This window comes from Cyprinodon tularosa, unplaced genomic scaffold, assembly GCF_016077235.1.
Source record: "Cyprinodon tularosa strain WSP-4 unplaced genomic scaffold, ASM1607723v1 ctg407, whole genome shotgun sequence".
Taxonomy (NCBI): domain Eukaryota; kingdom Metazoa; phylum Chordata; class Actinopteri; order Cyprinodontiformes; family Cyprinodontidae; genus Cyprinodon; species Cyprinodon tularosa.
In genome coordinates, this window is record NW_024039127.1 from 285,448 (window position 1) to 356,246 (window position 70,799).

Here is a 70,799-nt window from a genome sequence, read left to right on the forward strand (position 1 = left end):
TGGCCAAGCTCCATCTGATATCAGAGACCTGATTGTTCCTTATGTTCCTAACAGAGCACTTCGCTCTCAATCTGCAGGTTTACTAGTGGTTCCTAGAACTTCTAAAAGTAGAATGGGAGGCAGATCTTTTAGTTATCAGGCTGCTCAAATGATGCAGCAGAATGTTTCAGTCAGTGAGTCTGGCTGTATGATTGGTTTGTGAGGATGAAGGGAGCAAAGTGATGGAACGACACACGGTCGTCGGTTTGTTTGAATTCTGAGTCTATGGAGTCAGAGAGGAGTCAAAATGTTTGTAAACTTAAACATTTTAGCTGATTCTGAAAAACAAAAATTGAAACTGAAAAAATATGAGTTGATATTGATTGTCAAATTTTTACCTTTTCTTCTGAAAAACTAAAAAAAGCAAACATAAAATAAACAGAATTTAATCTAAATTCTTCCCCTCAGATTGAAAAAAAAACATAATTCAGTTTAATATTTTAACTACACTTTTTATTTTAATGTATTTCTTTATTGAAGTTTTAGATTTTATTTCAGATTAAAATCTATTTCTTTCAGTTTCTTTTTTTTTAGTTTCAAGGTTTATTTTACACTTTCAAATCATTTTTTTTCATACTCAACATTACAACGTCTTTAATGTAATATTTTTCACAGTAATTTGCCAAAAAAAAAAAAAACACAAATGCTGCAGAGAATGTGTTCAACAAGTAGTTGGAGTTCCCACAGTCCATGAATGCAACATGGAAAGGGACATCTCTTCAGTGCTGCTGCAAGCTGTCAATCACGTTTCCCCGCCCACTCCTGTCAGATTGGGGTCAAAATGTGAAGGTGAAAACTAACTTGAAAGTGTAAAAAAATTAATCTTGAAACTGAAGAAGAAATTTGAAAATAAAACAAGAGAAACTGAGAGAAATGTATTTGAATCTGAAAATCTAAAATCTAAAACTGCAATTAAGAAAATAAATAAAAAAAAGAAACAGTGTAATTAAAGAACTCAATTTAATTTAGATTAAATTCTTATTATTTTATGTTTGCTTTTTTAGCTTCTCACATTATAAGGTAAAAATTTGACATTAAATATCAACTTGTATTTTTTAGGTTTCAACTTTTATTTTTTCAATTTCAACTAAGATTTAGAAGTTTAGAAACATTTTGACCCCTTTGTGACTCCATACTGAGTCCTCTGAAGGCCTGAAGGCCAGATTCATCGGCCGATTACATCATAGCGCAGCGCGAAAGTCTGTTCAGATTGGAACATTATGCAGGCGACAAATGCAGCCCTATCTCTGCCTGTTTTGAATGACTGGTCTGCTGTATCCTCCATAGTCTCTAGGGCATCCCATGATTCATGGCACTCTGTGCTCAGAGATAAAACAGAAATGGCGACAAACGGTGGTGAATATTGGAAGTGCAGTTTAATATAATACAACTCTGTGAATAGTTCCATCTGAAATGAATGGAAATAGTTGTTTTAATGGTTGTTGAGTCAGATATGTGGCGGTAATGTTTGGTTTATTGAAAGGTTTTATCTGTCCCTGTATAAATGTGTTTGGCTGATATTTAAGCTCAGATTCTAATATCTCTGCAGGGTGGGGACTATAAATCTGATATCTGAGATGACGGTACTGCTGCTGAAGCTCCTCAGGAATGTAAAGAACAGTAGTGAGAAGTTCAGCATCTATTCTTTGCCTGCTTTGAGAATCTATTTTTCCTGCCTCATGTCCACAGCCTTTGAATTACCCAGTCCATTTAGACCGGCTCCTTGGTGGATGCAGCCATCTTCACTGACATCATCCACACTTCACTAAAGCTGCAGAGTTAAGGATTCCTCACCAGTATAACATATGAAGGCGTTCTTGTAAGCACAGGTCCAGTCCTCCCATTTCCCACCATTTCCAAAGTTTGCAACAGCACAATTCTCATTATTGTTTTTGTTATTGGGTTCATTGTCCCTCCAGAACCTGAATGAGGGGTTTGTTCCATCCACCCACTTCCAGGTATCTCGATACAGACCGATCCAGACTTTAGCTCCTGCTGGTAACAGCTGGTTGATCTTCTGGTTATCCATCCAGTTCCTCACACTGGCGAGGTCTGAGTGATGTTCTCTGCAGTAGCTCTGAGCTGCATGCCACTGCATGCCAGTGTTGATTCGAACAAAGGTCACAGTTGTCCCTAAAATTAGACCATTTAAGGATTGATCCTAGGGTTATAGAAACTATTTCAAATATTTCTATGGTATGAATGTACTGAAGATAACTATCAATAAAAAAGATAATCATTATCTAAAGAAGATACTGATGCAAAAGTAAAAATAATAATCATGTTTACCTGTCACATCAAAGCAGATTGGTTCTAAGGTGCTTGTACAAGGTTCATCCACCCAGACTCCAGTACTGATAATTACCCCACAGGACTCTTTACTGCCATGATTGTTTGGTTCTCCTGTTGCCCAATTCCTGAACTCCTTCTCCTCATGTTGGTAGAAGTTTGAATCTGACATGGACCACCTCCAGCTGTTCAAATCGTTATATAATCCAATCCAGGCGTCCTGGAAACAAGAAGTTTCACATACATCTTATAGTATATCCCAATTGAAGGCCTGCATTGGTAAAAAGTTGAATTTGTCCTGTTTGTGACTTAAAATTGAACTTAAACTCAAATGTTTGGTGGGGTTTCAGCCCATAAAAATCACTATAATCCCAAAATCTAAAAAAGATAAATAAATGAAGCTGCTTTTGAGACGTATGGTGTTTACTTTCTGTTTCGACTGCTGAGCTGCGTTGTGGTGTTGTTCAGGCTATCCCTGTCTGAATCAAGTTTCTTTTTTCTGTGATTTCTCTGTATCTGAGTAACGCTAACTGTCCAGAAGTACTTTAACTACTGCGTCACTTTTCTACTGAGCACTTGTCAGTTTCACACGGTTTTATTTCTGATAGCAAGGAGTAGCTAGCATAGGCTAGCGCTAGCTTAGCATCGCTATGGCTTCTCTCTCTCCCTCCCTTGACTCTTTTCCAACTCTTCCTTCTTCCTCTCCTCTCTCCTGCTCTCTGTGTCAGATGTTCAGTTATTCCTCTGCCTCCTTTAGTGATAATGGGATGTGTAATAAGTGTAGTATTTTTGTAGCTTTGGAGGCGAGGGTGTCAGAGTTAGAATCCAGGCTTCAGGCTGTTGAACATCCAGGAGTTAAAGTAGGCCCCCCACGTAGCTGTCCTCCAGCAGTGCCTGAGCAGCCAGGCGATTGGGTAACGGTACGCAGAAAGCGTAGTCGTGGATCTCTGCCCACTGGTCACCACCAACCCGTTCACGTTTCTAACCGGTTTTACCTGCTTAGTGACGCATCCACTGGGAAGCCCACTCGAGTAATTAGCAGTTGTTACCCCCTATTTACTCCATCCAGACTGTGTCTTGACCAAAACCAAAATCAAAGAAATTAGAAAAGAATTCCAAAGGAGTAAATCCTGATATATAAACTTAAATTAGGGCAAAAATTTTAACGATTACATTTGGTTTGTTTAACATAAGATCTCTTTCTTCAAAGACTGTGCTAGTTAATGACTTTATCTGTGATAATCACATTGATTTGTTTCCTTACAGAAACTTGGCTGCAGCAAGAGGATTATGTAAGTATAAATCAGGCAAAACCTTCTAGTTATTAAACTTTTGACATAAAGATTAATTCTGGGTGAGGAGGAGGAGTCACAACAATCTTTTAGTCTGACTTACTGATTACTCCAAAGGCAGCAAATAATTAGAATTAATTTGAACATTTAACCCTTAGTTTCCCTCATCCAAATTAAAAAGCCACAAAACCTCTTCTTTTTGTAACTTTGTATCGTCCACCAGGTCCTTACTCTGAATGTTTAGATGAGTTTTCAGAGTTCCTTTCTGATTTGGTATTAAATACTGACAGGGTCATCATAGTGGGAGATTTTAACATCCATGCTGACATTGAAGGCGATAGCTTAAGAGCAGCCTTTAATGCTATCTTAGACACTACTGGCTTTGTTCAAAATGTGAATCATAATATTATTTTAGAAAACTTTGAATATTTAGTTGGAATTAAAGGAACAGCACTAGACTGGTTTAAATCTGATCTATCTGATCGAATTCAGTTTGTTCATGTTAATGATAGATCTTCCTCATGCTCAAAGGTTACCTGTGGAGTACCACAGGGATCAGTGCTAGGACCAATTCTCTTTACTTTATACATGCTCCCAATCGGTAGAGTTATTAGACAGCATGGGATTAATTTCCACTGTTATGCTGATGATACCCAGCTATATCTGTCTATAATCCAGATGAAGCTAACCCATTACATAGATTACAGGCATGTCTGAAGACAGAAAAACCTGGATGACTCTTAACTTTCTGCTTCTGAATGCAGACAAAACAGAAGTTATAGTCTTTGGACCAGAGTCTCTGAAAAAGAAGCTGATTAGCCAGTCACTTCATTTGGATGGGATTAAACTGATTTCAGATAATAAAGTAAAAAATCTTGGTGTTATTTTTGATCAGGACCTGTCATTTAAATCCCAGATCAAAGAGGATTCTAGAATTTCCTTCTTTCATCTGAGGAACATTGCAAAAATTAGAAATCTCCTGTCCAGGGGTGATGCTGAGAAACTAGTCCATGCATTTGTTACTTCAAGGCTGGACTATTGTAATTCTTTACTATCAGGAAGTCCACAAACTGTAGTTAAAAGCCTTCAGCTGATCCAAAATGCTGCAGCCAGAGTTCTGATGAAAATTAAAAAGAGAGATCATATCTCTCCTATCCTGGCTTCTCTTCATTGGCTTCCTGTTAAATCAAGAATAGAATTTAAAATCCTCCTTCTCACATATAAAGCCTTAAATGGCCAAGCTCCATCTGATATCAGAGATCTGATTGTTCCTTATGTTCCTAACAGAGCACTTCGCTCTCAATCTGCAGGTTTACTAGTGGTTCCTAGAATTTCTAAAAGTAGAATGGGAGGCAGATCTTTTAGTTATCAGGCTCCTCTCCTGTGGAACCAACTACCAGTTTTAGTCCGTGAGGCAGACACCCTGTCTACTTTTAAGGCTAGGCTTAAAACTTTCCTTTTTGATAAAGCTTCTAGTTAGAGTGGCTCAGGTTATCCTGATCTATCTCTATAGTTCTGCTGCTATAGGCTTAGACTGCTGGAGGACATAGGGACCCCTTTTTCATCATTCTGCTTCATTCTATCTCTATTCTCCCACTCTGCAGAATCTGTTAGTTCAATCTCTAACGTTCTGCTCTCTCTGCTTTTTCTCATAGTAGCTTCATCTGGTCTGTTCCTGTTTGGCTGTGACTCCATCCTGGAGAGAAATATCAGCTGTGCTGCTGCCATCAACACCTTTGTTTCTAGATGTTGGAGCTTGGCCTGTTTTCCAGTGTAGTCCTGTTTCTCTGACTGTGACTAACTGGATGTGCTCTCTTCATCCTCTGACATGGGAGCTGGCTCGGAGCTCGTCTGCCTGGCTGTGTGTTTCCTGGACGGGGCCGCCTGTGGAGCTGGTTGACAGTTGCCTTTTGTATCTATGCTTCTTTTTCTATGTCTGCTTCTGTCTCCTTGAACCCCAGTGGGCCTCAGCAGATGGCCGCTCACACTGAGCCTGGTTCTGCTGGAGGTTTCTTCCTGTTCAAAGGGAGTTTTTCCTCTCCACTGTCGCTACAAGCATGCTTAGTGTGAGGGATTGCTGAAGAGTCAATGAGTCGATGCAATCAGCTGGTTTTCCTTAGATAGAAAACTTTGAATCAATCTGACTGGATGATCTGGTGAACTGGAAAGTGACCTGAGATGACATGATGTGAATTGGAGCTATAGAAATAAACTGAATAGAATTGAATTTGCCTGCAGTGTGAACACATCTATCTGTCAGATCTTGTCCATGCAGGGCCTCATGCAGATGTTGATGAATTCTTTCAACAGTTCTCATTATTACATCTTGCATTTTACAGTATTTAATGATTAGGCCACACGATATGGCAATTACTGCTCTTCTTCTCCCTGAAACTCATTACTTATGTGAAACAGAAGAGAGGAAATAATGATAAACATACAGAGCTGTAAGCTAAGTGGTTTGCCATGTTGTTCAGAATGTTCACTTCCTCCATGTTCGTTACTGATGCCAGGTCCGAGTACTTTTCTCTGCAGTAACTCTGAGCCTCAGTCCAATTCTTCGGTTCGTTGATAAAATGGTATTGACGAGAAAAAGGTGACAACTCTCTGCACAGAACTGCTGGAAAAAACCATAAAGAACAATGGAAAGATACAGTAAAATAACTATTGTCTTGGAATATAATATATAAGTTGCATTTCTTTATGCTAAATTCCTATATTCCTCGTACTCGTACTCGTCGTCTCCCGCTTTATCCGGAACCGGGTTGCGGGGGCAGCAGACTAAGCAGAGACTGAATGACCGAGCTCCTCACCCTATCTCTAAGGGAGAGCCCAGCCACCCTGCGGAGAAAGCTCATTTCAGCCGCTTGTATCCGGGATCTCGTTCTTTCGGTCATGATCCAGATTTCATGACCATAGGTGAGGGTAGGAACGTAGACCGACCGGTAAATTGAGAGCTTTGCCTTTTCGCTCAGCTCTCTCTTCACCACGACAGATCGGTGCAGCGTCCACATTATTGCAGCAGCCGCACCGATCCGTCTATCGATCTCCCGCTCCATTCTTCCCTCACCTGTGAATAGGACCCCAAGATACTTGAACTTCTCCACTTGAGGCAGGGACTCTCCTCCAACCTGAAGGGGACAAGCCACCTATTTCCGGTCAAGAACCATGGCCTCGGACTTGGAGGAGTTGATTCTCATCCCGGCCGCTTCACACTCGGCTGCGAACCGCCCCAGTGCACGCTGTAGGTCTTGGCAGGAGGGAGCCAGCAGAACTACGTCATCCGCAAAAAGCAGGGACGAGATCCACTGGTCCCCCGAACCAGACCCCCTCCGGTCCTCGGCTGCGCCTAGAAATCCTGTCCATAAAAGTTATGAACAGGATCGGTGACAGAGGGCAGCCCTGTCGGAGTCCAACATGCACTGGGAACAGGTCTGACTTAATGCCTGCAATGCGAACCAGACTCCTGCTCCGCTTGTACAGAGAACGGATGGCCCCTAATAAAGGGCCCCCGACTCCATACTCCTGGAGCACCCCCCACAGGGCAGCACGAGGGACACGGTCGAATGCCTTCTCCAAGTCCACAAAACACATGTGGACAGGTTGGGCAAACTCCCATGAACCCTCAAGCCCCCTGCAGAGGGTGTAGAGCTGGTCCACTGTTCCACGGCCAGGACGAAAACCACACTGCTCCTCCTGCAGCCGAGGTTCGACAATCAGCCGGACTCTCCTCTCCAGCACCCTGGCATAGGCCTTTCCGGGGAGGCTGAGAAGTGTGATTCCCCGATAGTTGGAACACACCCTCCGGTCCCCCTTCTTTTGGAGGGGAACCACCACCCCAGTCTGCCAACCCAGGGGAACTGTCTCCGACCTCCACGCGATGTTGAAGAGACGTGTCAACCATGACAGCCCGACAACATCCAGAGCTCTCAGATACTCAGGACGGATCTCGTCCACCCCCGAAGCCTTACCACCATGGAGTTTTTTGACCACATCTGTGACTTCAGCCTGGGTGATGTAGGAATCCAGCCCCAAGCACCCCTTCTCTTCTTCCCCCACGGAAGGCGTGTCTGTTGGGTTGAGGAGATCCTCAAAGTATTCCTTCCACTGCCCGACAATATCCTCCTTCGAGTAAGCAGCTCCTCACTCCCACTGAAAACAGTGTTAGTGAAGCACTGCTTTCCCCTCCGGAGGCGCCGGACGGTTTGCCAGAATCGCTTTGAGGCCAACCGATAGTCTTTTTCCATGGCCTCTCCGAACTCCTCCCAGGCCCAAGATTTTGCCTCTGCAACCGCCCGGGCCGCGACACGCTCGGCCTCACGGTACCTGCTTGCTGCTTCAGGAGTCCCACAAGCCAGCCAAGCTCGATAGGACTCCTTCTTCAGCTTGACAGCATCCCTTACTATCAGTGTCCACCACCGGGTTCGGGGATTGCCACCACGACAGGCACAGCAAACCTTACGGCAACAGCTACGGGCAGCTGCATCGACAATAGAGGCAGAGAACACAGCCCATTCGGACTCCATGTCTCCAACCTCCCTCGGAACCTGAGAGAAGCTCTCCCGGAGGTGGGAGTTGAACACGTCCCTGATCGAGGGTTCCACCAGACGTTCCCAGCAGACCCTCACTACACGTTTGGGCCTGCCAAGTCTTTCAGGCTTCCTCCTCTTCCAGCGTATCCAGCTCACCACCAGGTGGTGGTCGGTGGACAGCTCCGCCCCTCTCTTCACCCGAGTGTCCAGGACATGCGGCCGAAGATCAGAAGATACGACTACAAAGTCAATCATCGACCTTCGGCCTATGGTGTCCTGGTGCCAAGTGCACCGATGGACATCTTTATGCCTGAACATGGTGTTCATTACTGACAATCCGTGACTTGCACAGAAGTCCAATAATGAGACAACACTCGGGTTCAGAGCTGGGGGTCCGTTCCTCTCTATCACGCCCCTCCAGGTGTCGCTGTCGTTTCCCACGTGGATGTTGAAGTCTCCCAGTAGAATGATGGAATCCCCAGGAGGGGTGCTTTTTAACACCCTCCCCAGGGATGCTAAGAAGGCCTGGTACTCCGTACTGCTGTCAGAAACAACTGTCAGAGTCCTCCCTTCAACCCGAAGGTGAATGGATGCGACCTTCTCGTCTACAGGGATGAACTCCAACACGAGACGGCTGAGCTGGGGGGAGACAAGCGGCCCCACCCGCGCCCTCCGCCTCTCCCCGTGGGTCACTCCAGAGTAGAAGAAAGTCCAGCCTCTCTCAAGGAGCTGGGTTCCAGAGCCCTGGCTATGCGTAGAGGCGAGCCCAACTATTTCTAGCTGGTATCGCTCCACCTCCCGCACAAGCTCTGGCTCCTTCCCCGCCGTGACGTGATGTTCCACGTCCCCAGAGCCAGTTCAAGCGACCGCGGTTCAGGTCGCCGAGGTCTCCACCTCTGGCTGCCGCCCAATCCCCTTTGCACCGGTCCCTCATGGTTCCCCCTGCAGGTGGTGGGCCCACTGGGGGATGGCCTCACGTCGCTCCTTCGGGCTGGGCCCGGCCAGGTCCCGCGTGGAAGAACCCGACCACCAGGCGCTCGCCGACGAACCCCAACCCCAGGCCTGGCTCCAGGGTGGGGTCCTGGCTCCGCCGTACCGGCCGACGTCACCGGGCCTCGTTGTAGTCCTCGTCATAAGGGTCCTATATTCCTGTTTTTCTTAATGTTAAGTCTTTGTTTATGTGAAGCACCTCACCCCCTTCCATGTGTTAAACAGTATTTGAGAATAAAGTATTTCTGATTCTGGAAAATTTCTTTTACTGCAAAAGCAATTTGGAAATAAGTAAAATAATTACTTGTGTAGGTAAACGAGATGATTTACTGATAGAATTATTTATAAAATAAGATCATTAGATAATATGCACTTAAAATAAGACCACACATGGTTATTTTCCTATTTTAAATGTAAATTGTTTTGTTCCATCAGCAAAGTGCTTAACTTGCCTCCTCAATTAAAGAACAAATGCACTTATTTTAAGAAAAAATTACTTATTTCGATTAAAATTTTTTGCAGACTGATTTCTTTCTGTGATGCATGCAACAGAAAATAAAAATCGATTGAAACACAAATAAAATGAATATTTGTCCAAAGATTAACTTGCCTAATGATGCAGCAGTGATGAAGAGAAGAACCTTCTCCATTTTTACACCGTTCCACTTCCCAGTCTTTACACCGTGGCTGCAAATGAGGAGCTGCTTGAATGATGCTGGTTTACTCAGCAATACTCTTTGCATGTCAGCGCAGTATCCTGATATATTAGCAAGTTAAAACAAGTCAAATGCGTCTTATTTCCATAAAACAGGTCATAGATCTGAGGCGTCTGATTTAAAGAGACATATTTAGATCCGTATTAACACCAGTCAGTGTTGGCGTTTGGGGTCAGAAACTGAAGGTTTCATTTTGATCTGTAAGTTTTGTTGCCTTGTTGTGTTTTGAAAATGTCCTTAAGTCAGAATCAGAAACATTTTATTGCCAAATAGTGTTTAACACATAGCGGGTCTTTGTTTCAGGGATGATGTGCTTCATAAACAAAGAGTTTACATTAATAAAAACAGCAATATAAGAATTTAGCATAAAGAATTGCAATTTGTTTTAATTACCAAGGTGCTAGTTATGATATCAATTTACATATTTTACATATACAGATAAATGCTTTTGTTCTGTTTGTTTGGTTCTAGTTTCCTCCAATGGTAGGTGTGCCTGTAGGGCTCTGCGGCCTTGTGGATGTGGCTAATAGCAAATAGCCAACAGCTGTTTTCATGGTGGGAGATTTTGATCCCGATGGAGCGCAGCCTCCGGGGTGGGAGGGGTCAGCTGCAGTCTCTTCTGCTCACCTCTGGCTTCACAAATGGTTAGATACCTTCCTGAAAAGCAATAAGATTGTAGCCAAAGATAAGCTGCATGTTTTGATCCCTGATGACGGCAACAGCAGAAGAGAGACAAGTTGTATTTTATAACACCTCTTCCAAGAAGGCATTTCTTCCCTCTAATGAGGAATGTGGAGCATCATGTGAAGTTCTACTTTAGCATCGGTTTGACCAATCAGGAAATATTTTAGCAGCAGCATCAAACTGGGCAGGAGGTCAAAGTGGACTCTGGTTGCTGATTGGTGGAGCTGGTGGGCCTACATCTGCTGGGCGGAGCTCCAAGCTTTCTTCCTGAAAGAAAGGTTTGTGGTTTGATGACTTCATTCTCGTAATGTTACAACTTTATTGTCAAAATGAAAAAAATTTAAATCTCTAGCCCGTCGTACTGAAGTTATTAAGTCCTGTAATCTTTTTCTTTTTTTGATGGCATGTCTCCAGTAAGGTGTTAAAAATGTTTGTGAACAAGAAGAGACTGCTGATCAGCACAGTGTTTGATGAGGCTGTGCAGGGAAACACAGGCCCGGTCTTCAGCAATATCCTCTCGACGATCTGTTTCTACGATCTGTTCCTACGATCTGTTCCTACGATCTGTTCCTACGATCTGTTTCTACGATCTGTTTCTACGATCTGTTCCTACGATCTATTCATACGATCTGTTCCTACGATCTGTTTCTTCGATCGTTAGAAATGTTTCTGCTGTGAACTATTAGGTTTCTTCTCTCAGCTGGGCAGATGGCTTGAATCTGCAGGCAAAGCTAAGCTTTATATCTTGCTAATGGCTGAATGATTTCATTATTGGGACATGAAGCTCTGATTCGTGAGCTTGTGGCTCTGTATGCTGCTCAGATAATCAGACAGATCTTTTAGAAGCAGCTGTACTGCCTTATATAGCCTTATTCGTGGCCTTATAATTAGCAACAAAAAGTATGCAGTTGAAGAGATTCTAGCAATGAGCTTCCACAGTCTCCTAGAGATGCAAAAAATGAAGGATTTACAATCATACTGTAAATGCAGCCCTTGAAAAAACAATGACCACAAATCTCTGTGTTGGACAAGCAAACAAATGGTATGCAAATCCAAGAAGACTGACAGAGCGTACAGCCAGCATGTCTCACCCAGGATCCTGAGACGCCAGGATAGGATCCAGACGAAATGCAAATCATGTCCAGCTTCCTCGGAACTCCTGTGAGGGTTAGGAGGTGATGCTGGGGGTAGGGGGGGCGATGAAGGACCAACCAACATGAGAAAAACTGTAAATATGAAACTCTAAAACCTCCTGAATCACTTCATGTTCACCATGGATCCACATCCTGCTTCACTGACTCTTTTTCTCAGGGAAAAGGTACAAATTTTAAGCAGAAATGCTACAGCGCTGAAGACGAGAAAAGGCATCTCCATCTTTCTTTGCTTCTGGTGTATTGCTGGTTTTCCTTTAAATGATCAGCGTGATGAATTTGCAAATCGAAACTTTTTATATTTAAATAATCAAAAGACCAGAACTGACTTCCTGTCAGTCTAGATCAGGGGTGCTCACACTTTTCCAGCATGGGAGCTACTAATAAAAAAAACAAGTCAAAATGATCTACCTACCCACTACAAAAATGTAAAACATATTACTATTTTCAAATTTATTAAGGATTCTTTGTATGTACAATGTATATTGATGTACCTTGCATAACTGAATAAGCCAATATTGCACAACACACATGATCAGTGTTGGGCACGTTACTTTGAAAAAGTAATTAGTTATAGTTACTAGTTACTTCTCCTAAGAAGTACCTGAGTTACTAACTGAGTTACTCCACAATAAAAGTAACTAGTTACTAGTAAAAGTAACTATTGCGTTACTTTTGCGTTTCTCCCCCCGTAACCCTCCCCACCCAGCCCCCACCTTCTCGCCGTGTGTTTCCAAAGCCAGCTGAATAGTGCGGACGACAAAGACAAGAACCTGCAGAGAGTTTAGCATTTATTGCAACTCAACGTAAATGACATCAGGGGGGAACGCCATGTGACGTTTTTTAACAGGGCGTTCAGATCTGGTGAAATTAATAACTGGGGATGTCTAATTCTGAAATCCTGTGTGTTTGGGTTGTTATAGATACTGCAACATCTATCTATCATCTATCTATCTAGATGTATACTCTGTGTGTGACATAAAATATGGATCTCCATCCCTGCCACAAAGGTCATCAAATAATGTTTAAAATAAAAAATACAGTAGGTTGAAAAGGCAGAGTATCCATCCATCCATCCATCCATCCATCCATCCATCCATCCATCATCCATCCATCATCCATCCATCCATCCATCCATCCATCCATCCATCCATCCATCATCCATCCATCATCCATCCATCATCCATCATCCATCCATCATCCATCCATCATCCATCCATCATCCATCCGTCCATCCGTCCGTCCATCCAGATTTCTCCCTTTCATTTGATCGTTCCCGCTCTCCATAGTTCTCCTGTGGCGTGAGCACAGGGCGGCTGTTGCGCGCCTTTAGCGAGCATGCGCGTTTCCTGTCGCTTGCGTGGTGACTCTTGCCGCCTGCGCTGTGCGGAGATGCAGAGGAAACCGTATCTGATGGGGAAACGCAGCTCGACGTAACACCGGTATTTCCATGTGGAAAACGCTGTTTTGCTGCTGGAGTCCTCCTCACTCTCCATCTCTCTGTGTGTGCTGTACGTTAACACCCACCAGCAGAAACACCCACCTACCCAACTGACTGACAGAATCTCACTATACATCAGCCATTCTCATCCTCCCCTCTCTCATGACAAGGCGCGCACCTCTGGATGACCTAAAAAATAATCTTTAATATCTCTTAAACAAAAGTAGCACAAACAATATTTTTTTCTGTACAAATCTGCATTAACGTTATACTAACCATTCAGTCTATTTGCAGTTTTTTGACGTGGGTGGGGTGTCAGCTTCACGCAGCTGCGCACGAGTCCTATCATGACAAAAGGTTAATTGTGCGACCGGAGTAACGCGCAGTAACGGGGTGTCTGCAATGGTAACTGCGTTATAGTTACAGTCAAAGTAATTATTAGATTACTCGTTACTAAAACAACGCAACGCCGTTAGTCCCATCACTGCACATGATTAATAATTATTTACTTTATTTTAGTAATGAACTGCGTTTACTTTGATGACTTGCACTGAATTGAATCAGCCAGGGATGCATAGTCCGGACAGTAACTGCTGACAGCCAGCCTCAAGCACATTTCCAAATGTTCGCCAGTCATGGTGGGACGGTATTTGGCTTAATGATCTTCATGTATGAAAAGGCTGACTCATAAATAAGTGGAGCCAAGTAATGCAGTAAAGGAGGTAGCACATTTCCTCATGTTGGGGTACTTTTCCTCTGTGAGCTCTTGACTTCAGCTCAGTGTCAGTTTGTAGAGTTAAAATCTCATCATCCTTCCAGAAGCGTTCCATTTAAACAGCGCTGAAATGTTTGATGCGAGTGAATCAACCTCAGCAGCTTCCTGAAAAGGATAGCACATGAATGTAGCGACTGGTTCGAGCAAAGAAAAGTCTTGAAAGCGTTTATCAAACTCTGACAGACAATTGTTCATCTGCTCCATGAAGCTTGCACTGCAAGCTGCTCACAGGCCTTCCCTTGATTCTCCAGGTCTGACGCCAGGTTCTGGAAATTAGCCAAAATCATGGCGCTGCAGCTTTTTAGGCTAAATGTTGCATCTTTTGTTTGTCTTTTCCTTGCAGCTCAAGGTTAAGGTTATTTAACAAGTTTGTCAGATCAGTTAAAAATGTTAAAAACAGCCGATGACCAACATTTAGTTTCTTGTATTCTGCATGTCCAGATACACGGAAAAACTCATTAATCTCCGGACAGAGTTCTCAAAATCTTTGGAGGAATTTCCCACGACTAAGCCATCCCACATCATTATGTAGCAACAACTCAGAGTGGACATTGTGAAAAAAAAGTCCAAATCCCATTCCGTATGAAAGTGATGTTTGTGCCTTTTCACTCAGCCCAGCTTTTTCATTCATTTTGGTCAGCATACGTTTAACCAAGGGCTTAAAATCTGAGGCAATTTGCTAACTAGCTTGTAAGTTTTGCTGTGCTAGCGCCGTCGTTTACGCATGAGCTTAAACATTTAGCTGTCATCTGAATGGTTGCCCTGTATGTCAATCAAGTAACCGGATGTTTGATAGGCTGACAGTTTTTTTTTTAACATCACACTGCGATGGACCAGTAGATCGCGATCGACGTAATGAACATTCCGGGTCTACATCATAGCTCAAAAAGTATTCAACTATTCATTCCAGTTAAATTCCAGAGATCGATGGATTTTACTCAGTCTACATTTTATTGTATCTTTGCAAAGAGAGAACAGGACATCATACGGCCTTTATTGCACGGTAATCAGCCCTGTTCTGATCTGGCCACCATTTGTCTCCCTTACTTACAATAACGGAAAGTAGTCAGAGTCAAAACAATTAGACATAAACAATAAACCTAGACTAGAGAATAAAAAAAACAAAAAACAAAACAGTAACATGTTATGAATAAAACTTGAGAAAGAATCTGGCTTGTTATGGGATGAAGCTATTTTCTTCTCACTCACACAGGTGAAACAGAATGAGTAAAAAACTTTTTTTAAAATGTGTTTGAAAAATAAATAAATAAATCAATACATTAAATAAGAAATGAATAGAAATCTAAATTTTCCGACCACACTCACAGAACAGAGATATATAATAGAATAGGAATAGAGTTGTAAAACATTTTTATAAGAGCATAATTTACAACTGATCAAAATATTAAGGCTGGGAAAAAGAAATCACACAGACATCCAGGTTATGCTGGTGGATCTGAGCAGAGCTTTAGCAAAACCTAAAAAATGGAAAAAAGAAACAGCTGCAGGAGCAAAAAAGGTTCTAATCAGCTGTTTATTGAAAAATATACTTAAACACAAAGACTATGCATCAGCTGAATACAATATTTATCTTTCAAAGTTCAAAATCTGCACAGAAATCTAAGTGTTATGTTAATTTCAATCACACCTTAATGTCCAACATCAAAAAGTCTTCTGTCTCTGAGCATGGCAGCATGTCCTCTTTCAATCTGGCTGCAGAGATTCGACACGAAGCAAAATTTTATGTTTTTATGAAAATTCAAGGGATATAACACAGCAAGTTTATCTCTAAAACACATTTCAGTAGCCAGACAATTCAAAGTGCTTAACATGAGTAAAAGAAACATAAGAGAACTTTGCAGTGATATAGGGTGATAAAAACGATTAGAACAGAGGTGATCAGTGCATTCTAAATGGTTCTGGTAGCGAGTTGGTTTTGGTAGCGAGTTGGTTTTGGTAGCGAGTTGGTTTTGGTAGCGAGTTGGTTTTGGTAGCGAGTTGATTTTGGTAGCGAGTTGGTTTTGGTAGCGAGTTGGTTTTGGTAGCGAGTTGGTTTTGGTAGCGAGTTGATTCTGGTAGCGAGTTGATTCTGGTAGCGAGTTGATTCTGGTAGCGAGTTGGTTTTGGTAACGAGTTGGTTCTGGTAGCGAGTTGGTTTTGGTAGCGAGTTGGTTTTGGTAGCGAGTTGATTCTGGTAGCGAGTTGATTCTGGTAGCGAGTTGGTTTTGGTAACGAGTTGGTTCTGGTAGCGAGTTGGTTTTGGTAGCGAGTTGGTTTTGGTAGCGAGTTGGTTTTGGTAGCGAGTTGGTTTTGGTAGCGAGTTGATTCTGGTAGCGAGTTGATTCTGGTAGCGAGTTGGTTTTGGTAGCGAGTTGGTTTTGGTAGCGAGTTGGTTTTGGTAGCGAGTTGGTTCTGGTAGCGAGTTGGTTCTGGTAGCGAGTTGGTTTTGGTAGCGAGTTGGTTTTGGTAGCGAGTTGATTCTGGTAGCGAGTTGGTTTTGGTAGCGAGTTGGTTTTGGTAGCGAGTTGATTCTGGTAGCGAGTTGATTCCGGTAGCGAGTTGGTTTTGGTAGCGAGTTGGTTTTGGTTTCGAGTTGGTTTTGGTAGCGAGTTGGTTTTGGTAGCGAGTTGGTTCTGGTAGCGAGTTGGTTCTGGTAGTGAGTTGGTTTTGGTAGCGAGTTGGTTTTGGTAACGAGTTGGTTCTGGTGACGGGTTGGTTCTGGTAGTGAGTTGGTTTTGGTAACGAGTTGGTTCTGGTGACGGGTTGGTTCTGGTAGCGAGTTGGTTCTGGTAGCGAGTTGGTTTTGGTAGCGAGTTGGTTTTGGTAGTGAGTTGATTCTGGTAGCGAGTTGATTCTGGTAGCGAGTTGGTTTTGGTAGCGAGTTGGTTTTGGTAGCGAGTTGGTTTTGGTAGCGAGTTGGTTCTGGTAGCGAGTTGGTTCTGGTAGCGAGTTGGTTTTGGTAGCGAGTTGGTTTTGGTAGCGAGTTGGTTCTGGTAGCGAGTTGGTTCTGGTAGCGAGTTGGTTCTGGTAGCGAGTTGGTTTTGGTAACGAGTTGGTTCTGGTGACGGGTTGGTTCTGGTAGCGAGTTAGTTCTGGTAGCGAGTTGGTTTTGGTAGCGAGTTGGTTTTGGTAGCGAGTTGGTTCTGGTAGCGAGTTGGTTTTGGTAGCGAGTTGGTTCTGGTAGCGAGTTGGTTCTGGTAGCGAGTTGGTTCTGGTAGCGAGTTGGTTTTGGTAACGAGTTGGTTCTGGTGACGGGTTGGTTCTGGTAGCGAGTTAGTTCTGGTAGCGAGTTGGTTTTGGTAGCGAGTTGGTTCTGGTAGCGAGTTGGTTCTGGTAGCGAGTTGGTTTTGGTAACGAGTTGGTTCTGGTGACGGGTTGGTTCTGGTAGCGAGTTGGTTCTGGTAGCGAGTTGGTTTTGGTAGCGAGTTGGTTTTGGTAGCGAGTTGGTTCTGGTAGCGAGTTGGTTCTGGTAGCGAGTTGGTTTTGGTAGCGAGTTGGTTCTGGTAGCGAGTTGGTTCTGGTAGCGAGTTGGTTATGGTAACGAGTTGGTTCTGGTGACGGGTTGGTTCTGGTAGCGAGTTAGTTCTGGTAGTGAGTTGGTTCTGGTAGCGAGTTGGTTTTGGTAACGAGTTGGTTCTGGTGACGGGTTGGTTCTGGTGACGGGTTGGTTCTGGTAGCGAGTTGGTTCTGGTAGCGAGTTAGTTCTGGTAGTGAGTTGGTTCTGGTAGCGAGTTGGTTTTGGTAACGAGTTGGTTCTGGTAGCGAGTTGGTTCTGGTAGCGAGTTAGTTCTGGTAGTGAGTTGGTTCTGGTAGCGAGTTGGTTTTGGTAACGAGTTGGTTCTGGTGATGGGTTGGTTCTGGTAGCGAGTTGGTTTTGGTAGCGAGTTGGTTTTGGTAGCGAGTTGGTTCTGGTAGCGAGTTGGTTCTGGTAGCGAGTTGGTTTTGGTAGCGAGTTGGTTCTGGTAGCGAGTTGGTTCTGGTAGCGAGTTGGTTTTGGTAACGAGTTGGTTCTGGTGACGGGTTGGTTCTGGTAGCGAGTTAGTTCTGGTAGTGAGTTGGTTCTGGTAGCGAGTTGGTTTTGGTAACGAGTTGGTTCTGGTGACGGGTTGGTTCTGGTGACGGGTTGGTTCTGGTAGCGAGTTGGTTCTGGTAGCGAGTTAGTTCTGGTAGTGAGTTGGTTCTGGTAGCGAGTTGGTTTTGGTAACGAGTTGGTTCTGGTGACGGGTTGGTTCTGGTAGCGAGTTGGTTCTGGTAGCGAGTTAGTTCTGGTAGTGAGTTGGTTCTGGTAGCGAGTTGGTTTTGGTAACGAGTTGGTTCTGGTGATGGGTTGGTTCTGGTAGCGAGTTGGTTCTGGTAGCGAGTTGGTTCTGGTGACGGGTTGGTTCTGGTAGCGAGTTGTTTCTGGTAGCGAGTTAGTTCTGGTAGTGAGTTGGTTCTGGTAGCGAGTTGGTTTTGGTAACGAGTTGGTTCTGGTGACAGGTTGGTTCTGGTAGCGAGTTGTTTCTGGTAGCGAGTTAGTTCTGGTAGCGAGTTGGTTTTGGTAGCGAGTTGGTTCTGGTAGCGAGTTGGTTCTGGTAGCGAGTTGGTTCTGGTAGCGAGTTGGTTTTGGTAACGAGTTGGTTCTGGTGACGGGTTGGTTCTGGTAGCGAGTTAGTTCTGGTAGTGAGTTGGTTCTGGTAGCGAGTTGGTTTTGGTAACGAGTTGGTTCTGGTGACGGGTTGGTTCTGGTAGCGAGTTGTTTCTGGTAGCGAGTTAGTTCTGGTAGTGAGTTGGTTTTGGTAGCGAGTTGGTTTTGGTAACGAGTTGGTTCTGGTGACGGGTTGGTTCTGGTAGCGAGTTAGTTCTGGTAGCAAGTTGGTTCTGGTAGTGAGTTGGTTCTAGCAGTGAACCTGAAAGTTCTTCATCAGCCAACATTAAATGATGTGAAGAAGATGGAAAAAAAGCAGTGATTCTACGTTATTCTGCTGATGCGATGAAAACATTTAAGCAAAGATACAACTATAGGGCTGAATCCCAAACCGGCCCCTAAACAGTAACCCTCTGTTTGCGCGTTTTCCGCAGAAGACCCGCCACATTAAGGGCCGTCCAAAAGCCCATAGTGGGTAGGGCCAGAGGAAAGCCCAGCCCTTAAATAGTGAGTCAGCATCAGTGCAGGCTTGCTGGCATTGGGCAGCGGGTGTAACAGCGGCTTGATGGCGGAGGGAACATGTGCATTTAAATGTAAGTTCCACTGGTTTGCAGCATCTTCGTCACATTGACAAAAAAATCACAAGTTTGGAAAAATAAGAAAGACGCCATTAATCCCTAAATGGAAGGTCCTCTTTGGAATAGTTTTATTTGACTGGATAGATTTGTTTTTAAGAAAATGGCAAATGTTTAATGTTATGTTAACCCTTTATAGGGAAAGTTACTGTTTTTGATCACTTGTATATTCCTTAAAAATGGAGTACCCGCCATCCCTCAGTGAGGTCTAGAAGCACAAGATCTATATCCAGCCATTCAGCAAAGATCCTGCTACATGGCTGCACATCGGATTTTGGCATTCAACCAGTTATGAACCCTTCAATGATATATTACCTACTGGAAATTAAGTTGAAAAAAGTTAACAATTCAATGAAAAAAGGTAAAAAGTAAAGTTAAAAAGTTAATGAGCCTAGTTAACAAATATATTTAGGTTTATGAACTAAAAAATGTAAGTGCCAAGATCAGCATTAATGACTCTAAGGTTATGTTGTTCCGAAAAAGAAAAAAATTGTGTTTCTGTCACAGTCTTGGTTGTGTTTTATTTAAGCTCAGATTCTAATATCTCTGCAGTGTGGGTACTATCTGATATCTGAGACGATGGTACTGCTGCTGAAGCTCCTCAGAAATGTTACAAAATCACCCAGAACAGCAGTGAGAAGATTGTAATTTATTCTTTTCCCTCTTTGTGCGTCAACTGTTACAGTTGCTAGGCAACAGAGCCTACGGGTGTTGGAAGCCGGAGAAGGCTGGACCTGTTTGAATCCATAGCCAAAACTTTTCCGGTCTCATTATTTTTACGGACCTCCAAGAACCCAGTCCAGGTAGACTGGGTTCTTGGAGGGTGCAGCCTTTGAAATCGAACACACCCACGGCGTTGCCATAGGAACGATTGCTTTCCTTTCCCGTCCGAGGGAAGAGGCTGTCCCATTCACTTAGGCTACGTTCACACTGCAGGCCTTGATGCTCAATTCCAATTATTTTTGTGAAATCCGATTTTTTTTTTGCGTCGCCGTTCACATTTCCAAATATATGCTACTTGTATGTGATCTCCTGTGTGAACTGCAGTCATACAGTGCAAGTGTCCCGCATGCCCAGTAGAGGACGCAATGACGTCACAGGCCAGCGTGCTCTGTGTTTACGGAAGTAAACATGGATGGTAGCGCCGGAGCGCATCTAGCGATCTTTTCCAACCATAAAATCAATCTTTTCAAGATGGTTGAATATAACTACTGCTCTCCGCATCATCGTCCGCAACAGTTGTTGCTTTTCTTGCTGCATCGTCATAGCAAGACCCACAATAGTGACCTTTGTCGGGTATTAATGGCGTTCAGGTCGGATGAATGCGACCTGGCCGTTCAGACGCAGGTCGCATTGAAAAGATCAGATTTGTCTCGTATTCAGGACCGCAGAGCCAAGTGGCCTGGGTCGCATTGGAAAAAATCGGATCTGTGTCGTTCAGACTGCCATGAAAAGATCATCTACAGGTCGCATAAGGGCAAAAAATCGGATTTGGGTCACTTCAGGCTGCTGTCAGTGAGACTCTAGTTAAGCCTGATGGTTAAGGGTCACTGGGGTCAGTGGTTAGGGCCCGGTTTGGGATTCAGCCTAGATCGATTCATTTGATTTCTTGTTCATCTTCTTCTTGTTTAATGGAGGCTGTTCAGTTGCATTACTGCCACCAACTGGTTCCTTCTAGATTCATACTCTTAAATTTGTGATTTGTTCTTGTAGTTTCACAAAGTTGTAACTTTTAAATTTAAATAAAACACCTGATGTAATAAATATTGAAAACATAAAATATTTAATTAATTTAATTTACAAATTCAAACTCCTAATTGTATGTTTTTATCAATAGTTATTTGATGGTACATAATTAAACCACATTATATCCTGATGATGATGTTTCTGTAGGGGGAACTCAGAGAGAACCTATGCATGCAGCATGAAAACTCCATGCAGAAAGATTTGCAGGCAGGGATTCAAACCCAGAACCTTCTTGCTGCAGGACGGGGCTCCAATGTACAGTTTAAAAACCTTCTTGACCTGGTCTCTGTGGCCTTCAGAAATGTGTTTACATGGTAAATAGTGTCTCTGTAGATCCAGGCTCAAGGTTTTAGCCTGCAGTTTGTTCCTGCTCATTCTCAGAGCAGCCATGTGGTGGCGCCACAGAGCCATGTGGTGAACTTAAAGGTGGAAGTAGAATGGCTTTTCTTATTCTCTCTATTCCAGAGTTTGGCTATGAAAAGGTCTAAGATTTTATCAAAACATGCTTTCATGATCTAAGGATTTTTTAAGTTGGGTCTTCAGCTCTTCCAGCTCAATAAAGGGAGACTTTATTCAGTCTCCTCTTCAACTTTGTCCTTTTTATCCTTTTTGAAGACACTTCCGTCTGAGATCCTCCAGCTCAGCTTCATGTCTCCATTCAGCCCCTGATCCTTCAGCATCTGTTTCAGCTGAGACAAGAAGGTTCATTAACTTCATGTAACTATAACAGCTGATCTAAAGGCAGGTTCAAAAGATATCTAAAAATAATTGTATTAGGCTTTCATTCAAAGTTATATCATTGGTGATAAGGATTAGACTGGTAATCTGTTATAGCGGGCATTTGCTTTAAAGGGGAACGCCGTTTTTTTTTCCATTGGTCCCTTGATTTTCTGTTATTCCATCATGTTCTACTCTCCCAGATGAGTTTAGTGTCATTAGGAGCCGTTCTGAAGATATTCCGTTAGGTTATATCCAGTAACGTCTTCCTATGGGCAACGACTTGAAGGCACAAACTAAACTGTTCATCATTTATTCTTTATGGTACGCCAGCATTCAGAACATGGAGGCCATCACTGGCCCCCAGACATCCAGAGTTAGATTTTTTATATTTATATTTTTTTAAACGAATCGGCTCGTGTATGACGTCATCCGTGCGCCGGCTACCGTTCATTCATCCTGTCCGCTGAATTGCTGCTAGTTTTTCTCACATGCCTGGAAGATGTTTAGTGCTGCTACCACAGATGATCTCGCTCTCCAGATGGAACTGAACGATTCAAATTAGAAAGAATGAACAGATTGGTGTGACAATAGAATGGTGTGATGTACATTGGTTAAATAAAGTTAAAAATAAAATAGACTCCCGTCCGGCACGGATGACGTCATACACGCGCCGCTTTGTTTTTAAAAGATATAACTATAAAAAATATAACCGCAAAACTCATATGGGTGAGTAGAACATGATGGAATAACGTAAAATCAAGGGCTTAATGGAAAAAAAACTGCGTTCCCCTTTAAGTGTTGGCGCCGGTTGGATATAAGGAGGGCCGGTCCTCCTTAAATCATAGTGGCCCCAACACTTCCTCTCCGGCTGAAGCTCCTACCTGTGACAGTAAATAACTGAAGGAGCTGAAGCAGTAATCCAATGTTAACTCTCTAAATCAGGGGTCACCAAGGCGGTGCCTGCGGGCACCAAGGGGCCCTCAAGGACCACATGGGGGGCCCTCTTCATCTTCTGAAAACAGAAGAACTCCCCCAGTGGGTTAAGTTTAATTTTTTTTTAATTCTGTTGCTCTTCTTTTTAATCATTTATGTATTATTTCATCATGTTAACTATTTCATCATATTTCAGTGGTTTCAAAATGACAATATTAAAAAGGAAATTTGAAATGAATAAAAGAATAAAATGAGAATAAAAATGAATTTTTATGGATGAGATTTACTGTAGGTGAACACTGATCCCTCCAGTTCATAGGTCAGTATTGGTAGCCCTTCCCATGACTCGGTAGCCATGAAGTAGCCCTCAGCCTTAAAAAGGTTGGTGATGCCTGCTCTAAATGATGCATGCAGCATATACAGCCCTTCCTTCATGCTTATCCTCATGACGGTTGGCATATGGTGACATTTTCTATTTCTTCAAACTATAAAATCCTTTCAACGAACTAAATTATAATAAAACTAAAATACTTTCTTTAAACCAAACTACGATGTTCCTCTTGTCATGATGGGTCTCTAGTGTATAAACCCACATGCAGAACACCACAGAAACGGGGTAGAAGTTTAACAGTTTATTAGGAATGAGCACACAGAATAAACAAGAGCTGGTTCAGGTACAGGTCCGGGACAGCAATCACTGAGGATCTGCAGAGATGGATTGTTTGGTTAGCCAGGCAGCTGAGAAGACTTGATTGATGTTTGATTCAGATTTGTACCTTGATGAGGTTCAGACAGATCACTGGAGAGGGGGAACCAATTGGGTCCAGAGACAGTGGGTTCAGCAGAGAGCTCAGCAGCAGCAGCGTCTAGCTTCAGACTAGAGAGTTTCAGACCTTGAATTGATGTCCTAGCTCTCCCTTGAGAGCTGGCTGGGGAATCCAGACTGATTGTCTTCAGGTTTGGCTTCCTTGGGCAGGCAGGCAGGTTTCCAAGCTAGCTCCTCCAGAGCCACAGACTACAGTCGGACTTTCCTGTGAGCAGAGAAGACAGAGGCAGGTTAGAATCTAGTTACTCTCAAGAGCAGACTGAGACTCTCAACGTGAAACAGAGGCTCAGGTTCCGCTAACCAAAACTGGTCAACACTCCGGCGAAGAAGTCAGGTCTGGCTGCTGCTTATGTAGGAAGTCTCCTGGTGGGCTGATGATCCACAGGTGTGCTGGAGGCTCCAGCCCAGGAGACCCACAGCGCTCTCTGCTGGAGAAAGGTGGCAGATCTCTAGATCCCAAAAGTACCCCCCCCCCTCAACGACCGCCTCTTGGCGGTCCAGAGGAGGTAGACGGAAGGGACTTCTCATAATCCTCAATGAGAGACGGATCAAGGATGAAAGAGCCTGGAACCCAGGTGCGGTCCTCCGGACCATAGCCCTCCCAGTCGACGAGGTACTGCCAACCGCGACCTCGCCGACGGGAGTCCACGATCCGGCGAACAGTGAAAGCCGGGTGGCCGTCAATGTCCCGGGCGGGTGGAGGGGAGTCGAATGGTGGGCACAAGGAACTGGTGAGGACAGGCTTGACTTGTGAGACGTGGAATGTGGGGTGTATCCTGAGAGATGATGGCAGGTGCAGGCGGACGGCAGATGGATTAATTACCTGGGCGATCTTGTATGGGCCGATGAACCTTGGAGAGAGCTTCCTAGACATTGACTTTAACGGGATATCTCGGGTGGACAACCATACCTCTTGACCTGGGGTGTAATTCGGAGCAGGGCGACGCTTGGAATCGGCAGATCTTTTATTGGTGACAGCGGTGCGGTTGAGGGCGGTGATGGTCTCGTTCCAGGTTCTATGGCAACGGCGGATGTGATGGTGGACGGATCTGACTGAAATCTCTCTCTCGTCTGCCGGAAAAAGAGGAGGTTGGTAACCAATGGATACCTGGAAGGGAGACAGACCGGTTGCAGCAGATCTTTGCGAGTTATGGGCGTATTCAACCCAAGCCAGAAACTGACTCCAGTCAGTCGGGTTGTTTCAGGAGAGGCAACGGAGAGTGGACTCGAGCTCTTGGTTCATCCTCTCCGTTTGCCCATTGGTCTGCGGATGATAGCCTGAGGTGAGAGAGATTTTGCAGTTGAGAGCAGAACAGAAAGCTTTCCAGACCTGAGAGATGAACTGGGGACCACGGTCAGAGAGTATTTCTTGAGGTATGCCGTGAAGACGGAAGACATGTTTCACAAGGAGCTGGGCGGTCTGGAATGCTGTGGGTAATTTCCTGAGGGGAACCAGATGACAGGCCTTGGAAAACCGGTCAACAATGGTTAAAATGGCTGACATACCTCTGGAGACAGGGAGACCGGTAACAAAATCCACCGCGATGTGGGACCACGGACGAGTCGGAACAGGAAGAGGACACAGCAGCCTAGAAGGTGGTTGGTGAGTGGGTTTGTTTCTGGAACAGATGGGACAGGCCAGCACGTACTCCTTCACGTCCTTGTGAAGGGACGGCCACCAAAAACGTCGTGTGATGAGGGCGATTGTTCTACTCACACCAGGATGGGCTGAGAACTTGGCTGCGTGCATCCACTGGATGAGACGAGATCTTACTGAAGATGGAACGTAGGTTTTGTTTGGAGGACCATTACCTGGGTCAGGTTCAGAGGCCAAGGCTAGGTTGATGAGATCAGTGATCTCCCAGGAAACGGTTCCAACCGTGCACGAGGCAGGGAGAATAGGCTCGGGTTTTTTCAGGTTGATCAGAGGAGTTGAGACGAGAGAGAGAATCAGGCTTGATGTTTTTGGAACCGGGTCTGTAAGAGATGATAAGGTTGAACCTGGAAAAGAACAGAGACCATCGAGAGTGACGTGGGTTGGATCTTTTTGCCGATTGTAAATAGGCCAGGTTTATGTGATCTGTCCAAACCAAGACAGGATGTTCGGCGCCCTCGAGCCGATGTCTCCACTCCTCCAAGGCGATTTTGATGGCAAGTAGTTCTCTGTCTCCAACATCATAATTTTGTTCGGCAGGTGAGAGTCTGCGTGAAAAAAAAGCACACGGGTGAGTTTTCTGGTCTGAATCTGATTGCTGAGACATAACAGCTCCAACACCGGAGTCAGAGGCATCCACCTCTAAGATGAATTGCTTAGAGGGGTCAGGCTGGATCAGGATGGGTGCTCTGGAAAAAGAGTTTTAAGTTTCTTAAATGCTGCTTCAGCTTCTGGTGTCCACTGAAAGGTCTTCTTTACAGAAGTCAGAGCCGTGAGAGGTAGAGCTGTTTGGCTGTAATTACGGATGAAACGTCTGTAGAAATTGGCGAACCCCAGGAATCTTTGAAGTTGCTTACGGTTTTTCGGGAGTCGGCCAGTCCAGAACTGCTTTAATTTTGTCTTCAGATGGCTTCACCTGCCCGCCCTCGAGCACAAACCCTAGAAACGTAACAGAAGGTTGGTGAAATTCACATTTTTCAGCCTTTACGAAGAGTTTGTTTTCTAGCAGCCTCTGAAGAACCAGCCGAACATGTCTCTTGTGATCAGAGAGATTCTTTGAATAGATCAGGATGTCGTCAATGTATACAAAAACAAAAACATTCAGAAAGTCTCTGAGGACGCCGTTGACTAGAGCTTCTAAACAGGCAGGAGCATTTGTAAGACCGAAAGGCATGACCAAATATTCGAATTGGCCTATGGGTGTCTTAAATGCTGTTTTCCATTCATCTCCTTCCCTTATTCTAAGGAGATGATATGCGTTTCTTAAGTCGAGTTTGGTGAATACTGTCGCTCCTTGGACAGGTTCAAGAGCTGATGCTAGTAATGGTAGGGGATACTTATTTTTGACGGTTATTTGATTCAATCCTCTGTACTCTATACAGGGTCGGAGGGAACCGTCCTTTTTTCCCACAAAAAAGAAACCAGCACCAAGAGGAGATGAAGATGGTCGAATAATACCAGCAGCAAGTGACTCATTTATGTACTTTTCCATGGTTTCACGCTCAGGTTTAGAGATATTGAATAATCTACTACTGGGAAAGGGAGCTCCTGGTAATAGATCAATGGCGCTGTCATATGGTCTGTGAGGTGGAAGAGACGTCGCACTGACCTTACTGAAGACTGGAGCCAAATCATGATACTCGGGAGGAACAGAAGAAAGGTCAGGAGAGTCCATCTCCCCCCTACCTCTAGGGGACTGAATAGCAGGAGCTGCAGAGCGAAGACATGACTCGTGACAGGAAGTGGACCAAGACTCAATCAATGAGGTTTCTCTCACAACCAGAGTCTATGAAGGCTGACAAAGTGAGAGTTTGATCAGAAGCGAATAAGGTTGCAGGTAACAGTAAGTGAGGAGATTTCTCAGATTTTAGATGGTCCGTCAGCCTCCTCACATCCTCTGACGGACCCCGGCTTTTGACTTAGCCGGGCATGTAGCAATAAAGTGGCCAGGCTCACCACAATACAGACACAGATTCCCCTTGAATCTTCGCTGTCTTTCTTCGCGTGAAAGCCTTGTATGCCCAATCTGCATGGGTTCGATCTCCGCTCCTTCTGTGGATGGGGAAAAAAGGTGATTGGCATGAACAGGAGCTGGAGAAGATTGACTCTTAATCCTTGGTCTGGTACTGGGCTCTGGGGATCCAGAAAAAACAGAAGCATTGTTAGATGCAGGCGTAGCAACAGAAAAATTTAGGCTTCTTTGCCTTGAATTGTTTCTAGTTCGGAGTCTGTTATCCAACCGGATAGTTAACCTGATTAGATCTTCCAAACTAGCTGGTTCGTCAATGTGGCAAGTTCGTCTTTGATGTTTTCATTTAAAGCCTTAAAATAGGCACTTTTAAGTGTGCACTCATTCCAGCCTGAGGCGGCGGCTTTAACCCGGAGGTCAATGGAGAACTCTGCCACCGTCTGATTTCCCTGCTTTAAACAGAGCAAGGCTCGGGAGTCAATAGTTTTGTCAGAATCTTGATTGAAAACTTGAGAAAACTCAGTTAAAAATTCGGAAAAGGTACATGAAAAGCTGGATTCAGAAGAAAACCTTGCCTCCGCCCATTCTAGAGCTCGACCTGTGAGTTGAGAGAGAATGAAGGCAATTTTCTTCTTATCGTTAGGAAAACTGGCGGGTGAGTGTTCAAAAAGTAAACGACACTGGAACAAAAATCCTTTACATTTGGTTTGACTACCTGAAAATCTTTCAGGAAGGCTCGGACGGAATTCCGGAAGTGACGTGACAGTCTCTGACCTTTGAGGCGGAAGTGGAAGTCGGGCAGGCGCGGCATTAGCATTTCTCATGTAGCCGGCATATTCCTGCAAGACTTGATTCTGATGTTCAATACAGGTGTTTAACTCACGGAGGGTTTCCGCATGTCCATGGATTTGGGCAGCCTGCTCATCTATCATCCTCCGGAGGTGATCTGCTGGGTTTTGATTATGGCCGGAGTGTTCTGTCAAGATGGGTCTCTAGTGTATAAACCCACATGCAGAACACCACAGAAACGGGGTAGAAGTTTAACAGTTTATTAGGAATGAGCACACAGAATAAACAAGAGCTGGTTCAGGTACAGGTCCGGGACAGCAATCACTGAGGATCTGCAGAGATGGATTGTTTGGTTAGCCAGGCAGCCGAGAAGACTTGATTGATGTTTGATTCAGATTTGTACCTTGATGAGGTTCAGACAGATCACTGGAGAGGGGGAACCAATTGGGTCCAGAGACAGTGGGTTCAGCAGAGAGCTCAGCAGCAGCAGCGTCTAGCTTCAGACTAGAGAGTTTCAGACCTTGAATTGATGTCCTAGCTCTCCCTTGAGAGCTGGCTGGGGAATCCAGACTGATTGTCTTCAGGTTTGGCTTCCTAGGGCAGGCAGGCAGGTTTCCAAGCTAGCTCCTCCAGAGCCACAGACTACAGTCGGACTTTCCTGTGAGCAGAAAAGACAGAGGCAGGTTAGAATCTAGTTACTCTCAAGAGCAGACTGAGACTCTCAACGTGAAACAGAGGCTCAGGTTCCGCTAACCAAAACTGGTCAACACTCCGGCGAAGAAGTCAGGTCTGGCTGCTGCTTATGTAGGAAGTCTCCTGATGGGCTGATGATCCACAGGTGTGCTGGAGGCTCCAGCCCAGGAGACCCACAGCGCTCTCTGCTGGAGACAGGTGGCAGATCTCCAGATCCCAACACCTCTTATATTTGGAGAATTTATGTTTGAATATTTTGCAGAAATCTGTTGCGTTGCATGATGGGGTTTAGCATCTGTTTACATTATTATTATTTACTTATTATTCCATTTTGTTGCCCTCATGGCGCCTAGACTGGCAGTGAACGAAGAGCTGCCTGTCTGCCTCTAGATTGTTTTATGTTGGTGTTTTTAACAACACTCAGGCTGACGTTATAGATCTAGTATGTGTGACTGGGAGTCTGGCTGGCTTCGTGTAAATGTCGACGTTATGCAGCAGCAGCCGCTGTGGCGTCTGTGTTTAAAACCAGAGCAAGTAAAACCGCATTACAGAAGTGTTGGTGATGGTTGTCTGGTGATGCTTGAAGATAGATCGGTTAATCCACAATGTGGATTCGTATCGTGTTTCACATCAGAGACGCAGTTTAACTGCAGACAGATAGCGGGCCGGTGTACATGGAAAAATGCCAGGGCCAAAACTGGTTTCCAGTCCGACCCTGCATGTTTATGTAAGGCCGTCCTACGTGCTCATCCCCATTTTCATTTACCAGTGGTGAGTCTGACATAGTGGGAAAATTGAAAATCTTCTTTTGAAAACTTGTATTAGTGATGCAAAAAGTAACTTTCATACAGAGCGTTGACGAGGAGAAACGGGCTTGTGCACGCTCTAACACGCGTTCAATAGGCGTTCCCTCTCAGTAGGGGGTACAGGGTGGTGCATGTGCATTTTATTTTTTAAAGTGGAGAGGGTGGGTCTTTTCAAAAATTCATTAAAATCCTCCACTATACCTTTAAGCTGGTAAATAACATGGTCTGTCAATGGAATTAGCATTTTTGTCCTTAAAGTAAGATGATCAGATATGATGTACCTGAAATAAGATAATGGATTTTTTTTCTTATTTGAAACATAAATAATCTCATCTTATCTTAATCTATCAGCAAATTATCACACTTATCTGCTGAAACCAGGAAAATGAAATTACTTAGAATTTTGTAAAAAACTTTTATGTGTTCAGAAACTAAACTTTATGCTTGATTTCCTGCCCTGTCAGATGTTCTGGATTCTGTCTGGACCAGATCTAGAGTCAGAGTTTGTCTTTTAACTTCAAGCAATGGTTTCCATCCTACGATCGGTCAACAACCTAAACAACAAATCACTACAGGAACAGAGACTCCAGAGCCTCCGGAGGATTTACCTGCTGCAGCAGGGTCTCCTGCGTAGCCGGGTCGTTCAGGTCCATAGAGGAGCTGGGAAGCACTTTCAGTCTCACCACATGCTGTTTTTTTACTTTAAAGATATTAAATTAAATTGATGTTTATTCACATAATGACATCTATAATAAATATATTGTCATGTTCCAATAATAATTATTTTTTAAGATATACCTTCATTCAATCATTTTCCATTTCCTTGTTAACATTTATCGATGTACTTTGTACACAGACAGAGAATCCATGGAAAAGAATCAGAAATCAGACCCAACTAGAAAAAGCTTTTTGAGTTTTCATCAACTTGAAACTAGACTAAAACATTTGCAAATTGAATTACCTCATTGTGAATAAAACTAATAGGCATTTTTCTCAAAAAGATTAAAACTAAACGTTTATAGTCTTCCAAAAACAGCCCTGGTTTATGTTTATGATAAACTTGTTTTTGTTCATTTAAACATCAACAAACGCTGATGCTTAATGGATAGCAGCCATAGAGGAGACTGTGCTTACCTTCACAGACGGCCACAGCAGTATTCTCACAGTTATATGACCCAAACTCGCTGTGACCACAGTCAAGCAGGCTGCCCTCGGATCCAGAACACCGCAGGTTAGTCAGGTGGATGCTCCCATCTGCTGGAGCGTATGCTTTAATGGGAGCTCCATAGGCCCGGTCACAGCCCAGCTCCCTGCACACAACCTCAGCATCATCCATGTCCCAGCTGCTGCCACACACCGATCCCCAGGTCTGGCCGTCGTAGACCTCCACCCGACCAGAACACCTGCTCGGACCAGTCAGTCTAACCGGAGCGGCTGTTTTAAGAGACACATTTGATGGTCAGTCACCGGGGTTAAAGATGTTTCCTGTGAATGACTGCTGTTTATCCCAAAGGCCCAGATTTCCTCAATATCTGCGTCAGCTCTTCTTTGATGTTGGTGCCGGTGCCTCTCATCTTCCTCCTGAGATGACCCCATAGATCAGGAGTGTCAAACTGGTTCCAGAAAGGGAAGCATTTTGACACAGTAGCACCAGACTCCAGTCATTTCATCAAGTCATCATGTTCAGATTGGACTCACTTGATGAGATGACTGGAGTCTGGTGCTATTGCTTGGTTGGAAAGAAAACCTGCAGCCACACGGCCCTTTCTGGAACCAGTTTGACCCCCCTGCCATAGATTCTCAGTGAGGTTCAGGTCTGGCCAGCTGGGTGGCCAGTAGAGCACTGTGAGGCATGGACATCAAACCAGGCGGTATGGGCGGAGACCAGGTCCTGCATCTCCATGCAGATCCTCAGCAGAATGAACCTCTAAAACACTCTGGTAGGCTGTTGACAGTCAGCATTGCAGTTAAGAACATTTACAAGCTTTTGCATCTGGACATTGCAGCAAAAACAGTAAAAAAAAAAAAAAGTATATCAAAACTGTTAAAAAAATACTGGAAAATTGGGTTTTCATCGTCTATTATTGTCATTGTCTGCCCTGTCACTCATCTGCCTAACTCTGCCCGGTCTCTAATTATCACTCATCTCATCCACCTGCGTCTGTTCCTTTACATTCGGCTCAGCCCAGCTATCAAGGCCAGATCATTGTTTGTTTGTGTTCTCTCATGCCTGTCGGTTCTGTTAGTTTTAGTCGGTTCCAGGGTTCCTGTCCTGGTTCCTGGTGGCCAGTGGATTTAGAGGGTTTTCGTGTCTGTCTTGTCCTCTGATCGTGTCCTGGTCCTTCAGTCAGTTTTTTTCCCCGTAAGCCTGGCTCCAAGCTGGAGACCAGTTTGAAGTTTCCTGCAGAAATCCCAGTACCATGTCTTGTCTCCATCCCTCAACCACTGACCCTGCCTGTCCTGCATCTGTGCGTGTCTGTCTGCTTCTGGACCCGTTCTAACGCTGAACCTGCCTAAACGCTCTAAGGATTCCTGGAACCCCGGATCTATCTGATCCTCAGTGGATCGGAACCCCTGGTCGGACTACAGACCGATTGGATCTCGGAACTGTTCCTGTCTGATCTGTTTTCTCCTGACCTGGATCTGTTTCCTGCAAGTTCTCTGGGGCTGCAGCATCAGGGACACTCTGGGCGACAAACGTAGCGTCGGGTTAGAAGTCCATCAGCTGGATCTTTCTAGGCAGATGGACGGATCTGTGACACCAGATAGTCAGAGATGGTGGCCCCGCCCTCCTGCAGCCTCCGCGGTCCACAGGTCCGCGCTTCTGTTTTTTTGTCTGTTTAGTTTTAAATAAACATTTTGAACTTTCCTACCGACTGTCTCTCCTTGAATACTGGGTCCGTCTTTCCTGTTATGACAATTATTGGACTAAAGCAGGACAAAATCAGACCGACCAAACAGCCCAGTTTTCAATAACTATTTCTGGAGGACCGACCAGATTTAGCATTTAGATGACTTCTGACCTGAATATTTCACACTGGACCTCAAGCAACTCTGGTTCTGTTCTTCACCCGTGGACCTTGATTCCCAAATGAAAGGAACTTCCTCCTTTAGAAACATGTACCTTGGACCACTGGCCAGCAGTCCAGTCCTTCTTCCCCTGTGGCCTTGTTAAGACGCTTCCTACGTTGGCTCAGGCTCAGAAGTGGATTTTAACCAAGGAACCCAACAGTTGTAGCCCGTCTCCTGCATTTGTCTGAATGTGGTCGTTTTTGAAGCGGTGTCTCCCCAACCGACATAAACCGTTGTAAAGATGTCATGATATGCATCCAAACAGCGCCTGCATTTGGCTGAAACGTGAAAGGTCAAGAGTCGTAATATTGAAATAATTGAGAATATCTTGAAAACCCAATTTTCTACATCTATTATTAGACTAAAGGGGACAAAATCCGACCAATCACGGACCGACCAGATTTTCTTTAGGAAGTTTCACCCTTTCTGGATCTCAGCCAGGTACTTCAATCTTCTCTGTTTTATAATCTGATCTGAGAAGCTGATCTCTTCTGCTGGTGCATCTTCTGCCACATTTCGTCCTTCCAGCAGACTTTCCTCTGATATGCTTGGACACAGCTCTCAGAACAGCCTTGGTGATGAACTTTGTGGCTTACTCACCCTATGGAGGATATCAGTGAAGGTGTTCTGACCACTAATCAGGTCAGCTTCCATGTTGAACTGAACTGAAGCAATTTAATGACACCTAAGAAAACCTTTGACTTTAGCAGCCGATTACTGTGTGACATTCAGTTTAAAACATTCATGCTCTGCAGTATTTGAGCTGATTTATTCATGGTATTTCTTATTTTTATTCATGTTTTCACAGGATTTACCAACATGAAGCCTTAATTATGTCAAAATAAATTAATTAACCATAAATAATAAATTAATTAACCAAATGCTTGAAATCATTGAAACTGTTGTCCCTGAATCTATAATCTATTAAAGTTCGACCTTCAATGTTGACAGAAATTAAACAACTTTTCCATAATATTCTGTTTTTTGGAAATTGTCAGTAGATGGAGCAGATCCTCTGATTTCTGACACGACAGCAGGTTAGATATGAAATATTTCCTGCTTTTAAAGCATCATTTAATGCCTGTACCGAGTGGAGGAGCCACACATCATGATCCATTATGTTTAAATGTTATCCAAATGTCCTCTTACCACAGATGACGCCGGCGTCGTCGTTGTGTCCACAGTTATGGGTCCCAAAGCCCGGGTGGGAGCATTCAAACAGACTGTTCTCGCTTCCTAAACAGCCCATTTCATCGAGCCAGATGGATCCGGTTCCTGGACCAAAGTGGGCCATGGCCGGTGCGCTCACCGCCGGTCCGCAGCCCAGCTGTCTGCAGAGAACCTCAGCTTCGTTCATGTCCCAGGCATCATCACATACTGTTCCCCAGGAACCGCTAGAGTAAACTTCCACCCTTCCAGAGCACCTTGTTGGACCGATTAATCTGACCTCTGTTGGTGGACACAAATGAAACTGGTCTTATTATCTGTTAGTGTTCCTCAGGAACACCAGTGAGATCATTTCACCTTAAACATTTAAGCACTCTAGACTAAATTAATGAAATGCTTTCAACTTCTCTGTCCACTTTCAGCAAAAGATCTTCTCCAAACATAGCGGCTCCCACAGAGAAATAATCTTTGAAGGCAGGATGGTAATCTGGATGAACTGACTGCACAGACCATGTTTTCAGGAGGACTTTCTCACTTCAACATATATTCTAACTACTTTCTACCCGCTGATCACAGCTAATTGAACACAGGAGCAGCAGAAGCATCAGACGCATCTGGACTCACTTTACTGGACGCGCTTCAGGAGCATCAAATGCTCTTGTGGCTTGTCTTGACTTTTATGTATATACACTATATTGCCAAAAGTATTTGCTCACCCATCCAAATTATTGGAATCAGGTGTTCCAATCACTTCCATGGCCACAGGTGTATAAATTCAAGCACCTAGGCATGCAGACTGTTTTTACAAACATTTGTGAAAGAATGGGTCGCTCTCAGGAGCTCAGTGAATTCCAGCGAGGAACTGTGATAGGATGCCACCTGTGCAACAAATCCAGTCGTGAAATTTCCTCGCTCCTAAATATTCCACAGTCAACTGTCAGCTGTATTATAAGAAAATGGAAGTGTTTGGGAACGACAGCAACTCAGCCACGAAGTGGTAGGCCACGTAAACTGACGGAGCGGGGTCAGCGGATGCTGACGCGCATAGTGCGAAGAGGTCGCCAACTTTCTGCAGAGTCAATCACTACAGACCTCCAAACTTCATGTGGCCTTCAGATTAGCTCAAGAACAGTGCGCAGAGAGCTTCATGGAATGGGTTTCCATGGTCGAGCAGCTGCATCCAAGCCATACATCACCAAGTGCAATGCAAAGCGTCGGATGCGGTGGTGTAAAGCACGCCGCCACTGGACTCTAGAGCAGTGGAGACGCGTTCTCTGGAGTGACGAATCGCGCTTCTCCATCTGGCAATCTGATGGACGGGTCTGGGTTTGGCGGTTGCCAGGAGAACGGTACTTGTCTGACTGCATTGTGCCAAGTGTAAAGTTTGGTGGAGGGGGGATTATGGTGTGGGGTTGTTTTTCAGGAGCTGGGCTTGGCCCCTTAGTTCCAGTGAAAGGAACTCTGAATGCTTCAGCATACCAAGACATTTTGGACAATTCCATGCTCCCAACTTTGTGGGAACAGTTTGGAGCTGGCCCCTTCCTCTTCCAACATGACTGTGCACCAGTGCACAAAGCAAGGTCCATAAAGACATGGATGACAGAGTCTGGTGTGGATGAACTTGACTGGCCTGCACAGAGTCCTGACCTCAACCCGATAGAACACCTTTGGGATGAATTAGAGCGGAGACTGAGAGCCAGGCCTTCTCGTCCAACATCAGTGTGCGACCTCACAAATGCGCTTCTGGAAGAATGGTCAAAAATTCCCATAAACACACTCCTAAACCTTGTGGACAGCCTTCCCAGAAGAGTTGAAGCTGTTCTAGCTGCAAAGGGTGGACCGACGTCATATTGAACCCTATGGATTAGGAACGGGATGTCACTTAAGCTCATATGTGAGTCAAGGCAGGTGAGCAAATACTTTTGGCAATATAGTGTATGTTTCAATCCAGGAGGACGGTGCCAGTGGCAACAGCTGGTCCATCATTTAATGTAAAGGTTTTCTACATCACAACTTATCCAGGTGATGTGATTCAACCTCTCATTCACTACATTCATGTTTTTGGAAGAAAAAAAAACGTTCTCCTTCCATTAACCTTTTCCAATGTGATACTTAAAAATGCAAAAAAAGCGACCGTGATGGAAACATGTCATGCTGAGTCGAACCCTCAGGGCCTTTCTTCGCCTTCAGAGAAGGCTGAAGAAACTCAGAAGAGAAAAAATAATAATTTAAAATTATTGTAACATGTGAATTTAATGAATCTATTAAATTTGTCATTAAATGTCCTGTTGAAGATAATCCACTGGACTTTGTTTTCCAATTTTGAAGACGTTTAAGTTCCCATCCAGGAAGCTTTTTCAATTCAAAATGCCTGAATCGGTATTGAGCTCCAGGCTTACAGAGTCGCCCAATGAAGCCTGTAATGGATTAGAAAACATGCAAATTAAACTGGAAGAACAGATTCACCCTTCGTAATGGGGGGTCGTTAGGGTCATTTTTGGCCTGGCTGACCAAGCCAGATGTTTTGCTCCCCTGCATAGCTATGGGGGTTGAGATGATAGCAGCAAGCTGGAGGTTTCTTCCTGTTCAAAGGGAGTTTTTCCTCTCCACTGTCGCTACAAGCATGCTTAGTGTGAGGGATTGCTGAAGAGTCAATGAGTCGATGCAATCAGCTGGTTTTCCTTAGATAGAAAACTTTGAATCAATCTGACTGGATGATCTGGTGAACTGGAAAGTGACCTGAGATGACATGATGTGAATTGGAGCTATAGAAATAAACTGAATAGAACTGAAGGAAGCAAATCTATTCCAACATTGTAGGTTCAAAGGACAAACTGTACAACGCTGCCATCGGCCACAAAGAAAGGCTGGCAGATGGATTCAGTTTTCATCTAATAATTTAGGCCTGTGTTATAAACCATTTATTATTCACATGGGATTGATAGGATTGACATGGGCCGACGGTGGCGTTGGATGTTGGAGTTTGCCCTGAAATCGAAGGATTGACGGTTCAAGCCCCGACTCCAACTCTCAGTGTCGTTGTGTCCTTGGGCAAGACACTTCACCTGCATTGTCTACTGATGGTGGTCAGAGGGTGGCGCCAGTGTACGGCAGCCCCGCTTCTGTCAGTGAGCCCCAGGGCAGCTGTGGCTACAGTGTAGCTCGCCATCATCAGTGTGTGAGTGAGGGTGAATGAATGTAGTGTAAAGCGCTTTGGTCAAGTGTCCTGACTTGAATAAAGGCGCCATATAAGTACAGGACATTTACCATTAAGGCCCAGGGAGACTTTTGGGTTGGAGATTTGTTGTGTGTAAAAACTTTTATGCAAACGGCCTGTTATTTAATGTAGCCAATCACTTCTAGCTTTGCATTTTTCCAAAAGGTGTTTATTTCCAATCTTAGCATGTAAAGAATTTAGGAGGTGTTGTAGAAACATTTTTTATTTTTTTTACTTTGTTGTAGAAACATTTATTTATTTTTTTTATTTTGTTGTAGAAACATTTAAACATAAACTGCGATTTCGGATTATGTCATGGTTTCATGGCGCTGTCCATGGTGCTGACTGTAGATGATCTAGTCGACAGCATTGGCTGTTCCTCGGTGACAATAATCTCAGATGATTTTCTGGGGGGCTCATTAGATCGCAGATTTTGGTATATTTGATCACCTATGTGACCTGAATCATACTCAGTGTTTTGTTGATAATTTAGAGAAGGTGTCTCATTGAATGTGTTTTTAGAATGTTTTTTCTGTTTGTCTGCTGAAAGCCCAACCATGGAGCTCATGGTTCTCAACTGATGTCATGTGACCCTCAGAACATGTAACTTCCTTTCAGCTCTGTCAGTAGAAATTGATCAAACAAATCCATCGTTATGGTTGATGCTCCGTCTGTTGGTTTCCTCTAATAGCTTGAGGAGACATTCTCCATGTATAGCTGGTAAACTGGTGCTCTTACCTTCACAGATGACACTAGCATCTTCTCCATGTCCACAGTTATGATTTCCAAATCCTGCATGGGAACACTCAGGCAAACTGCTTTCACTTCCCACACATCCCACATCATCCAGCCAGATCTGTCCGCTTCCTTCCCCAAAGTGTGCCATCATGGGGGCGCTCTTCGCGCTCCCACAGCCCGCCTGTCTGCAGACCACAGCAGCGTCATGGAGGTCCCAGGCATCATCACACACCGTCCCCCAAACACCATTATGTTGGACTTCGACTCTCCCGGAACACACAGAAGGTCCAACTAGTCGGATCTGGGCGTCAGCTGGCAGAGACACAGCGGGAAACAAGAGGAAACATGAAGGATGCTTCTGGGTTTGGGTCAAAGCTGGAGAAATAATCTTTGTTTATTTTAGAAGTTTCTACTGAACAGGAATGGATTCCTCTGAAATCTCTGTGACTCATCAGAAGGTTCTGATCATTTGGACCTTAGGATCCCATCCAGACTACAGCCGGCCCAGCAGAGCATCATCCACCATGCAAATTTCACACAACCTGCTTCTAAAGATATGAGCCTGAGCTGAAAGGAGGGAGGATTAGACGAATTTAAATTCTACTCTGCTGGTCTGAATATCAGCATTAACCCGGTTTGCACAAAGATTTGAATGTTTTTAATATTTTAATCTGGGATCCTGCAGATTAACTCAGACTTCGTTTGTCATCATGGCTTCAACTCAGCTGTTTACAGGAGCAGCTGATAAGACCAGTAAAACCAGTGGATCAGAACCAGCAGATGAGTTAACTCCTCAGATCATTCATGACTGGAAACTCCAACTGGACTTTAGGAAATTGTTTCCATTTCCTCTTCAGTCAGACTCTGGGACCTTGATCAGCAATCACCCCAAGACCACCATGATCAGTTTCCCTTCTATTGCACTTTCCATTAAACATGTTTAGATGCAGCTCGCTGTGACCAGCAAGCCAGTTTAGAAACAAAACTCCTTCCTCTGCACAGCTCTCCACTCAGCATGATTGATGCACAACAACAGGATGACAATAGAAGCTTAAAATCACTTTCTATTGGTCAGTAGAGGAAGTGGCTGAGAGGAGGCAGCTGTCCAAGCTTCCATCCATCATGGACGCCACCTTCCAGCCTCTGCAGCAGACTGGAGAGGAGCTGAGCAGCTCCTTTAGTCAAAGACTTTTACAGCCTGTTTGGAAAAAGGAGCTACTGCAGGTCATTCATCCCTGCTGCAACCAGACTCTACAATGAGATGCTACAACTGCTGCAATGGAGAATAATTTCTATTTAATACCCTGTGCAATAACCTGGTTCTCTATATCTGACACCCAGTGCAATAACTATATATATATAAATATCCATCTATATAAATATCCATGCAAACCCTGTATAATGATCCTACTATAAAAAAAGCTGCCATATGTGGACTGACTGCTCCTTTATCTTCCTTTGGCTCCTTCTTCCTCTTTGACTATTTGAGCTGATTTAACGATTAAATTTCTCCACTGTGAGATCAATAGACAATCAATAATCTTCCACACATCTGTCAATAAATGCAACATGGCGAGATTCCTCCTAGAACCTACTTGAACATCTGCTTAAATGTGTTAAAGGTGCTAAATTATAATTTCTATTTAATTATTTATCCTTTCTTACTTTTTGCTTCCTGCAGCGAAACAACAGAAACAGAAGTTCTTAAAGTTTTATCCTGGATTAAACATCATTTCCTACCTGATGTAGCGAGTAGGATCAGCAGAACCTTCTCCATCCTTCCGCTGGTTTGGCTCCTAAAGTCTGACTTCAGAATTTTTAATTCTCCAATTTTAACAACAACATGCAAAATTAGGACTTACTTATTTGCATTTCAGACGTCATGTTTATTTTGAGATCTGCCTTAAAAAGAAAACAGTGGAATGATTTTTACATCCCAGATCACTGATTTGACTGCAGGAGCTTGAGAACCAGAACAAACAGCAGCTGACTCAGTATCGAGCTCTAAAAATATTCTCCATGGACAGCTGGAGATAAATATAACTATATACATTTGTATTATTTATTTACATGATGAAAAGCAAAAGGAAAGTCATTAACAGGATAAAACAAACCAACAACTCAAAACACAATAGAGGGCCTGGTGTGCAGGGTGTCCTCTGCCTCTTTGAACTGCTTCACACTATCAGACAGATACATTTCTAAAAAACTATCAAACATAGGATATGCATGGCCTGCCTGGCACACAGGAAGTGGCGTTAGCTGCTGGCGCTAATAACTGTCACAAAACGGGACAGATGGACCCAGTATTCAGAGACAGACGGTAGGAAAGTTCAAAACGTTTATGAAAATAAAAACAGAACAGAACTGAAGCAGGATACTGAGGATCTGCAGATGCGATGCAGGAGGGGGGCAAGGCACCGCCCAATCACTGACTCTCTGGTTTAGGGAGAAACACAGGTTAGTGACCATGATCATCTGAACAGAAGATGATTATTAGAGTGAGTCACTTACCTGGTTAAACTGCTCAGTCCATCCTCTCAACCTTAGGCAGGATTGGACGATGCACTGCCAACGAGAAGCGGCCCAGAGCCGCCCAGAGCGTCCCCGATGCTGCATGCCCAGTGAGCAGGCTGGACTCCGATCCAGGACAGGGTATCAGATCAGACTGGAGTGGTTCTGGAATCCAATCAGGAATAGAGAGATCGGAGTTCTAGGATTCCATCAGAGCGTGAAGGCAGGTTCAGAGTCCCGGCCGTCGAGCATCCAGCTCAAACAGAAAGGCACAGAGAGGCAGAATCCCGCAGGAGTCCAACCGAGGTTCAGGTGAACAGATCAGGCAGGGACAGACAGGGCCAGTGGGGGAGAGGGAACGGAATCAGGAGAACAGAATAACTCGGGGAAACGCTGAAACGCTCTCACCACTGGTTAGGGATTAAACTAGCCTGAAGACATGGGCTGAAAAGTAATCTCCTACTGGAGACAGGGACATAAACACTAACAGAAGGCAAACAATGATCTGGCCCTGATAGCTGGGCTGGACTGAATATAAGGCAGAGCCGACAGGTGAGTGAAATGAGGAATTAACACTAGAACTTGCTAAGTGTCCTTGTTGTCATGCTAATAACCTGTGATGTGACCAGCCCTCCTACAGGAGGCTGGATAAAGGCTGAAACAAACTGGCATCAGAACCAGAGCATGCTCCAAACACTTTCATTACCTGCTCCTGCAACATCAGACCTTTTTGCAGGAATATCTTGATAAGTCAGATCTAAATCTTTTAATTAGGCAAACCTGTTGAACAACCAGATATCATACGGGTCCTAGTTCCTGAGCTGAGAACAGGTCATAACCAGCTTTTCCAGCAAGGCAAGGCAGAGCCTATTAATATTGTCCATTCACCAACAGACTCATTTATATTGCAAAGCTCACTATGTGAAAGAAACGTAGCCTTTTCATGTCATTTATCATATCATCTTAGAGAATGACAAATAGTATGATTTCAGTATAGCAGTAACATTTATTTCACCCAAGGAGAAGCTCTACCTATGAAGCTACAATTGTCCCATTTAGCAGTTTCTACAAACCCAAGGTGAGTCCTTCCTGCATTTGTGACAGGTAAACTTTGTGCAGAGATTGCACACCTGGCCTGCTTATAATAACAATGAAAAAACCTCAAAAATAGAGTTTAGTACATATTCTGAAAGTAAGAGCGTATCTATGTGTGCTACAAGTTTGGAGGCAATACAATCATCTATAGTTTATTCATTGCTCATTTTATATTTATTCTAATAATAAAATAGAGGTGCCACATGTCATTTAGGCTTTGGGAAATTCCTCAAAGACGTATTATTTTCTAATCCTATAAATGTGATATTAAAGACATCATATGAGATGCACATGAAATGAATGTGATAATAATCCATCTCTCCTTGGTGACGCTTTTGAATGTTTCTCTCTGATTATTTTGCAGCTTGCAGACGGTCCCTAAGCATTAGCAGAGCAGCGAGCTCTACATAGGGTCCAATGTAATTCTCCCAGTGCGATAGGAGACTTGTTTTGAGGAAACTACAGTTGTAGCTCACTGTCTGCCTTGCTGTGGTCGCAGAGAGGTGTCTGTTTCGTAGAATAAATCACCTGACGACAAGTTATTAATCCGGAAAAGCCCAATCTGTGAATATATTGCCAACTTTACTGCAGACTCAAGATGCTGTTTGCATGTCTGCAGTGGAGGAGAGAGGAGAGATTGCTTGAGTTATATTTGCCCCCTAGTAAATAGGGCAGATGGTCATTATTGTATAAATATTCTTGTATAAATGTTTGTGAAGTATGGGTTGTGAAGTACTGATAGGGGAACTGGAGGCTGACGAAAATATCTCTGGGACTTCTAGTGTAAAGGCGACCTATCAGAGCAGATCTAATAAAATATTATAGAATTATTATTATAAATCTCAGTATTGATAGTTTCTTAATCATAACCATTGCTATTATTATTGCTCTTAATTTATTATACCAATATCATTCACCATAATAGACACAAATAATTTCTTCTATTATCATGGTTTTTATTACTTATATTATTAAAACTATTCAATTCAGTTTATCTCTATAGCTCCAATTCACATCATCCAGTCAGATTGGCTTAAAGTTTTCTATCTAAGGGACTCCTTTTCATAATTTTGCTTCATTCTGTCTCTATTCAAAGGGAGTTTTTCCTCTCCACTGTCGCTACAAGCATGCTTAGTGCGAGGGATTGCTGAAGAGTCAATGATGCAATCAGCTGGTTTTCCTTAGATAGAAAACTTTGAATCAATCTGACTGGATGATCTTGTCATGATCTGGCCTGTTTGTGTCATGAACGAGGTGTTTATATGGAGGACCCAAACGCAGAGACCAGTAGGCAGAGGTGAAACAAAGTCTGTTTATACAGGTTAACAGATCCAGGGGCAGGAATCAGAGTCCAACAGAAAATTACAGACGTACCAAAACCAGGAGACATCAGGGATTAACCAAAACCAGAAGTCAGGGAGAGACGAGACAAGGCAGGCAGATGATAGACGGGAAGTAAGACCAGATGTTTGACGAGGATCCAGCAAACAGGAACTGAAGAGGGAGGGCTTTTAAAGGGGACAGAGACAAAGAGAGAGCTGACGAGGAAATTGGCAACAGGTGCTGGCAGTAACAGAGAAACAGAGCAAGGGAGGACACAAGAGGGCAGCAGAGGACAACAAATGGATAACCAAGGAAAACAGGAACAAACAGACCAAGACCCTGACAGTTTGCTCTCTTAATTAGTCATTCCTTTCACCTGCCGTTTCCCTCCCTGCCTCAATTATTATTTTTTCCTCTCACCTGTTTCCTCTGGTTTATATTCAGTTCAGCCTGAGCATTCAGGGCCAGATCATTACTTCTCTTTCTGTTAGTCTGTTTGTCTGAGTTTTAGTTCATGGTTCATGTCCTGGATCCTAGCTGCCAGTGGAAAGAGGGTTTTAGTGTTTGTCTCATCTCCTGATCGTCCACTGTTCCTCCCCCGCGGAGTCCTCTGGGTTTTTGGCTCAATATGTGGGGAGGTTCAGTTTTTATTCCAGTAAGCCTGGCTTCAGGAAGGAGACCAGTTTAAAGTCCTGCATCGAGTTCCGGTTCCACGTCCTGTCTCGGCTACCCTCTTCCACTGAGCCTGCCTGTCTGCACCTGATCCTGTCTGCTCCTGTGCGTGACCACCTGGTCATGCTTCTGGTCCCAGTCAGACTCTGAACCCTCCTGGGAGCCTGTGGATGCCTGGAAGTCTGGATCCTGCAACCTGTTTCTGTTGCTGCCTGATCTGGATCCAGCCTGTTCCTGTCTGTTCTGGATCCCTGACCAGGATCGGCTTCCAGCATGTCCTCTGGAACTGCAGCACCTGGGGACATTCTTGGTCTGGACTGTTAAACCAGGTAAGTGACCAACTCAGATAATCTTCTGTCAGATGATCGTGGTCACTTACCTGTGTTTCTCCCCCAGAGTGTCTGTGATTGGGCGGTTCCCCGCCCCCCCACCTGCGGTGTCCGCGAGCCACAGCTCCGCTTTTGTTTTATTTAATAAACGTTTGAACTTTCCTACTGACTGTCTCTCCTTGAATACTGGGTCCATCTGTCCTCGGTTCGTGACAGATCTGGTGAACTGGAAAGTGACCTGAGATGACATGATGTGAATTGGAGCTATAGAAATAAACTGAATAGAATTTAATTTAACAGTAACATGTTATGAATACTCCTTGAGAAAGAATCTGGTTTGTTTTGGAAATAATCTATATCTGGTCTACAAACACTCCTCACCAGAGAATGGTGCGGCCTTGCAGGTGAAACAGACTGAGTGAAAACTTTTATAGTGAGTAAATAGCATCAATTAATATATGAAATAAGAGAAATCTAAATTTTCCGACCACAAATATTTACACCCCAGAGCTTTGGTTGCTCCTCTGGATGAGATTAAAGTGATCAACCGGATCTCTGGACTGTACAGTGTCAGTCGGGAGCTGAAGCTGCATTATTGACTTTTTTTAAAACTTGTTTTGATCCTTCACTGTTTGGGTTTCAGTTCTGATCATTTTGTAAAAGTAAAAAAAAAAAATCAAAAAACAATCCACTGGACTTGGTTTCCAAGGTTTGAAGACGTTTCTCCAGGAAGCTTTCTCAATTCAAATGTCTGGATCTGCAGTGAGTTTGAGTCTGACATAGACAAGGCCTGGTATTTCTTGGAAACATGCAAATGGAAACCGACGAGCGGGTCATCTGCTTCCATTGGTAGCCTGTAATATCTGAAACCTGCCTATGAGCCTGAGGGTCGGTCGTTAAGAGGGGGGGTTGTTCACCTGGCTGGAGAGAGGAGGTACTTTGTTCCTCTGTGATGGGGGGGTGGGGGGGGGTGATACCTGGTCGGAAACAGAGGTGGTGAACTCAGATTCCAGCTTCCAAAAACAATTGGATTAGTTGGATCAGTTATTGAGTTGATTCCTTCCAGGTAGCACTACAACCTGGACACCGGTGCCCCCCTGCCCCCCCACACCAGCTGGCTCCCTGCTCCCTGCTGGCTCCCTGCCCCCGGGAGGAACACCCTCCCTGCCCAGTTGGAACCTCGACTTCTCTCCTCAGGACCAGTTTTTTTGCTGATTGCATCTTCTTAGAGCTTCTCCTCAGGAGGCGGCGGTCTTCCAGGTGGAAGCCGACCTCCTGCTGACGGCAGAAGCAGCCTGTTCAGAGGGCTGATGTTCTATCTGGACCGGTTCTGACCTGGATCAGCTGCTGTGGACCCACCTTGCAGCCGTGGATGCACTGCTGGCTGTTAATGTAGCAAAAATATTTTTTTTTGACTGAAACAATTTTCTGGAATTGAAAGATTAAGACACAAACGTCCTAACCATGTGAGGCCGAAACAAAAAAAGATCACTTCCATCAAAGAGAACATTTTAAGTGTTCAAATGCAATTTTTGAAGTCTCAAATATTTTTATTTGCATTCAGAAACTATTTTCTATGACTGAAAATATTTATCTTTTTATTTTATTATTTTATCTTTGATTAAAAAGTTTTTTTTTCATTGAACTGAAGGTGTTTTTAATTGAAATTATATTTTTTTAATGAAACAACCTTTTTTTTAATTGCATAATAAAGAAACAAATCTACCTTCATATTTATGCCTCCTGCTGGTGAGCTTTTATAAGTGAAGCTCCTCCTGGTGAACGGCTGCATGTAGCCGCTGCCCACAGTTTCCTTTGGGTTTGAAGTGTGTTGCTGACTTATTGTAAGTAATCATTTGTTGTTCTTTATATTAAACAAGTTGTGTTTGTGTTGCGTAGTGATATTAGAATTTATTAGACTGTTCTAATTAGCATGCTGCACCCTGTTAGCTTCTCACCTGCAAACATGTGCTGTGTACTTAGCCAGGTGTTCTCATTATTTTACCTGGGGGAGTGGTGGTCTAGTGGTTAGCGCATAGAGCTTGGAATCCAGAGGTTTTGAGTTGAAGCCCCACTCGGTTCTATTCAGTTTATTTCTATGATACCAATTCACATCACATGTCATTTCAAGGCACTTTCCAGTTAACCAGATCATCCAGCCAGATGGCCACTCTGGTTGCCCGCTGCTCACCAAGGGGATGGGTTAAATGGAGCGAGGGAACTTTGTTGATCTATACTTGTGACGGAGGAACGACAATAAAAAAGCTGGGGGTAAAATAATGCTGTTTTATGTTTTGTTGGAACAATTGTAGCCATTCAAAATTTCCCCACTTTCCTTGGTTGGTCCCCTTCAATTCTTTTTTAAACATCAATCTTTGTACCAAAATATTCTCTGTCAGGATTTGTGGACATTAAGATCTACAGAGAAGCGCCATCTCCTGGTCAGACCCTGTAATTCAGTGAGAGGATGGAGTCAGAGTAAAAAATATGCACGCTCAGGAAAAGGCCAGTGGCTGGAAGTTGGAAGTGGGCTCCCATTCGGCTGTTGTTTGACTGGGAAGGGTCATTCTGAATGGCTGCTACTGTAATTTTATGTTTTGTTATTAGTCAGTATATCGACTTGATATGTTCCTGGTAAACTTCTTATCTGTTGATAGTTGATCAGCATGTAAAGTGACCTCATGGCAGCAGGTGTCACTGCTGCAATATGTATCCTATAAGTATTTATCAGGTAAACTGACACAGTCTTACTTCTGTTGAGATTTAGACCAAATCATCTTCTACAAATCTCTCCATTTTCTTCATGTTGCTCAAACAGCTCAATGAATATTACAGGGAAATTCCATCTTGAGTTTTCTGTCCTCATCGACACCCAGTGGCAGTGCAATACGTCCGCCTGTCTGGCTGTAGTTCATAGAAGCTTCTCCACAGTAATTATTCGGATCTGTTCTGTGGAGGATGGAAGAAGCTCATCAGATGAAGGCTGAAACATCGAAACTGCAGAACCAGAGTCCCGTCGGCTGGTGCTGAAGCCTTTTATGATTGGCCTGGAGCAGGGCTGACCCTCAGATGAGCATCCATGGCTGCATGGTCACCAGGCTACAAACCCAGGACCTTCCAACACTAACACTGGGCATGCAGAGAGCTTCTGGACCACTCCAGATCTTCTCTAAGGCCTCTAACTGAAGAGCAGAAGCTGCTCCTTCACTCAGGACAGTAGGTGGAAGTGCTGCTGGAGCTGGAAGATGATCAGATCATCTCTGAACCTTTGCTTATTTGGACCAGAGGTAATTTCTGTTTACTTTCTCTCCTGTAGCTTCTTCTCCTGAAGCAAAGCAACCTGGGCTTCCTGTTCCCATCTCCCCTGCTCCATCAGAGCTTCTGCTGATGCCTGACCATGTTCCTCTGCTGCTGTCTCTGCTCAGAGGTTCCTTCCTGAACCTCCTGCACAGAATCAAACAGACAGGCTGTGAGCATACGATCTCTGAAACCAAACCCAGCTTCACCTCCGTGTCCAACAGGGGGCACTGCTGCAGGCTCTGCTCCGGCAGACACATCTCGCTGGAGGCGTAGCCGCTGTTAGCTGTAAGCCAGCAGCAACCTGCAGAGCAGAGTGGAGGATTGGAAACAGGAGGCCTTCTGTGGGGGAGAACAGCTGGCTGGGCTGCAAGGACAGGTCCACATGTGAGAATCTGAAGACCCTGGAGGGGTTTTCTCAATGCCAGGGCGGAAAGGCTCCGGCAGTGAGCCGCTCATCTCATCGTGTGAAGGGTTATGAGGCCGTCTGGTTGAAACTTTAAAGACAGCTGGTCAGAGGTCAGAGGAGTGCTCGGACCACCCAGGAGATGATAACAGCAGTCAGCTCAGGCCAATGACCTGCTAACAGCTGATGGTCAAACTGTAAAATCTACAATCAACAGGTCTGTGCAGGTACAGGGTTGGGCATCTGCATTTTGAGGGTGAGTCTTTTCAAAAATTCAGGAAAATCCTCCACTTTAAGTCTAATGTGAGCGACATGCTGATCATTATTTTTTACAATACCAGAACAACTCCTGGAATTATTCTCAGATTACACATAAATGGATTAATTAATTCCACGGGCGAAAAGTGAATGACCTCAGGGTTAGGATCAGGGTCCATTCAGTGATAACAACCGACTGAGCCTCCTGGCTCCCATTCTATGGGACTGATAACCGCTAATAACGAGCATTTATTAGGATGATGACACCCATGGCCACTCAGTATTTACTGTGTAAAAGGAGACTGAATCAAAATGACAGGTCATACCTGTTAGAACAACATTTTTATTCATCTTCACCTGCTGACAGGTGATTTCACCTAAATATCTACATTGATCCACTACCAATCAAGAAATAAAGCCGTAAGTGGATTTGTTTGGAGTTTGGTTTATCTGTTAGGCCACATCTTGTTTTCATTTTTGTAAAAAGGTAAATTTATTTCACTACACAATATATAATAATATATATATATATTTTTGTGCTTAACTCTTAACTCTCATTGTGAAATACTCACCTCTGCTGTGTCTCTCTCCAAGCAGGTGTGCACAGGACTGCACCACTGGAGAGTTGAAGGGGGGGGCTTTGGTCTCATGTATGGTGTTTTCATTAGTTAAGTTTTGAGTATTTGTTTGGGTTGAATTAAAACCTTTGTTTTTTGTATTGATTGGTAAATGTATTTTTCTTAATTAGCTTTTCATTGAAAACTGATTTGTTTTCTTGTTATTTTGCAGCTTTATATCCTTTTATAATGGGTTCTTCCAATTTATTTCCACCTCTATATAAGAAACACGTCTGCCATTGTTGTGGTTTGGTTTAGTTGCTGCACCAGAGAAAATTAATGACTTGTCAGCTGAAAACTCAGCATGTTTTTCTTTCACATGTTTTGGATCCCACCTCCAGGATTGCTTGGCCTCCTGACGGGCATGGGACGACCAGTTTTACTGAATATCTATTCCTGATATATGAAAAAAAAAAAGTTCCCTTCTCCAAATGACCAAAAAACAAAATGACATTCTTCACATCTAGAATAAACATTCTAGATGTCTATCAATTAATTACTAGTCAGCATTCGTGTTATTATGACTATGAAGAAATTTATTTCAGATATAAAAACATTTTCAGTGAAGCTGATAAATGTCAAAACAGCCACTTAGAATCTGGCAGCATTTCTAGGTATATAAAACCTAACACTTATAAGTATAAATTAGATTTTTTACTTTCTAAAATTCAGTTTCTGCAGAAAAAACGTAATTTATTCTGTATAATTGTACAGTTCAGTGTAGGAATTTGTTTATGATCAGGAAGAATCTAATTTTACTGATCTACAAATGGAACAACACAAAGAAGAGTGCTTTTATGTAATGATTTTAATGGAAAAACAGCCTGCCATATAAACGTACGCATTAACTCCAGCAGCAATCTCTTCCTTTCCTTTGCAGCTGTTTCTTTCTCTTTTAAACATTCTCCTTTTTTTTCTGCATCAACATTTCTTGTTTCCAGTGGGGTGAAATAGGCACTTCCTGTCTCCTGTTGTCATGGTGATGCATTGAATCTGCGCTCCACTGATGATGGCTTTTCATACTGGATCAGTTCATAGTTGAGGATTTGAATCTGAGTTTGTTAAACCTGCTCTGTGAAACAGACCTCTGTCCACAACCTGAACAGCAGAGCAAAGGTTCCCATTAATAGTGAATTAAAAAAACTAGGTGGAAATATTTTTTTGGGGGAAGGAGAATTATGTTGGTTGCATAAGCTAGGAAATTGTTTACGTTCGATCCTTGAAGGAGAGCTGGTTCTACCAAACAGCCCAGTTTGTTTCCCTCAGAGATCAGGTCCTGATCTGGTTCCTGATTGGTTCCCCAGATAAGCTGATGAAGGTTCTCAGTCATCCAGGTCATAGTCATTCCGTAAAAGTTCCAAAAATATCCACTGGACTTGGTTTCCAAGATTTGAAGACGTGGAGAGGTGGCGAAACGTCTTCAAATCTTGGAAACCAAGTCCAGTGGATATTTTTTCGGGAATTCCCCAGATAAGGTCAATGTTATGCATTTTTGGAAGAACAGTTCCAACAAGGTGCCTTATTCCCTTAAGCCCAGAGGTTCTTAGAAGCTAATTCTGCCTGAAATTACTTACTGAATTAAACCAAGTCCAGCTCCCAAACTATGAGTAGGAAATAGTTTGTATTTGTAAAACAGAAAGTTATTGAGGAATATTTTTCAGGTAGAACCATTATTTTAAATGTCACCTTGTTAGATTTAAAGGCCATTAAACAGAAAAAATGAAAAATATTAAGCATCGACAAATTCTTTTCCAAAATAAACTCTGCAAAACAGCATGAAAGCCCATTAGAAACTCTGGATGAACCTCAGACTTTATAGATCCACATCTTGACTATAAGTCAAGCTAATTTGGACTGAATCAGTTGAAGCAGGTTTGTTCCATGATGGTTTTAGTGAGCAGTGAGCTAGGAAGAAATGGGATTTTAGCACAGTGCCAAAAGTGACAAAATTTTCACTCATAAAAGGGAATCTGGTCAAACAAATATACTGATTTTCATTATTGGAGACCTTCTGCATGAGGCAAAGCCTTTGCTCCTAAGATTTAGTCGTCGTTTCATTGAAATTTACCAATAAAATCACCAAACGGAATAGAAAATAAGAATAACAGAGCAGCTTATGTAAAGCATGCTGCTTACATCCCGTGAAATGACCTCTGACCCCTCCTTGGAAAGGTCTGAGCCTCTAGGGCGTTTCTCAATTCACGAGAACGCGAGTACGTACTCGCGTTCTCGTGAAGTCCATTCTTGGCGAGAACGCAGGAAGATCGGACTTGACGAGAACGCGAGCAAGCAAGCTGACGTCATCACATGCAACGTTCTTTAGCATTTCTTTAACAGTCAAAACAATTTATTCTCTACACAAAACATTTTGAAAACAATATTTTTAATTTCTAAAGCTTAAAAACATTAAATAAAATTACGAACCGTGGGTATAAAACTGCTGGTCACTCTGGTCCGCTCAACGTCGGACTTTTTTTTTAAATTTCGCACTAACTCTGTAAACAGGCCACACAGGGAGGCTTCAATGTATAATGTTATCGCCTCAAACGATTTCAAAACGTACTTTTGAAGAACAACAGCAGCAGAAAAGGGAATGTTTAACTTAACACTGTGAGCGCTGTCTGGAATCAAGCTGCGGCCGCGGGGCATTCTGGGGAAGCGGTCAGTCTGAAGAACGCACAAGCCTGCTCTGATGCATGCTGGGTAAAGAGGGCGGGGCGAGAACAACATCTGGGGATTCGGTGCGTTCTCGATCTGGCGTTCTCGAGAATTGGAACGGAACGGGCTGAGGCTGATGACGTGTCACGAGCACACGAGCACACGAGAACGCTCAAGAAGGCATATTGAGAAACGCCCCTAGTTTCAACTGATGGCGGCCATTAGGGGGCGGGGCTAAAAATAATAACTGCTGCTGCGTTACTCCTGCAGAGTCAAAATATGTAAATCCATTTATTGTCCCACATTGGGACATGAACTCTCTGCATTGAACTCCTCCCCTTGGGGATCAGTGGGCTGCCATTGAGCGGCGCCTGGGGAGCAGTCGGGGGTTAAGGGTTTTGATCAGGAACCCATAGCGGAGGCAGTGGGGATCAAACTGGGCAACCCAATGAAGCGCATAAACTCCCCAAACATGTTAGGCGGATTTTTAAATCTCATTTTATTTTTTACACAGATACAAAGCAAAAAGTATTTGTGAAAAAAACATTTTTTGAAACCAGTTTTAGAAATTTTAAAACCCCATTTTGAAAGGCGTGTGGATGAAACACCATGTGACTGTGTTGTGGCCATTTCTATTAATAGATAAACATGAGCAGGTATCAGAAGCTGGTACCGAGTCCGCCGGGCCCAAAGGGTTAGCCGCTATAATCCCTGTAACCATGCATAAAGTCATCTATACGTAGATAATATCTAATTTGCACTGAAAGATTGTTTTGGGTTCTTATTGAACCAGACTTTCTTTCCACCGTCTCCAAGCTTCAGTTCTGGTCGTCCTGCTTCTCCTGGTAGAAGACGTTTCCATCCCGCCGCCGCTTCCAGCCCAGTCTGATGTCTGCAGTCACTCCCTGCATCTGCAGCTTCTCTTTGAGCTGAAATTATTATAACAATTCAGAAAAATCAGGCTCTGTTACATCTGAATTATTAACTTATGAATAATTACTGATGCTCTTGAGTTAAGTTTAAAATAAGCGCGTCATGTCACTGGGAGAAAAAGAAAATAACTAACACCTGTAGTCGCAGTAAAGAATTATCAGGCATTGCATGACCTCACAGAATAGAGAAAAGAACATTTCCTGCATTTCTTCTGCAAACACTGTGATACCCGGACTTCATCTTCATAACTGCTGCTTTCAGACCTACCCTCCATTCTTTTCTCAGTTTTTCTGTAATATTTGTGCAGCCCCACCACCATTTCAGCCCTTGGTTGATGGAAAATCAGGATCATTGCCAGAGGAGCTGTAAAGTTTTTAGGACTGAAGTTGCTGTCACACCTTGACGATTTAGACCAGCGTACGCCTGATGTACGAAAAATCTGTCAAAAATGCCGGCATACGTTGGGAAAGTTATGAAGGACGCTGAAACACGTAGACATGCCACGAGTACATAGGCCAGCGTCTGCCGTCAGTTCCAGGTCAGTTATCTGAAGGTTGACATCCATTCGGTGTCAGTTCCTCATCAGTCATGGCCAGGGGCGGAGCTAGATGGGGGGCCAGGGGTGGCAATGGCCACCGCAGACAATCAATGACCATCCCTACCATTTTTTTCACCCTCTAATACAGACGGCAGCAGTAATACTATCAATAGGAATGTTTAAACTTATTAAACATTTAAATTTTTCATATATTAATAGTAACTTGATTATTTATGCACATCAACATGCTAACATTAAAGTCGATATGTACAGAATTCATGCTCTTTTAACACCCTAATTTTGTGTTATATAGAGAAAGGAGAAAATTAAGTGTCTCTTCAAATCAATAAGGAGTTTTCAGTGAAATCTTAGATAAATACCTACTTTAATAACTGAAAATCAATTTAATGTAGATATTAGTCCATGTAATAATAATGTTATGCAGAACAATTTTTCATAAAAGTAAGTAACAACAATAGAATAGATGTTTTCCCCCCAGACATTTTGTCCACTATACCTTTTATTTAGACAGCTTGGATGCTGAAATATATGCATCTATTTGTAATCCAAAGGCTTTAGGAAAGTTTAGTTTGTCTTTATTTAGAAAATACGGATGTTTTGCTCGTTCCTGTTGGAACAGAGTAGATGAAACCCTGAGGTTCTGGCGCCGATCCGTTTTACATTCTCAGCTTACATTGGTTTTTGACTGACCACCCCTATTAAAATGTTCTGGCTACGCCTCCGGTCGTGGCGTCTAGCTTCAAACCTGTTATAATATGAGTAAACCTAGAAGTGCACCCAGGATGCTATCAGACTAAGGAGAGATGTTCTTGGACCTGGTTCAGCAGGCCTTCCTGCACAGCAGCATCCTGCAGGTTCACAGTGGAGCTCCCCGCCAGCTTTATCTTCACCACATGGTTTGAAGAAGGAACATCTGTAGAAGGACACAGAATTTCATCAGTGGCATCGTTTCTGTTGGAAGAAACTCTATGTTTGGTTTTCTATGTTTTTTGATTTCGGCATCAAATCCCTCTCTGAAAATAAAGACAGAGACTCACCATGGAAGCAGATGAAAGCTTTAGTCTCGTGACATTTCCAGTCCACCCAGCCTCCAGACTGGTCAAAGTGGGTGGCAGCACAGCTCTCAGTGGGACCATTGGGTTGTCCGGACACCCAGTAAGTGTATGCCAACGGGGATCCATTGGACCACTTCCACTGGTCTCTGAATAGCCCGAGCCAAACGGCTTCCTCCGCGGGCTTAATTGCCTTTATCTTGTCGTTGTCAGTGGAGCTTTTCACGCTGGCCAGGTCAGTGTAGTGGCTTCTGCAGTGGCTCTGAGCCTGAGTCCAGGTCATTAAGGAGGCAACAACAGTAAACGTTGCCGTCTGCCCTGAAATAGAAGACAGAGAGAGGCTGATGGTGGACATGCCATCGCTCTGACCTTAATGCCAGATCTTAGCCTTCAGATGCTGAATCTGCAGCTGTTTGTAGCTGCAGATAAGATATTAACTCCTTGTTAGGTTTATTCAATGATGATTATAAGATGAATGTGTGTTCATATTAAACATTTTAGAAATGAGATGCTTCACTCTGTCTTATGATTCAATCAGGAGGAGAGCTCTGCCTTGTGATTACAGCCAGTAGAGCATCCTGTCTTTATTAACTGATCAATTGTTCTGTCAGAACAATACTCTGTTTGTAACCATGTGTCATGTTCTGTTAATAAAACGCTCTGCAGAGGAGGTCCGGGGGAGACAGTGTCAGAGTCTTGGTCTGTTTGTTCCTGTTTTTCTTGGTTTTCCATTTGTTCCTCGTCTAACTTCTTTCTGTGTACCTCGTCTCTCCCTGGCTCCTAGTTTTGGTTTACCCGACTCCTTGGTTCAGGTGCGTTTGTTGTTTTTCTGTTGGACTTTGATTCCTGCCCCTGGACCTGTGAACCTTAATAAACCGACTTTAATTCACCTCTGCCAACTGGTCTCTGCATTTGGGTCCTCCAAACAAACACCTTCTCATGAAAGAAGGATCCAGCAAACAGGAACTGAAGAGGGAGGGCTTTTAAAGGGGACAGAGACAAAGAGAGGGCTAACGAGGGGATTGAAAACAGGTGAGGGCAGAACAGAAAAACAGAGCAAGGGAGGACACAAGAGGGCAGCAGAGGACAACAAATGAAAAACCAAGAAAGACAGAAACAAACAGACCAAGACTCTGACAGACAGAGTGTTGAGTCTTGGGTGCAACTGTCTCTCCTCCTGCAGGAGCTGTGTGAAAATCCCTTACTGTGTATTTCAGTTCTTCTTTTACAAACCTACATTTTTGAACCCAACACTCCTCAGACTCAGTGTTCTCATGGTAGAACTAAAAACATGCTTTTTGGAGAGAAACTGGCTCATATTTGAAGTCTTTTGACAATATAAATTGTCTTCTAATAAAGAAAATTTAAAAAGCAAAAAAATATTTGATTTTTTCTTACAGAAAAGTTTTATTTGTGTCCCATAAACCAGAGGTGGTGAAAAGTGTTCTGATGTGCCGTTCTGGGATTGTTGGTTCTGTTTAGTTTCCTTTGGGTTTTCAATTAGGCTTGGATTTATCTTATTCTGTTTATACTGTTAAGAATTAAATCTTTTATGAAATGATTCTTAGTTTATGGTGTTTTGTCAGTTATCTCCATTTCACCTATACTCTAGGTTTCCCCTTGCTCACAATTTATTTTCTATATATATTCTCCTTTTGCTTTATTTATGTTATTACCTAGTAAACTAGCCCCCCCCCCCCCCCCCCCCCCCCCCCCCGCCAGCAGCCAAAATCCTTTTTGCCTGCAGTGGTCTAGCCTCGATCAATGCCCCAAGCCCTACAACTGGCGGGCCAATCACAATGCAGAGATGTGTTTTGAATTTTTGGATGCAAAGCAGGCGGGGTTTTGAGGGCGTGGCGACAAAGCTGTACGACACTGGAGAAAACACAACAAGGAAGATGGCAACAACTATTGAACAGTGGCTTCCAATGGAGTGCTTATTGGAAGTTAAAAGTTTTCTTTCTGTTGCTGTTGTTCAATAAAAGTACATTTTAAGATCACTTGAGGCGAGAATATCATACTTTAAAGTATCACTATATGGTCCATTTACCGATTTCATGTGTAATTAAAAACACTATTTCCGAAGTTCAGAGGACACGGCAACCAGCAGAGTTCTGAAGCTAACGGCAGCCAGGGCTAACGTTAGCCCGTGTGCAGCGGCCCTCTCTCGGCATAGTCGTGTGTGAAGGACTGCTGCCTCTGATGGCGATTTTGGAAGGATCAGACTTTGGGTTTTCATTGAAACGTGAGCAGGAAGAGGCTTTATGCTCATTCATTTTTAAGAAGGACGTATTCTCCGTTTTTGTTTTCTCTCCCCCACCAGCTTCCTGTTGCGCTCTCTACGTCACAGTCAGTGGCTCTCATTGGTCAGAGCGTTGGCCAATAGGCACAGACATGGTTTGAAAGACAACAGGTTGTTCTCATCAACAATCTTCCGATGTCTCATTCATCGGGGCCAGACTAGATTACACATTTAATCTCACATTTACTCTGGATTATCAGGCTACATCTTTTCATGACAGTCAGAACAACACAAACCCAATTTCTTTCCAGTGTGACCCAGGCCACTTGGCTCTCTGAATACGATACAAACCTGACCTTTTCAATTGCGACCTGTGTCTGAACGGCCGGGTCGCATTCATCTGACCTGAACGTCATTAGTGGTCAACAAAGGTCACTATTCTGCGTCTTTCTATGAAGAAGCTGTGACGATCTGGCCTGATAGCTTACCTTTATTGATGCCTCTCAGCTGCTTAACTCTGTCCAGCTCCTAATTGTCACTCATCTCCAGTGTTGGGCACGTTACTTTGAAAAAGTCATTAGTTATAGTTACTAGTTACTTCTCCCAAAAAATAACTGATTTACTAACTGAGTTACTCCACAATAAAAGTAACTAGTTACTAGTAAAAGTAACTATTGCGTTACTTTTGCGTTTCTCGCCCCCGTAACCTTCCCCACCCAGCCCCCACCTTCTCGCCGTGTGTTTCAAAGCCAGCTGAATAGTGCGGGCGACAAAGACAAGAACCTGCAGAGAGTTTAGCATTTATTGCAACTCAACGTAAATGACATCAGGGGGGAACGCTATCTGACGGGCCTATAAACCCCGTCAGATAGCGTTCCCCCTGCTTAACAAGGGGGGAACGCTATCTGACGGGCCTATAAACCCCGTCAGATAGCGTTCCCCCTGCTTAACAAGGGGGGAACGCTATCTGACGCGGCGTAAATATCATAAGGCTGCATTACCTCTACTCATGGGTGGGAAGTTTTTTAAGAGCGTTATAGTTACAGTAATTAGTTAGATTACTCGTTACTAAAACAAGGTAACAGCGTTAGTAACGCCGTCACTTTCAACGGCGTTCCTCCCATCACTGCTCATCTCCTCCACCTGCCACCTGACATTGGGCTCAGTTTCAGCTATCGGGGCAGATCATTGTTTGCTGCCTGTTTGTTTATGCCTGTTAGTTTTTCTGTTTTATTTATTCTGTGGTTCATGTGCTGGTTCCTGGCAGCCAGTGGAGTGAGAGGGTTTTAGTGTTTGTCCTGTCTTTTGATCATGTCCTGATCCTTCTCCGCGGAGCCCTCAGGGTTTTGGCTGGGTTGGTTTTATTCCCATAAGCCTGGCTCCTAGGAGTAGACCAGTTTAAAGTCCTGCTGGAATCCTGGTACAATGTCTTGTCTCTGTTACCTCAACCACTGAGCCTGCCCGTCTGCATCTGAGCCTGCCCGTCTGCATCTGAGCCTGCCCGTCTGCATCTGAGCCTTCCCGTCTGCATCTGAGCCTTCCCGTCTGCATCTGAGCCTTCCCGTCTGCATCTGAGCCTGCCCGTCTGCATCTGAGCCTGCCCGTCTGCATCTGAGCCTTCCCGTCTGCATCTGAGCCTGCCCGTCTGCATCTGAGCCTTCCCGTCTGCATCTGAGCCTGCCCGTCTGCATTTGAGCCTGCCCGTCTGCATCTGAGCCTGCCCGTCTGCATCTGAGACTGCCCGTCTGCATCTGAGACTGCCCGTCTGCATCTGAGCCTTCCCGTCTGCATCTGTGCGTGTATGTCTGGGCCATTGAACTCTGGACTCTGTGGATTCCTGGAAGTCTGGATCCGTCTGCTCCTGTTTTTTTGGGAGGGGAACCTCTGATAGAGCGAGGTTTTCTGGATTTCTGAACTGTTCCTGTCTGCTCTTTCTTTCCCTGATCTGAATCGGCTTCCTGCAAGTTCTCCGGGGCTGCAGCATCAGGGATGCTCTGGGCGACGCATGCCCAGAGCATCGCCTTTCTAGGGAGATGGACTTAACTGTGAAACCAGGTAAGAGACTCACTGAGATTATCATCTTTTGTCAGATGATCGTGGTCACTTACCGCCACCCTCAGATCCACAGCAGCGCGCTTCTCTTCTAAGTTTTTATTTTAATAAACATTTAAACCTTTCCTACTGACTGTCTCACCTTGAAAACTGAGTCCATCTGTCCCATTTTATGACAGAAGCGGAAATAAAAACAACCGTGGCGGATAAATGATGCAGAGAGCAGTCTTTATTTTCAACTTTCTTCAAAAGGTTGTGTTGTTGATGCAGTGGCCTATGTTGGGAAACAAATGCAAGATCACTAGATGCGCTCCAGCACTACCATGCATGTTTGCTTCCATAAATACGGAGCACGTTGCTGCATGTGATGTCATTGCATCCTCTCCTGTGCAGGTGGGACACGTGTGGACTGGATTCACACAGGAGATCACATACAAATCACATATATTTGGAAACGACTATGCAAAAGATCCGGATTTTCAAAAAAAAATCTGAACTGAACATTAAGGTCTGCAGTATGAAGGTCGCCTTTGTTTCCCATCTCCTTTCCCCTCAGCTGCTTCTGTCCACACCTGCTCCCAATTAGCTGATGACTTCCCTCATTGCTCTGTCTCCCATATCTACTCCTCCTCTGCAGTTCTTTGTTGCTGGAAGTTCCTCCAGAGTGTTTCCTTCTTTTGGTTCCTAACCTCCCTGACAGTTCAGCCTGGATTTATGCTTCTTTTGCCATGAAGTTCATCCTTAAACCTACAGGAAACCACCTCTGCTTCCGTCTCTCCATTTGGGTCCTCTACAAACATCCAAACAACTTGACAGTGACAAAAATTGTAATAAATCCAAATTGTCAATCGTCAAATTTCTCTACTATATTTTTTCAGAAGAAGCAAAAGAAGAAGGACGGATGTAAAAATGAATGAGTGAAATGAATGCCTCACCTCTGACGGAAGAGCAGATTGGTTTACGCAACTGATTACAGCCAATGTCGTTCCATTTGCCACTTTCTGTCATCTCCAAACAGCTTTCTCCGGATCCTCCATAGTTGTCCGGTTGTCCAGTCGGCCAGTTTCTGTACAGAGTCCCGTAGTCCTGGTAGAAAGCCTCGTCGGACAGGGACCATCTCCAGCTGTTCACATCCTCATACAGACCAATCCAGGCCTGTAGGGAAAACAGAGGCCTTCATCCAAAGGTTCCAGCCCAAACGACTGTCTTCATTTAACTCTATTAGTCTTTTTCAATTCTTTGGGAATAGTTTTTATAGAAAGGAGTTTCTGGTATTTTGTCTTTTTTGTAATTTCTCCAGAAATTCCAAGCAGAAATAATGAGGTCAAACAGGTAAACTAAAAACTTCACTTCTAGCTCGAATAAATGGAAAAGAAAACTAAGATGCAAAGAAAATTGAAAGACCCAAGTTTAATAATATTATCAGAAAAAAAAAATAAAGTTTTATATCATCAAAAAATTGAGAATGGTCTTCGTCATTCAGGTCAGCATTTATTGATTTCCTCAGAGAGTGCATATATCTGATTAACTTATTTTAAAAATATTCCTTCCATTGTCACATCATCTTTAAATCAGTTTCAATTCTATTCAGTTTATTTCTATAGCTCCAATTCACATCATGTCATCTCAGGTCACTTTCCAGTTCACCAGATCATCCAGTCAGATTGATGCAAAGTTTTCTATCTAAGGAAAACCAGCTGATTGCATCGACTCATTGACTCTTCAGCAATCCCTCACACTAAGCATGCTTGTAGCGACAGTGGAGAGGAAAAACTCCCTTTGAACAGGAAGAAACCTCCAGCAGAACCAGGCTCAGTGTGAGCGGCCATCTGCTGAGGCCCACTGGGGTTCAAGGAGACAGAAGCAGACATAGAAAAAGAAGCATAGATACAAAAGGCAAGTGTCAACCAGCTCCACAGGCGGCCCCGTCCAGGAAACACACGGCCAGGCAGACGAGCTCCGAGCCAGCTCCCATGTCAGAGGATGAAGAGAGCACATCCAGTTAGTCACAGTCAGAGAAACAGGACTACACTGGAAAACAGGCCAAGCTCCAACATCTAGAAACAAAGGTGTTGATGGCAGCAGCAAATGAAAATTAATCTTAATTAAAAACACTGATCATTTATTGAACAGCATGTAATAATTTCATATTTAAAGTACTTTCAGAAGTTTAATTCTGATTATGACCAGACTTCTCCTTTAACAGCTGCTCCTTCACTCTGACAGGTGGCTTTTAACGGGTTTAAGCAGGGCGTACACTGTGCCATATTTTCAATTGTTGCTCGCAGCTTGTTTTGTGCACTGTCATTTGGTGGTGGGTAAACAACGTCAACCCACAGGTGATCAGGTGTAACGCAGCACAGCTGATTAGGTGGGAGGTGGTACTTACCTTGTTTGGTGTGCTGGCTTGCCGTTGGATGTAGTGTTCCTAGTGATGCGTAGATAAACAGGAGCGTGCACGCACAGAGACAGAATCCAATTGCATGGCTGGAAGAGCGACGCACATCACCGGTAAGGTGCTGGGTTTTAATATTCTCTCGCTGGTTGTTTTAAACTGCTTGATCTACTGTTGTTGCCCTTTAACTAGTCGGATGTTTATAACTTTTTCACTGTGGTCGCTTGGCGAGTGCATTGTTTTAATCCGCCGATTACTGTTAAAGTTTATTAGTCTGAGTTGAGGGTAAAAACTTTTGAAAACGAAGCGCGTTTGACGCTATGCGCTTACTTCCTGATTCGCGGTGCACTCTGGGTGTTGTAGTCGGGCCGAAGTCGTAGTTGTTTCCTGTAATGCATGATGGGAGATGTGGTTCACTTACCTAGCATTTGTAAATGGGCTCCTGTTGTTGTTATTTTAAGCTGCTTTTTGCAGTGGTAGCTCTGGTGTTTGTATGAAATGAAATGGATTAAGTGTAGTGTCTGCTGTTGTGCATTCTATTGTTTATATTTATAGATATTGTTGGCTATTTATATGGATTTCTCATTGATATTGCAGTGAATTTGTATTGGTTATTTATGTAAATATCTGAACATGGCATCTAATGTATAGCACAACTTTGGTGTTTTCCACAGGTTTATAACCTGCTGTGTTTCAAGTGTGAAATCAAGAAAGAAAATAAACAACATTTGGACACTGAGTTGTAACCAAGTCTCGCTCTTCTAGCGACCCTTTTCGGTGGGGATAAATAAAAAAAAAAAAAAAAAAAAAACGAACAGTTATAAACCGAGGTGCCATCAACAAAGAGGAAACAAAACAAAATCCCTCTAAAGGAATCACCTCATCAAATTTCAAAACAAAACAAGGAAAATGGATTCCACCAAAATAACAGACCTACAAGTGAAACGGTCCACTGCACAAGCTGCATTCACCAGGAGAGCTAACAAGCTTTCTCTCACTACTGACATCTTGGAAAAAGGAGCCCTTGCTGATGAAATGCGCGCACTCAGTGCTGACTTCAACAGGATGCACGACACTGCGCTAGCTGTCTTGGAGGCTCTGGAAGATGTGGAGGACGGTGAAGAAGAGGCAAGGAGGACTAAAGCAAAAGTTGAGCAGTGTGTCATCGTCTACAGTGACACTCTCCTGCTCACCAGAGAAACCTTGTACAAAAAGTTTGCAATGCCTGAGATTCTGCTCCACATTGAGGGAACAGAAGAAAAATACAAGGAAGTGGAAAATACAAATGTTGCAGACATGCCAGAGCATGAATTTGAAGCCCTTCGTGATGGCCTGTTGGAAGGGATCCATGAATTAGAGCAGAAGGTTATAGCATGGGAACGGCTCGTGTCTGACAAAGTCAGTCAGCATAAGCAGGTAATCTACAAACTTAAAAGCAGAGCACGAGACTGGGAACTGAATTGGAAAAAGCAAAGCCGAATGTCCAAATCAGAGCCCATTTCAGCTAGTGCTGACCAACCCAGCGTCTCTTTTGCTGCTGGCGTTCACCAAACGGTCTACCAACCCAGTGTCCCAGGGCCCTCTCTATCACCTAGCCTGCAACCCTTCTCAAAGCCACAGATCAGCCTTGAAAGAACCCGACTGCCTGTTTTCTCGGGAGATATGACCGACTATTACCGTTGGAGGGCCGAGTGGGTAGAGTTGGAACAGTTAGGAAACCCGATGAGAACCATTGGAGTCACCCGGTTCCACTTGCTGGCAAGCCTGAGTGAAAGGGTGAAAAAAGACTTGGTTCTGTCCAGCTGCTCAAGCCCAGAGGAGATGTTCAAGCGCCTCGACAATCGTTTTGGAAACAAGGCAAGAATCGTCCTTAAGATTGCCGAGGACATTGAAAGCCTACCTCCTGTAAAGGGGAATAGTCCCCGGAAGACAATTGAATTAATCCAGGCCGTGGAGAGGGCCCTGAGCAACCTGGTCATATTAGGAGAGGAGGACATCTTAAAGAACAGGCTTGTTGCGCAGTCACTGGAGCGAAAACTACCAAGCTCACTAAAAGAAAAGTGGATCGAGTACAAAGCGGAACCTTTGCATGGATTCAGCCCACAAACCCACTTCGATTGCCTGCTGCTTTACCTCCAGAAGCAAGAGGCTATGCTGGAGGAGCTAGACCAATTGGATGAAGGCCTCAGAGAGGCAATCCCCTCTGCAAAATTGCCAGTAGTCAAGGCAGCCAAGAAGGCGTACTCCAAAGCCACCTCGGGCCAAAGGGGATCCCAGGCAAAGCCACTGGCTGCTGCTTGCTCTGCCTGCTCTGAGACGGCCCATGCAGGTAGGCTTTTTGCATGCACTATATTCCGAGAAATGGATCTTCAGGGCAAGAAAAGCCATCTCCATGCAAACAGGCTGTGCTCTCAGTGTCTTGGTCCTCACTTGCAGAACGTCTGCAGTAACAAAAAGTTTGTCTGCACCAAAGCAGACTGCAGAACAGAAGAGCCCCATCACTACCTACTGTGCCCCAGATCCACACCTCTGGCAAGTACCAAGAGAAAAGTAAATAGCAAAGGCCTAGGTCTCACTAGCCAGCAGGAGGAGCTCCTGGACAAAGTTGCCCCTGAGCTCAGAGAAGAATTTAGGAAGGCCTTTTCTAATAAGACTTCTGCCTTAACCTGTACTGCCGGGAAAACACCAGACGAGTACCCAGTAGTGATGATGCTCCTGGAAGTAACAAGCAACTCTGGCCAGCTCATTGGAACCTTGATAGACCTCGCCTCCGACACCAATTACATCACCCATTGCGCCGCCCAGCGGCTTGGACTGAATGGTGAGAGCATTCAACTGATGGTGCATGGTGTCGGAGGGATGACCAAAACGGTCAAAACCAAGAGATACTCCCTTCGCCTGCGAGTGAAGACCGCTAAGGGAACAGTGGCTGAACATAGGCTACTCTGTTATGGGTTAGAGAGCATTGCCGAGGTTAGCCACCCAGTCGCTCCAGCACAGCTTCAGAAAATCTTTCCTGGTGTCGCTGCTGCAGAGCTTGCCCGGCCTGAGGCCATTGATCTCCTAATTAGCCACAGGGAGGGTCGACTGGTCCCTCAACCATTAAAGAGGGAGGGTGATCTCGTCTTGTGGGATGGACCGCTCGGCAAAACAATCGGTGGCACTCACCCTGACCTTTTCGAGTCTGTGGACTTGACTCTCCACCAGTCCGAAACCCACTTTGCGCGGACTATGAGGACCTCGTCAAGCCTCTACAAAGAGATTCTCGTCCCAGCCAAAAAGCTTCCACTGACCGCTCTCAGCAATACCACTGTCACAAACAAAGAAGTGTTCGAATGGTTCAAGTGGGATAGCATCGGGGCAGCGTGCAGCCCGAAATGCGGGAGCTGCAAGTGCGGCAAATGCTCTCTGGGTGGTCAGGAAATGACCCTTGGAGAAGAAAGGGAACTCGAGAAAATAAAAGGCTGTCTCTCGTATGTTTTGGCAGATAAACACAGCGATACCCCTCACTGGGATGCAGCTTACCCTTGGAAAGTGAACCCTGCAAGTCTGCCAAACAACCGCCAAGCTGTGGAAGCTACTTTCCGAAACACTGAAGCCCGGCTGGCTAAAGAACCACTGTGGAAGACTGCATACGGAGAGCAAATCAATGACATGGTGGCAAGAGGAGCTGCTGTCAAGTTCACCAAGGAGCAGCTCAAAGACTGGAACGGGCCGGTGTGGTATATTAGCCACCTGGTCGCTCCCAATCCTCACTCCAGCTCGACGCCAGTGAGAATAGTCTGGAACAGCAGCCAGGAGTTTAAAGGGATGAGCTTGAACAATCTGCTCCATAAAGGCCCTGACGTTCTCAACCCTATCCGTGGTGTCCTCTTGAGATTCAGGAGTGGTCTGTATGCGGCCCTCGGAGACGTCAGAAAAATGTATAACTCAGTGTGGCTTAAAGATGAGGAAGTACACCTCCACCGATTCCTTTGGAGGGATGACCCCAAGGAAGAAATCGATGAGTTTGCTGTTGTCCGGGTCAACATCGGTGACAAGCCTGCCGGTTGCATTGCCCAGGTGGCCATGAGGGAGACTGCCAACCTGCCCCAGTTCAAATCCATGATCCCAGAGCGTCGCGTTGTGACAGAAGACTGCTATGTCGATGATATATTGACCTCCCACAATGATCTCCAAGCTCTAACCAGGATGACTGAGGGAGTCGAAGAGATACTCAAAGCAGGCGGCTTCTCACTCAAACCGTGGGTCCTCACTGGCCAAAGTGGGAGGGGTAAAGAACCTGACTTTTCCAGAGCAACAGAACCCAAGACCCTGGTACTCCCAAATCAAATGCGGGACGAAGAAAATAAGGCACTCGGTCTAGGCTACGAGCCAGACTTTGACAAACTCCGCCTGCTCACCTCAGTGAACTTCTCAAAACGGAGAGGAAAGATGAGAACTGGGTTGGACCTTCAAGAGGAAGAGGTTCGTGCAAAAACCCCTGACCCTCTCACCCGCCGAGTGTTGCTAAGCCAAGTCGCAGGATTTTATGACCCAATTGGCCTAGCCTCACCCGTCAAGCAAAAGGGTGTGATGCTTGTGAGAGAGTCCTTTCAGGAGGCCGGAAAAGACCGTCCTGTTAAAGACACCTGGGACGACCCCCTCTCAAAGCATCTCAGAGAGGCTGCAATAACCCTCTTTGAGCAGTGCGTACGACTCGGCAAGGTGAGGTTCCCCAGAAGCCTTACTCCCCCTGGAGCCATAGGCTGCCCCATGGGCGTCACCTTCTCAGACGGCAGTGAAGCTTCATATGGAGCAGTGCTCTACCTCCGCTGGGAGACCGTGGATGGAGTCATTGTCAGACTCGTTGAGTCCAAGGCCAAACTCACCCCACTAGACCAAAAGGGTGATGCCATCAAAGCAGAGCTGTGCGGGGCTGTCTTCGCAACTCGCCTGAGGTCCTACTTTGAAAAGCACTGCCATATCCAAGTCGACAAGTGGGTCCACATAGTCGATAGCCAGACCATTCTTGGAGCCATCCAGAAGGATAGCTATGGCTATCAGTCCTTCTTTGCCAATCGGGTAGGGGAAATCCAAAAGGCCGGGCATGTCGACAATTGGAGATGGGTCGAAGGGAAAGCAAACATTGCTGACCTCATCACAAGGGGAGCACCTCCTGAGGACCTTGATGAAGGCTCAGCTTGGCAGGAAGGCCCTGCATTCCTCAAACTTCCCTTTGAAGAATGGCCTGTGAAAACTGCTGGAGAAGTCATCTCCTCCGTCACTGGAGTTATTGCAGCACTCCAAAGGAAGGCGTTCTCTGCAACAGTCATGTCAGCTGCAGCTCCGCCCTGGGAATGGTCTGCCCAAAATATCATCGCTCTCGTGGAACTAGTCGAACCAAAAAGATTCAGTTCTCTGACACGTCTGTGTGGGGCTCTTGGCTGGCTGAAGAGAGCAGTTGACATCTGGCTAAGCAGACACACCCAGACCCCTGGAGCCTTAAAGTGGGAGGCCAAAACTTACCTCTCAGCTGGAGAAAGGGCTGCTGCCTTCAACTTCTTAGCCCTTGAGGCCCAACACGGCGTCAAGTTCCAAGACACAACGCTTGATCGTCTAGTCGTTCAAAAAGAACCAACCATAGGTCTTCTTGTCTGTGGAGGGAGAGTCCAGTGTTTGAAAGAGGATAAAGTGGTCGTACCACTGGTCCCATGCCAGTCATGGCTCGCATCCCTACTGGTCAAGGAGGCCCATGAAGAAAATCAAGAAGGCATCGCTCCAACCCTACTTCGAACACGAAGAAAAGCCTGGATCACACAGGGAAGAAAACTCGTCAAAAAGGTGCTTAACAATTGCATCACCTGCGCAAAGCAAAGAGCCAAACTATGCCAGCAAGTCATGAGCGACCTACCCCTAGAACGCACCGAGAGAGCTTGCCCTTTCGAGTTCACCACCCTTGACCTCTTTGGCCCCTTCGAGGTTAAGGATAGTGTGAAAAGAAGGACTTCAAAGAAAGTGTGGGGGATTGTTTACTGCTGCATGGTCTCCAGAGCGGTCCATGCGGACCTCACTGATGACCAGTCAGCGGAAAGCTTCCTCCTGGCATACACTCGTTTTGTCGCCCTGAGGGGGCATCCAAGGAAACTCTGGTCTGACCGGGGAACAAACTTCACCGGCGCCAAACCAGCCCTACAGCAGTTCTATAAGCGCCTGGAGTGCCTGCAGACTCTATCCATGGAAAATGTAGCTGCAAAACATGGAACTGAGTGGAAGTGGGAGTTCCACCCGGCAGATGCGCCACACAGGAATGGAGCTGCAGAGGCTGCCGTGAAGCTTCTGAAGAGGGCACTCACGAACCTCGGTGGGATCACAGGGTCCTTTACATGGGGAGAACTACAAACCCTCCTCTACCAGGCAGCCAACTTAACCAACGAACGGCCAATTGACGCCAGAGCTCAAGAGCAGGAGGACTCCATCGAGTACTTGACACCAAACTCCCTCATCCTGGGTCGAGCATCGCTGGGGGGAGATACCACCGGTCTCGACCTGGAGACTCATTCCTGGCGGCGATTGCGAGCTCTCCAAATCGGGGTAGATCGCTTCTGGGCCAAGTGGAGGGAGCTTGCTGGCCCAAATCTCTTCGTTCGTCAGAAGTGGCACCGGTCAGAGAGAAACATCAGAGTCGGCGATCTCGTCTGGGTAGCTGACCCAAATGCTCTGAGAGGTCAGTTCCGCCTGGGCAGAATTCTGTCTGTCTACCCTGACAACAAGGGGATCGTCCGGGATGCTGACATCACGACTTGCACTGGCATCCCTGCATCACAGTCGGGCAGCCGCAAGAAGAGCTGCTCTCCTTTGCCCACGACTGTGATCAAGAGGGATGTAAGGAGACTTGTGGTCCTTCTTCCGGTGGAGGATCAAAACCCTCTGTCCTCAGCCTCAATCTGACGTAGTGGTGAACGCCAAACGCTGCCACTATGCCATCAAAGTTGTACGTCATGAAGAGCCGCAAACATGCATCATGCCCGGGAAGAAGAACCAAAAAAAAAAAAAAAAAAAAAAACACCCCTTGAAAGAGCTTTGAAGGACTCTGAAAGAGAAATTAATTAATTGTAGATTTGTGACTTCATTGGATCTTGCGATCATTCAGTCAAGTGGGAGGTGTTTTGTGCACTGTCATTTGGTGGTGGGTAAACAACGTCAACCCACAGGTGATCAGGTGTAACGCAGCACAGCTGATTAGGTGGGAGGTGGTACTTACCTTGTTTGGTGTGCTGGCTTGCCGTTGGATGTAGTGTTCCTAGTGATGCGTAGATAAACAGGAGCGTGCACGCACAGAGACAGAATCCAATTGCATGGCTGGAAGAGCGACGCACATCACCGGTAAGGTGCTGGGTTTTAATATTCTCTCGCTGGTTGTTTTAAACTGCTTGATCTACTGTTGTTGCCCTTTAACTAGTCGGATGTTTATAACTTTTTCACTGTGGTCGCTTGGCGAGTGCATTGTTTTAATCCGCCGATTACTGTTAAAGTTTATTAGTCTGAGTTGAGGGTAAAAACTTTTGAAAACGAAGCGCGTTTGACGCTATGCGCTTACTTCCTGATTCGCGGTGCACTCTGGGTGTTGTAGTCGGGCCGAAGTCGTAGTTGTTTCCTGTAATGCATGATGGGAGATGTGGTTCACTTACCTAGCATTTGTAAATGGGCTCCTGTTGTTGTTATTTTAAGCTGCTTTTTGCAGTGGTAGCTCTGGTGTTTGTATGAAATGAAATGGATTAAGTGTAGTGTCTGCTGTTGTGCATTCTATTGTTTATATTTATAGATATTGTTGGCTATGCTTTAATGAGGAATTGCATTTATATGAATTATTTATACAAGCTGCAAATCTTTATACAGTAGTTACTGACGCTTTATGGTGTGTGTCTAAATAAGAGTTTATAGCTTATGGATGCATTTATGTGTATTTATATGGATTTCTCATTGATATTGCAGTGAATTTGTATTGGTTATTTATGTAAATATCTGAACATGGCATCTAATGTATAGCACAACTTTGGTGTTTTCCACAGGTTTATAACCTGCTGTGTTTCAAGTGTGAAATCAAGAAAGAAAATAAACAACATTTGGACACTGAGTTGTAACCAAGTCTCGCTCTTCTAGCGACCCTTTTCGGTGGGGATAAATTAAAAAAAAAAAAAAAAAAAAACCGAACACAGCTAAAGCTCAAACTGTACGATGAAACTGCAGAGTTTAAAAGTTCTCAGCTCACGATGTTTGTTCTCACGCTGTGCGACCCGGCGCTCTGATGCGATCTACCTGCTCAAACTGTATGTCTAAAAACCAGGTGGGACTCAGCTCCGCAGTGAGATGGCGCTACTCTGACTCGTCTATCCGGAAGCCAAACCAGTAGCAGAGGAACATGAAGCTCACTAGAGTGAAACGCGCTGCCTTGGATATTTGGGCAATTTAGTGCTGAAAGCCCTAAAAAGAAAAGGAGACGACGTATTTGGACAAAGACATGGCTGAGCAAACATGGCTACTACGGTCTGTCAGTCTGACAGAAAGAACTCCATTTCAATCATTGCCCCCCCCGCCATGCTGCTGGGTTTACATCTGAGAGGAAGAAGAAGAATCCTTGTTTGCACATTCTCAGTTCATGAGGTTCTGGTAAATCGGCTCATAGCTCTGCTTCAACAGCAGGATTTGCCCACGACCACCTCAAGATGGCCGGCTGAATTTCAAACATCTTTGATTTTCTCCCAACCTCACGATTCCTGATGGGGGGGTGGTCGTTAGAGGCTGATCTCCCCTCGTTACCCCCTGTACACTACACCACGCAACATCAGGCTGAAAGTCGGCCAGATTGAAAATTTCTTGCACGACTGGAGAATCGGCCTGATAGCACAAGAAATGGTACAGGGTACGCCCGAGTTTAAATGTCTGAGCAGCAGCTCTGCTGCCAGAGGACAGCTTGAGGTGAACACCATTTGCAGACATTTGCATTGTACCTTGATTCCTCACAAAGTAAACATGAGTGAACGCCTCCTCAGTCAGAAAGTGATTAACATTGCAAAACTTATGCAAATAAGTTTAGGGCTGCGAGGCGTCTGAGCAGCAAAGTTGGTATTTTCTGGGATTAAAGGTCGTCTGCTGAGCTGAGAAGTAGAGGAGAGAGGACAGTCAGTTCTCTGGGTTTATCCAAAGGATCTGAAAATCATTGATACTCAGAAGCTGAATCCAACACTAATCAGACCTGATAATGACACCAAATACAAATGTTGTTTGCACATTTTTGCTAAATTATTTGTATGTTAAAAAATAATACATCATGTAATAGATAGTCAGCTATTTAAAATGAATTGTCTAATTAATGTAGACTATTTAATGTAAATTATTGGAGGTGAATTTCTTAAATGTTGCAGATTGTTTTTGGATGTTTGTCTGTTTTGATTAGAATTGTTTGTGGTTTGTTTAATGATATTTGTACTTTATAATGCTTAAAGTCGCAGGGAAGCGGCTGTTCCAAACGTTGCATTTCCGAATTCTCCCGAGTGGTGCCCGACTTTACACGAGAGAATAAAGTGAATGTGATTGGTCGATTACCAAGGGGGCGGGATTGTTGTGGTGGAAGGTTTGTGAGCAGGTTTGGTTGTGGCCGGTTTGTCGGAAGCATCTTGCTAACCAGTGAGTGTAGTGTATTATTTGTCATCAATGATTAGAATAAAACAAGAATTAAAAGTTTTAAATGATTAAAAAGAGTTGTGTTTATGAATGCATTTATGTAGGCCAAAGGGAGAAATAGAGAAGCAGTGTGTGTATGAGTCTGCACCTGGCCTATTGAAGTTTGGATCCAAGCTGTTGTAGTGAAACAGGCACACTCATAAAAATGAGTTATTTGACAAGTCAAGGTTGCACAGCTCAGCTGAACCCAACTAAACCAACTGTGATGAATTAAGTTGTCGTCTTCAAAACACACTGTACAGTAATAGCCATAGAAAAAGTGATGTTTTACTAAGACTTGGAACACTAGGGTTATGCTGGCCTGGTTTGAAGTAATATTAAAATCATAGATCACATTAGAAGGAAGGCTTGGTTTTGACATATGTTGTGACATATTATTAATTGAAATTGTTATATGTTTCTGATTTAAGTGCACCAAATGTCATCATGACCTGTAAGGCTGTTCTCAAAGAATTATAATACTCATAAGTTACTTTGGATAAAAGCATGGTTTGAAAGATTAACAGTTGAAGAACTAATGTGTTTTTGATTTAATGACAATATATGTCATCATGATTTGCAAAGAAATGTCACTATAACCTGTAACAAAGACTGTTGATTAAATATATAAAAAATATGCTTTCAAAGGGATTTACCACCGGTAAGATAAAAATAATTGGTTTTACCCGAAGAAAAAGTACCTAGAATAATGAAAAAAGGTGGGGGCCTGTAGGAGGAGCTAACAGGCCCCATGAAGTGTATAAAAGAGGGCCATTTTCATTATTTGTTCAGTTGTACGCCGGCGGTCAACTCGTGTGTAATGCTCTGTATGTTGCAATAAATTGCATTGGACCTGGACTTCAGCTGCTTCTGCCTGATTTTTGGATCATTGTTTGCAAACTTTCCTGCCCTTTGAGGACTTTGAATTTGGACAAAACTTAGCTTCAATTTTAAGTCGCAGAGGAGATTTCCACCGACATTTTTGGCGAGCCAGCCAGGAGGTGGCGCTGACGTCGGATGATCTGCAAGCACCAGCTGGAAGGTGTGGAACCTCAAGGGCCCAAACTTCACCATTAAAAGGTGAGCCAATTCGTTATAATTTTCTAAATTAGTGGGGAACCAGCCACCGGCGACTGCTTGTGGGTGTCAGGCGTCATAAAGATCACCTAAAAGAACCTAGTATTCCAAATTTAG

At 44.3% G+C, this 70,799-nt stretch overlaps 3 protein-coding genes and 2 long non-coding RNA genes across 5 annotated transcripts in view; 2 read left to right on the plus strand and 3 right to left on the minus strand.

Annotated features, from left to right (window-relative positions):
* LOC119791972 (hepatic lectin-like) overlaps positions 1 to 2,168 on the minus strand; it is a 2,860-nt gene extending 692 nt beyond the window's left edge. Inside the window, exon 1 of the mRNA XM_038298380.1 lies at positions 1,834 to 2,168. Coding sequence (XP_038154308.1) covers positions 1,834 to 2,137 — 304 coding nt within the window. The 5' untranslated portion in view covers positions 2,138 to 2,168. The remainder of the gene's footprint in view (positions 1 to 1,833) is intronic.
* An 18,530-nt stretch (positions 2,169 to 20,698) lies between these two features.
* Positions 20,699 to 39,312, minus strand: LOC119791970 (soluble scavenger receptor cysteine-rich domain-containing protein SSC5D-like). Its single transcript, XM_038298377.1, has 6 exons — positions 39,242 to 39,312; positions 37,502 to 37,813; positions 33,529 to 33,828; positions 30,442 to 30,741; positions 29,916 to 30,007; positions 20,699 to 21,606 (listed from the first exon to the last, which is right to left on the minus strand). The coding sequence occupies exons 1-6, from the start codon at positions 39,276 to 39,278 to the stop codon at positions 21,487 to 21,489; spliced, it is 1,161 nt and encodes a 386-aa protein (XP_038154305.1). The 5' UTR covers positions 39,279 to 39,312; the 3' UTR covers positions 20,699 to 21,486.
* Positions 39,313 to 51,353: 12,041 nt separating this feature from the next.
* LOC119791971 (C-type lectin domain family 17, member A-like) lies at positions 51,354 to 53,527 on the minus strand. The gene is made up of 3 exons (XM_038298379.1): positions 53,200 to 53,527; positions 52,978 to 53,075; positions 51,354 to 51,599 (listed from the first exon to the last, which is right to left on the minus strand). Exons 1-3 carry the CDS (start codon positions 53,495 to 53,497, stop codon positions 51,489 to 51,491), a joined length of 507 nt encoding a protein of 168 aa, XP_038154307.1. The 5' UTR covers positions 53,498 to 53,527; the 3' UTR covers positions 51,354 to 51,488.
* A 6,379-nt stretch (positions 53,528 to 59,906) lies between these two features.
* LOC119791974 lies at positions 59,907 to 60,692 on the plus strand. The gene is made up of 2 exons (XR_005281919.1): positions 59,907 to 60,019; positions 60,578 to 60,692. It is a non-coding gene; the product is annotated as an uncharacterized LOC119791974 (long non-coding RNA).
* A 6,463-nt stretch (positions 60,693 to 67,155) lies between these two features.
* Positions 67,156 to 68,071, plus strand: LOC119791973. The gene is made up of 2 exons (XR_005281918.1): positions 67,156 to 67,268; positions 67,955 to 68,071. It is a non-coding gene; the product is annotated as an uncharacterized LOC119791973 (long non-coding RNA).
* Positions 68,072 to 70,799: the final 2,728 nt, after the last annotated feature.

What these genes read in the sequence shown, in the direction of transcription:
- LOC119791970 (XM_038298377.1), bottom strand. Translation starts at nt 39,278, where the DNA reads ATGGAGAAGGTTCTGCTGATCCTACTCGCTACATCAG. An exon ending in CGACGCCGGCGTCATCTGTG is followed by an intron (nt 30,742 to 33,528) that starts GTAAGAGGACAT and finishes CTCTTAAAACAG; the next exon opens with CCGCTCCGGTTAGACTGACT. An exon ending in TGCTGTGGCCGTCTGTGAAG is followed by an intron (nt 30,008 to 30,441) that starts GTAAGCACAGTC and finishes ATATCTTTAAAG; the next exon opens with TAAAAAAACAGCATGTGGTG.
- LOC119791971 (XM_038298379.1), bottom strand. Translation starts at nt 53,497, where the DNA reads ATGACCTGGACTCAGGCTCAGAGCCACTGCAGAAGCCACTACACTGAC. An exon ending in AGCTTTCATCTGCTTCCATG is followed by an intron (nt 53,076 to 53,199) that starts GTGAGTCTCTGT and finishes GTCCTTCTACAG; the next exon opens with ATGTTCCTTCTTCAAACCAT. An exon ending in AGGAAGGCCTGCTGAACCAG is followed by an intron (nt 51,600 to 52,977) that starts GTCCAAGAACAT and finishes TAATAATTTCAG; the next exon opens with CTCAAAGAGAAGCTGCAGAT.